General features: G+C 37.8%; 3 protein-coding genes and 1 long non-coding RNA gene across 4 annotated transcripts; all 4 read left to right on the top strand.

The window, feature by feature from the left end:
* Window positions 1-1,507: 1,507 nt before the first annotated feature.
* On the top strand, window positions 1,508-8,155 carry LOC139122224 (arrestin domain-containing protein 3-like). The gene is made up of 7 exons (XM_070687649.1): window positions 1,508-1,625; window positions 2,628-2,756; window positions 3,386-3,615; window positions 4,420-4,602; window positions 5,133-5,336; window positions 7,236-7,428; window positions 8,046-8,155. The coding sequence occupies exons 1-7, from the start codon at window positions 1,508-1,510 to the stop codon at window positions 8,153-8,155; spliced, it is 1,167 nt and encodes a 388-aa protein (XP_070543750.1).
* Window positions 8,156-19,546: 11,391 nt separating this feature from the next.
* LOC139122223 (arrestin domain-containing protein 3-like) lies at window positions 19,547-21,804 on the top strand. Its single transcript, XM_070687648.1, has 4 exons — window positions 19,547-19,735; window positions 20,282-20,464; window positions 20,843-21,080; window positions 21,800-21,804. The coding sequence occupies exons 1-4, from the start codon at window positions 19,682-19,684 to the stop codon at window positions 21,802-21,804; spliced, it is 480 nt and encodes a 159-aa protein (XP_070543749.1). The 5' UTR covers window positions 19,547-19,681.
* An 8,180-nt stretch (window positions 21,805-29,984) lies between these two features.
* LOC139122222 (xanthine dehydrogenase/oxidase-like) lies at window positions 29,985-64,329 on the top strand. The gene is made up of 26 exons (XM_070687647.1): window positions 29,985-30,121; window positions 35,960-36,017; window positions 36,929-37,025; window positions 37,246-37,354; window positions 39,943-40,131; window positions 40,977-40,988; window positions 41,864-41,999; window positions 42,847-43,034; window positions 50,862-51,052; window positions 51,285-51,498; window positions 52,388-52,490; window positions 52,769-52,820; window positions 53,093-53,219; window positions 54,509-54,628; window positions 54,855-55,079; window positions 55,726-55,859; window positions 56,883-57,057; window positions 57,195-57,386; window positions 58,238-58,383; window positions 59,173-59,254; window positions 59,531-59,755; window positions 60,036-60,110; window positions 60,592-60,644; window positions 61,297-61,477; window positions 62,878-63,066; window positions 63,426-64,329. Exons 1-26 carry the CDS (start codon window positions 30,056-30,058, stop codon window positions 63,600-63,602), a joined length of 3,516 nt encoding a protein of 1,171 aa, XP_070543748.1. The 5' UTR covers window positions 29,985-30,055; the 3' UTR covers window positions 63,603-64,329.
* On the top strand, window positions 44,982-49,911 carry LOC139121535 (uncharacterized). Its single transcript, XR_011549307.1, has 3 exons — window positions 44,982-45,493; window positions 46,190-46,286; window positions 49,817-49,911. It is a non-coding gene; the product is annotated as an uncharacterized lncRNA (long non-coding RNA).
* Window positions 64,330-72,089: the final 7,760 nt, after the last annotated feature.

The raw sequence follows: 72,089 nt of genomic DNA, 5'->3' as shown, positions 1-72,089 counted from the left end.
AAGAGAAACGTAAACGGCGAAATACTTCCTCATACGAATAATATAAATACCGTTTATGTTTATGACCTTTACGCCATAATGTAGCTGATATCTGGTACGTATGCCACTACTGATGCCTGGCCGCGTTCGCCCAGCTTGAGGAAGTTGACCGGTGCACGGCAAATATAGATACACTGCAGTTTCAGCCATGGATACAGAATTTATTTGATAAATTGATGTAATAAATTTTGGACACTTCCGTGGGAATGGAATGCCATGGTAGAATACGAAGTAAACAGTGACTGGTACACATGTAAACTTGAATTGGTGTTCTGATAATGCAACGGCCCTTCCCGCTTCTGCACCACTTTGATTACTTGTAACTTGACCATGCACAGGGTCAAGTTGTCGCTGTAAGTCTGTTGTCGCTGCCTTGTTTGTGTACTTCAATTCATCGAAGACTATGTAAGTAACAAATTAACAAGTGTTATGACACAAACCAGACATAACTTCGGAAATGACCGTCTCTACTTTATAGGACTGACAGAAATGACCATGCCATAATTGATCTAAACCGAGCAAGGGGGACGTGATGAGTGCTTGAAAAATGTAGCATTCTGAGGAAGGTGATTTTAAACAGAAGAGTCACGTGTCACCCACATGGGCGTAGGAGATTTTGACACAACTGTGGTTAAAAGGGCCAATAGCTGTAACTTTTAATGGTTTTTCACTGATTTTGATTTCACTGTCAACTGTTTCTTGTTCAACTCCCGAAAGCATGTTGAGATACACGATATTCAGCTTGTCAACTCAGCCTATACCTGGAGAGACTGCATCGTTATTATTGATAAGTGGATTCTGGTCCGGACTCTAATTCAAATGTAAACAATAACAGTGCATTTCACGTGTAGAGACGCTGTGTTTACAAGCCAAATACACAAAGTGGGTGTTTCAACATATTCCGAGGAGTAGGGCAAGAACTTGTGATTGACATTCAAAACACAAATAGTGAAAAAAATCATCAACAGTTACTGCTGCATGAAAATATTCATGGCTCGTGCACGGTGACCGGTATAGAGGCATACATCTACTGTAAAATTCAGTTGATATGAGTGCGAAAACATTATTAAAATGAAATGTGTTTGCTTTAATCGGACTTTAAACATTGAATGATTCCGCAAAAGAAATGGACGAAACGCGAAATAGATGATTAGGAGTTGCCATGCAAAGAAAAATATTTGATTTTCTTCGGGGAAGGAACATATATGATTGTTTACTTATGATTGTTTACATTTTTCTTTATTGTTATTTAATACAAACTACTGACTCTATGTTAGGCATTGTATCATTTTGTCAGTCGATAGTGAACTTTTTTGGTTGAATTTCAAGAGTTTAAAAATTTTCAATCGTTGGAAAGATGCAATCTCAATAACAAAGTTCCCCCTTTGAGGTCAAGACTGATTTCGTTCTATCAACTAGAATTTACCTGATTTCGATCGAGAAGTGACATCAATTTGTCGGAAGGAGAATGGGAAAGCTGAAAGCTTACAAGATATGCTTCGATGGTGACAGAGACGTGTACAATCCAGGAGAAGTCGTGTCTGGGTATGTCTTGATAGAGTTGTCAGAACCGATGAAATGTCGAGGTAAGGACAACAGTCGTGCAATAATGAACGCTGAAATGACGTTTGGTTGAAAGCGAAGCTGCCTTGTCGATATCCTCATCAAATCTGATTAACATCATCTATAGAGCCGGGCGTTTTCTTTGAAAGCCAGTTGCTGCAGCGAGAACAAACGTAAAACGAATACGAAGAACGGGAAGGGCAAGCCACCGAGCTAATCCGTACACCTCGTTTCAATCAAGTTGAAACTTTTGCTTGAAACTTTTGGCCTTTAGGCGAGTGCCTCGCATATCAACGAGAACCGACACTCGCATACTCAGAAAAGCGACAATGCGCAGCTACAGCACCACTGTAAGCATTTTTACCTGTTAACACCTGGAAGAGAAAGACGGAGAGACTCTCAAATTTCGTTCAGGGAACTATTTCTTCCAAAAAGCTATACACATCATCATTTGATTCCGTTGGAATTTACAGGCTCTAAGTGCCAAATCGGTCATACTTGCGACCCGGGGCTAGCGATCATAGTGTCTTGGTAACAACCTGGCAAGAATACGTTGTTAGGTTACGGAGTCGCCTGGTATCACACACTGCTTCTCAGTCACGCAAACCGAACAGAAGTCACCGACTGAACATATTATACACGTGCAACATTATGGGCCCTCGGAGTACTGTATATTTATAAAAAAATGTACCCAATTCTTGTTTTGCATTTTTTATTTGATTTCCCTTGTCATGAATCACACACACTTCTAATTTCTACACATCGAGTTAGACTGGCCGAGGTGTGGTGTTTACTTCGATGTATGTTCGAAATATGCTATGCACGAAATACCACAAATAACTGGTTTATGGGCACGAATTCTCTCGTCCCATAGTACATTGCGCGCACGCTCGCGATCGAAACCATAGCCGGCAGCGGGGCTTGCATCGAGTATGCATCTGTGTTGTTTATTGCCATCACCGGTTTGATTTAAAGATGTTTGAGTTATTCGGGATAAGAAACTGATATGTGCGATTTTCTTTCAGGTGTACGCATTAAATTTGAGGGTGAGGCGTACGTCAATTGGATCGAGTCAGAAGGCTCAGATGACGACAGAAAAAGTGTTTCCTCTTGGGCAAGAAAGATTTACCTCGATGAAGTGGTGACATTATGGGGTAAAAGTAATCACTTTAGTTCACATGCGCTCATGTAACTTCAATCCGGGGAAATTATGTTTTGCTTACGTCAGCGTTCGTGATCGAAGACCATATACAAACACTGTAAAAATGGAAACAACTGCTTTACTCCAAATTGCCACAAGGATTGGTGGCGCTCTATGGTAAAGCAATGCAATAACAAGACATGGAAACATTGTCATAGTCCGAGTGATGCCTATACTAAAACAGATCCAGTTTCTTTTATTTGTGGACGACTACTACGTACTTTTGTTAGTTTATGAATCTATCTAGTGTGTCTCTCATCTTTCCTGTAGCTCTATCGCATTTCCTTTTTTGTCAACCTTGAGAACTCGACCTGTACATCATATTTTTTTCAAACTTCTGGGAATGTACTATCCAGTAATGTTCAGTTGGATATCTTTGGAGGCTTTAATGTTAAAACAGTCAGGTTTTTGTGACACTGTAGCAAACCAAAAGTTAATACCAAGTGTTGTGGTATGTTGTCTTGTTTGAGCAGATGATTTTAAAGGTGTCATCAATTGAATAGATATTCAAAAGACTCCAATGTGCCTCATTGGCTGTATTCTAATACTAAGCTCTGTTATTTACCGTTTTCATTGATGCAGCCCACAGTGGCGGAGAAAATCAAAAACTGCCGGCGGGAACTCATCATATGCCCTACCAACTACAGCTTCCTTCGTCTGGACTGGCTAACTCCTTTGAAGGAGATCATGGTTATGTCCGTTACTCTATCAAATCCAACATCGAACGTCCGCGGAAAAGCGACCCTAAAACTAGAGCAATGTTCACCGTCACTGGAGTTCAAGTTAACCTCAACAACGTGCCAGAAGCTATCGTAAGAGCTTGCTTTAATACTGATGCTAAGGTCATTTATATATTTTTGAGTATTTTTGTTTTGTCTTTCACCCAAAATCATGTCAAAACACCGTGTGTTTAATTCGTTGATATAACCTGAATGTATAAGTCATGTCCAATGTCATCTTCATATACTAATTTTAATCACCGGGCTTTACATTTACTCATCAACAATACCAATGCACACTGAAGACAAAGCAATGTATTTGCATGGCTAACTCCTTCCATTGTAACATACTTTAGGAAGACGAATTACAAAATATTTGCTTTGTGGAGCAAAAATAATGAAAATATCATAAAAATTTACAAGAGCTATTGCCCCTTTTATTCCTATGTGCATGTTGAAAAGGCATCTTTAAAGGTGAAATCCCGATACAAACTCTAAGATTTAGCATAGTATCAGGCAGTTTTGGTGAGTTTTAGTTGTATGATTTGGCTATTTAGCATAGGATCAGCTATAGTTTTGGTGAGTTTTAGTTGTATGATTTGGCTCTTTTAAACTTTTATATTGACAACAAATATCAAGCAAACACGGTAAGATCGGAAGATTTGCACAAGGTGAAAACTACGTATTTCCCGCAACCTGGCCCGATAGGTACAATTGGAAGGGCGATCTGATTTTTGCTGGCCGTAATGTAAAGAAGAAGACAGTTTGAGCCCTTTTGAGTTTTCCTCCAAAGAAGTGCGACTCAGATGTTTGCCGTCAATGCTATCAGCAGAAGTGGCCCAAAATGGCAACACTTTGCCAAAATTGAGTTAACGTAGCTCCCAATTCTCTCTGCAGTACGGCCAACGTGATGGAGACGAGATGACTGTATGCTGCCTGTGTTGTGCCAGTGGTCCCATCACGATGACTGCATCAATAGACAGAAGTGGCTACACTCCGGGAGAAAAAATCAAAGTGAATATTGACGTTGATAATCACAGCTCTAGGAGCATTCCAAAAATAGAAGCCACTCTAATTCAGGTACATGTCTGTCTTGTCCTTTCTTGTACACGTTCTTCAAATGATATCCTAATAATAATAAGTTACACGGTTTGTTGTCTCTGCAATGGCGTAATTTGTAAACATCTTTCTGAATATCGGGATGGTTTGCTTAAAGTTTATAATGCAACTCGGGAAGACTGTATGGTGCTTGTGCATCACATTCTGGCGATCGGATTTAAAGAGGGCCATGCGGGTGATAATCTTTGAAATTGATCGTGTAGTTATTTTTAACCCTTTGAGTGCTGTATTTTTCCAACCAAAATTTTCTTGCAACATTTTACTAAGTTTTATGAACTTTTCTGTAATTTGTTTTATAATTTTAGACCACATTAACACGACATTTCATTGGCAACAGTTTTTTATCAAAATTTTGGCAAATATCTGCAAAAATTGACAGAGGTATATTTTATTAGGGCAACAAAAATGACTTTGGCGCTCAAAAAGGTTAAAACATAAATGTATCATAAGACACAGTTGACACATTCTACAATCACTCTTTGTTTCTCAAGAGGGTGAAATACACAGCATATCGAGGTGGTAACATGAGTTCACCTCGTAACAAGTACAGCAAAGAAAGGGTGTCAACAAAGAGCGGTCCTGGCTGTGAACCACATGACAAGAGCAGTTGGCGGGAACAGTTCCTACCGATTCCACCAATACCTGCCTCTGGCTTGGCAGACTGTCCGTTTATAGATATTTTGTATGCTTTGGTTGTAAGTAGTATACTCGGTTCTTATCTCCCAACATTGTGAGAGCATAATAATATCATGGTTCGTTTGTTTGGACTGGTCAAAACTACAGCAATATTGTTATTCACTGTGTAGAGAATGCGTAGTCGTGCCATGTGATGAACATTATAAGAGGCGCATTAAATTATGTTCTCCAAGTTTGTGAATAACTTATATCATACAGTCAGTAAAATTCTGATCAAAAATTGTGATGCAATTCGCATATAACCATGCTCCGGGAACTGACCAACAATTCAAGCAATTATTAGACTACATACCGTTTGTAAACAACAAATGACAAGGTTTTTATGACGTCGATTGTCGTGAAAAGAGTGAGCACAACCTTTTCCGCATGTCAAATATTTAACTTGTCAAAATTCCATGCGGAGGTGTCACATTCAGACAACAGTCCTTGTGCCCGATAACACCCTAAAGGTGATGAAACAAGTGGCATTCTAAAATACCGTTTGCTTCTAAATACCATATAGTAAAGGTAATGGAATAGGGCTTCGTGCGGGTATCATATGTTTATTCCCTGAGAAATCAAAGTTTGTATTGATATAAAGATCACATATTGATCTTTACTGGAGATTAATCTTGCATATTGTTTGTGTTTTGACACCTCAAAATCCTAAATTGTGTATATTTAGCTTTCGCTACCTTAAGGTAGAACGCACCTCGGGGACAGACATTCAGACTCTCAAACTTTTACAATTCTCTTCTGATATACCACATGTGGGGGTTCATTATAAAGCTCTTGGTGAAAGAAAACTTTTCCATGGCTTAGTTTTTCGAAATTCGAAAATTTTTATTTTTTCTCCATAGAGTTAACACAGGAATGGCGTCCATTTTGAATTTCAAATATCGAGAAATCGCAAGTTATTTGTCTCTCTAGTACCAAAGTTTGCATGGTGACCCCTGATTTTTATTCTTGCCTTAGTAAGAGAATGGTAGAAAGTTTCACTGAGGAAAGTTTGAGCAAAAGTTTAAGTCTTTCACTTTCGAGGTGCATACTACCTTAATTTCTGCACAATAGCTCGTACTTATTGTGAGAATAGGAGCAAATCTTCCCGTTCGTGCGTTCAATACTGTTGCAAAGATGAATGCATTAAGCTCCAAAAACAATAGGTTTCTCATTCTCGATCTCTTACAAAAATGATGGAATGATTTTCCTTTTTTTATCCGTTTATCGACATGGACATGACCAAAACACGAATGATTACACGCAGTGGCAATTATGACATACAGCAAAGATGACGAAAATATGTTTACTGTTCAGAACTAGTACTTTAAGGTAGTATGCAACTCGAAAGTAAAAGACTTAAACTTTTGCTTAAAATTTCATCAAGGAATCTTTCAACAGTTCTCTTTCAAAATCAGGGGCCACCGTGAAAATTTTGGTTCTAGAGAAACAAATAACCAACGATTTACTGATATTTCAAATTCAAAATGGCCGCCATCCCTGTGTTAACTCTATGGAGAAAAATACAATCTGAAAAACTAAGCCAGTGAAAAGTTTTCTTATACTAAGAGCTTTAGAATGAGTCCCCACAAGTGGTATATCAGAAAGGAATTGTTAAAGTTTGAGAGTCCGAATATCTGTCCCCGAGGTGCGTTCTACCTTAAAAGGAATATATGTGATTCCACGGATATGATGATCAACATTTCCTGCTTTACATTGCACACTATCTTTGTTTATATCTGCTTGTATTGTTTTAGCGAACTTAAAACATGGCTGACGCGGCTGGTCTTGATCGACGCGCACGAGGATGAGAAATTCTCTCTTTTTGCCTGAGCGCATAATATCATAACACAGTAAGGGTTTAAAAATTCAATCCTTTCTCAAAATGTTAGTAGCATATTTCGCATATTGTTCCATTTCAGTGTGAAGCTGATGTGACGGGCACTCCATTTGGCCTGGAGGTCACTTTGCCCATCATCATCGGTAATATACCATTACAACAGGTGTACGGCTATGACTCTAACAGTGTAGATTATCCACCAATCCCTGGGGGACCTGCGCCGTCGATTGAACCGCATCCTTTAGCTGATCACGCTCAAGCTACAGCTCCCTTGCGTGAGTGTTCACTTGTTTTCTCCTGTATTTCCTTTAAAGGTATACTGTCACCTGTTCCAATTTTGCCACAGTTACCATGGAAAGAGAAAATCTAACCAATCACTGTATAGCCTGGATCATAGTATAGCCTGGGATATTAAAAAAAAAACAATTAAAAAAATCACAGACTTTAAGCGGGTGGCCGCTTTTTAAAAAATAGCGCCCTCAAATGGGTATTTTGAATACCAAGGAACGCCCCTTTGACCATATATGGGCATATTTAGATTACAGGTGACTGTATACCTTTAAATGCCTATCACGTTGTCCGTCTGTCTCTCCGTCTATATACTGACATTACTTCAGAATGTTCAACAGAGTGATATGTCTCAAAAATCATCGATGCATTGAATATGCGGTATGGAGGGACTTATCTGACAGAGAGCTCCGCAAGTAAAAACGTGTAACAAGATGACCGGCCGCATGGTCTCCGTATTTGATCATGTCTTGAAATAAATCTGCGGGCACGATTTTCCACACAAGCTATCCCCTACATTTCGTCATAAATAAGACTTATCCTGTTGTAAGACATGTGATTGCGATAAGAAAGGGCTCTGAGTTTGCATTGTATTTCATTGCAGCTCCACCGCCATCGTATGAATCTTTATATTCCGGACAAACTTCGGTCATGGGAGCTAATGAACCTGATGATGAGAATTGGTTTGGGCAACAGAGTTTTGCACCGCGTTAACTTTATTACAACTGGGCACAGACTGAATCCGTCAAAAGCGTTAAGATAAAGCAAATGTTCACATTGACACTTTGTGTAAGAAATTGAGTACCCGTATAGGTTTTTGACATATATTGCGATTATATAAAGTTTCTCCAGAAACGAGTATATTTTTTAACTTCCTTTGATTTGATTTGATTTGAATTTATTAGGCAAATATTCAGAAAAACGATAAAATACAAAATGTTAAAGTAAATACACAGAAATACAAATAAAAATACACCAAACACAATTACAATGTTACAATTAAAGGAAACGCCACTGAATATTACTTGCCGAGGATTGCACAAAAAGTTAAAAACTTATTTCCATTGTGGTCCTCACAAGAAAACACAAAAATCACATGAAGACAATGTCACTCCGCATATCAAATAAATAACAAAATGGAACCACCAAACCAACAATCTGTACACGCCGAATGGAGCAGGGCGCAGGTACCCTAGCCATCCAATTTTGTGTACAGATAGTATTTGACCTTCTTTTTAAAAACTTGAGAACAATGGCTAGAGTTGTGAATACTCAAAGGAATGTTATTCCATAACTTAGCTCCTGTAATCTGAAACGAATGTTGACCATGAGAACCAAAGGCTGGTGAACGAACAGAATATGAGCTTGATCTGGTATTATACGTATGGCAGTTCATTGTCAAATTGAAATGTTCAGAGAGATAACGGGGTGCAGTATTATTGATCGCTTTATAAACGTGATTTAGTTTTAGCAGCTGTACTCTTTGTTCAACGGGCAGCCAGCCAATCATTTTAAAATGCTTGGTCGAAACATGTGTTCGCGGAGGTAAATCTAGAACGAATCTGACCAATTTGTTTTGCGAATATTGTAAACTCGATTTCGTACGCTTAGTTAAACTGGCAAACCAAAATGAACATGCATAGTCGTAATGGCATTGAATAAGAGAGGAAACTAATAATTTTCTGATGTCTGAGTCTAAATATTGAGATTTCCGATAGAGAAATTTGAGTCTGGCGTTTACCTTGCTCAAAACAACGCTTGCCATAGACTCGCCATCAAGCGATTGATCAATTTCCGCTCCAAGGTATTTCACTGATGTGTTTTCTGTGAAATTTCTGTACTATTACATACAACTGACAATTTTGAGTTAATTTTCAGTTTGCGTTTAGAAGCAAATAAGATTGACTCTGTCTTTCCAAGGTGCAGAGACAATTTGTTGTCGATAAGCCATTCATTAATACTCGAGAGTTCATGACTCAACTGCTGCTCTACCTCTGTAGTATTCTTACCAGAAACTAACAAAGCTGAATCATCTGCATATAAAAACAATTTACACGTCACAGCACATTCCATGTCATTTACATAAATCAAGAATAGCAAGGGCCCTAAAATGGATCCTTGGGAACACCGCTAGTTATAGTTTGAACATCAGAAAAAACACCAGATACATCGACAAGTTGCTTTCTGTTTGAGAGATACGACGAAAACCAGTTAACGGCAGAATCTGACAAACCGATGGCTTTTAGTTTACCAAGTAAGATCGTATGGTCGACTGTATCGAACGCTTTCTGTAAATCTAACATGACCATCCCAACATAATTGCCCTTATCCATTTCCATGCGAATGTAATCTGTTAAGACCAGCAGACATGTGTCTGTTGAATAAGATGTTCGGAAACCGGATTGAAACTTATACAAAAGATTTGAATCTTCAATGTACTTAGACAGTTGATCATGAACTACTTTTTCAATAACCTTTGAAATTACACTCAATATTGACACTGGTCGATAATTGCTGATATCTGTTTTACAATTCTTCTTGTGTAATGGGACTACTCTTGCTTTCTTCCAATCATTTGGAAATTTCCCAAATTTAAGAGACAGATTAATAATATGTGAGAGTGGACAAGCAATTACATCAGCCGCATCTTTCACAAACTTGGCTGGAATACCATCCAAACCAGTAGCCTTTGATGAATTGATGTTTTGAAGAACTTTGCAAAGGTAGTCCTCACCAACAACAGAGAACTGAAAAGAATCAGTCAGAACACCCTTGTTGGAATAAAATAAGTTAATGCTAGCTATGTTAAAACGACCCATGCCAATAGGGAGTTTCTCTACAAGACTTGAAGCAATTGTCGTGAAAAAATTGTTGAATTTACTAGCTACTCTTGATTTATCGAAAATGATGGAAATGCCATCACGAAGTCCAATGGAATTGGTAGCCGCTTTTGACTTAGTTGATGAGCCCAAGTCTTTTAGTGTTTTCCAAAGTTTTCTAGGGCAATTTTTTTCCTGGAGGAGCTTCGAGCTAAAATACGAATGTTTTGCCTTTTGTATCAAATGACGAGTTGAATTTCTAGCTTTTTTGAAATCGGTATAAACACTCAAATCGTTGGACTTTTTAAACTTGGCAAACAACTTATCTCTTTTCCTGATACTATTTAAAATATCGGCATTCATCCATGGCTGAGAATTTTGCTTCAGACGAACTTCTTTCAAAGGAGCTACCAAGTCCAATACCCCTATAAAAAGATCCTTAAAATTATTCCAGGCAGAATCAACATTGTCACAGTCGACAACTTTAGACCAATCAACGCCCCGCAATTTAGTTTGAAAATCATGCTTTGTATAACTCTTTATGGATCGTAATTTGACTGTATTGTGACAAAATGATTTAAAGCGTGTTATTTTTCTCGTACAGTAGATAAGGCAATGATCACTGATACCAATATTGATCACCCCAGACTGGCTGATTTTGTCAGGGTCTGATGATAAAATAAGATCAATTATTGATTTACTATTCACAGTAACCCTTGTATAGTCCTTAATTAACTGAAGAACGTTTAACATACCACAAAAATCTTTGAAAGCTCTGAGTAGACCAGTTGAGTTACCAGCATTAGCAACATTGGTGTTGAAATCCCCTATAATGATTAATTCTGGATTCACACTGACATTATGACAACATTGCTGTAGTAAATCATAAAAATCCAATTGCTTAGGTGGACGATAACAAGTTCCGATAATGATTGGCTTTGTTTTTGGCAAAAGAATGTCAACCCAGATTGCCTCTAGATCATCGTTGTTTAAATCTGATCTCTCATTGAATGCTAAGTCACTCCTAATAAACATACAGACACCTCCGCCTTCTCGATTTCTGTCTTTTCGAACAACCTTGTAATTAGAAATAGCAATTTCTTTATCTAGCACCGTCCCATCGAGCCACGTTTCTGTAATTCCAATCACTGCCGCTCTGGATTCCGACGCAATCACTCGCAATTCGTCAATCTTCCCTAGTAGACTACGGATGTTCAAATGCAAAATATGTAACCCCTTACTGTCGAACACGCGGTATTTGTTGTCAGTATAACTTTCTGGGTCCACATCGTTGGTACTGTTGTCAAGGAGACTATTGCAACTGGTGTCTTCGTCATCATCCACGCTGATATTTGGAAGATTTGACAAAAGGCATCGTCGACAAACATGGGATATTGATTGACCATTGTTAACAAGCTCATTATATTGACGTAAGGGGAAGTCCATGCATTTTATATGTGTCCATTGACTGCAGCTGTCACAATCTATTGCTTTGCTATTGGTCCGTACTGCCTTTTCACAGATGGTACATTTACGTATCGGAGAGCGCTCTGATGGACCTGGACAGGGATGAATATCACCGCACAAAAGCAAAGCTAGCGATATCATCCAGCGATTTTCATCCACATACTTGATGTAACTTGGGCGATTCAGTTCATTCTTTGTTCGAGTCTCACCAAGTGATAGTAGATGATACAGCACCCCATGAGCATCTGATATAACAAATTTATCGAAAGAACCATAAGGCTCTGAAATATCGTTCAGTGATTTCGTACTGTCGTGAACTTGATGCGCGTTCCTAGCCATAAATGACAGGAACGTACAGAAGCATACAGCTGCAAAAAGCAGGCCCCTCGCTCCGGTTGCCATCTTTGTACGCTGTCACAAAATGGCCTAAAATTATTTTGATGAAAAGTTCTTTGGTTGTTTACTACTTGGCGTGTAGATTTTAACACTGATGATTTTAAAGTTATGACCTTTGGCAACGTGTCCCTGTTTAGTTGTAGAAGAGTATGTGCCTCCAAATCCAATATAATCGGGACTTGTACAGGGAGTCGTTTTGGTGTAATAAAAACAGGCTTCACAGAAGAAAAATTCAAAACACTCTGTGCACTGGAAGATAGTTGAGTCGAATAAAATATCTCGGCAGCAGGATTCGCAGTAAATGTTGCCTTCTGACATGATAGAGTTAATAATGCTGAATGGGGAACAGCCTGGAGTCACAATATGCACAGACTAAGCTTTGCACGTAGACGTGGACAACCACGCGGGCTGACACGAGTGCAAGGAGTATATAAGGTAAAAGGTAAACTTCCCTTTGATTTTCCGTTTATGTCTTAATGTTATGTCAATTAGACAGTGTTTTTTACTCTACGGCAATTTTAATATTTAAATGTATGAATGGAATCTGTCTAAAATATTTATCCAGCTTTATTTACTCTCAATCGCAATGTTCAAGATCATAATATACGGTCTGCGTATCGCAAGGGCAAGACGTATTTCAAAAGCTGTTCAACGTTGGTTTCACTTCCGAGGGTCTAAAGTATGGGATGCCTTGCCTACAAATATCAAATAAATATACGTTCAAATGTAACTTGAAAGACTATATCAGAAGGAATGTTTCCCTGTAGTTTCTCTCTGTTCTTGTACGTATTTTGTGACCTTTAGTTATTCAGATTTTTTTCTGAATGAGCCCCGATGAAAATTACTGTATAGTAACTTGGCCGCTCAATAAAAGTGTAAATAAATAAAGTGTAAATAAAGTGTTAACAAATAAAATGTAAATAAAGTGTTAACTTCCGTCATCAGCAACACTAGTGGTGAATTATGATGGTCAGAGATTCATTTCCTATATGAACTGATGTGTTGGGGCTACATATGCATTTAAAGAATCGTTAGAGTATTGTAGCGGAGGGCAACTTAAATGCACACTTTTTGAGCAACGGAAGTCCTCAGTTTCTCTTCATATCTTATCTCCAGCGAGTGACAAAAGATTATGAATATTGACTTTTCTCATATACAATCAACCATTTTGATATTAAGACGGCTGTCGTGATTAATGAGGTCCAAATTTTACAGATTTCAATATGGCAACCGCTTCTTAAAACTCACAGATATTTAATCCACGCGTTATCTTTGTCTTGGCCCTCATTTTTCTCATGGCAATCCAATCGATGTAGGATGTGGTGCTTGACACACAGAAGGGGGCACCGGGGCAGAAGCTATTGAATCATGACAGACCCAAAGGCAAAGCGACTTTGACGAAATGGGAAGCAAATTTCATCAAGAATTTCTGATATGGTTTTATTTTCTAACGCACCCAGCCAAAATGTAAATATTAAGCCACTAACGTCGAAATACTTCCTCGTACGAATAGTACTATGTAAGTTTATGACTCATACGCTATTATAACTTGGATACCTGGTATGTATGCCTGACCAGGTCAGATCAGCTTGAGGAAGTAAATTGGTGCAGGGCAAACATAAGTACACTGCACTTTCAACTATGGAAACAAGATTTATGTTAAAATCAATAACCTTATAATGTAATAAATTTTGAATAATTCTCATAGGAATGGGGAGACTTAAGGATTCGGGCAGGTAAGGGTAGTCCGCCGTCTCCGACCTTTAACCACGTGCATGGGTGGAGTTGGAGTTGGCGGAGTGCCCATACACGTTGGGTCTTTCAGTCTAAGAAATGGGTAGAAGAAAGGGATATCTGTGTCTTGTACACACGGTGACAGGTACACCCATAAAACTGAACTGGTGCTCTGATATACGTATCGGCCTACTCTCTGTTGTGGATCACTCTGATCAGTTGCAACTTGACAATAGGTAGAGGATAACGTGGTGGCTGTGAATCTTGGTTTCGCTTCATGCCTTTTACGTATTCCAACACATCATAAACTACGTAAGTACGATTTCACTCGACAAGTGGAAGACGTATTTTCACATTGATTGTAAGACAGACTATCTTCCCTCATCGCCGTGAAAATTGCCGTAACTAACTATGAAGGTGCAGGACACGAACCGTGTCACTGCCTCAACGAACTGACAGAAGTTATCTTGCCAGAATATAAGACTCGCAATGAAGTTTCTCCAAACTTTAAAAATATAGCAAAGGAGCCTTAAAATCCAATGCTTGAAAAATGGAACATTTGAAACATTAAGAAAGGTGTTTTGTACATAGTCTTTACGTGTCCTGAAAAAATCAAAAGATTTTCATTTCTATAGCAACACCTGTTAATCTATTTCGGGTTTCGTCCATTATATTTTGCACAGTCATTCCTTGTTAAAGTTCGATTGAAAATACATTCACTAATCTCAAGTAAAGTTTTTACGTATATCTGCTTAAGTTTACAGCAAGTGTACCTGAAAAACATTATTCTTCGCTTTATTCAACTATGCACGGTTGTATCGAAATCTCCTATGTCCCAGGTGTCGCTATTGAAATAAAATCAATTGAATTTTTTGGGAGAAGGCATATGTGTGATTGTAGCTCAAAGCAAATTTTCTGTATCGTCATTCAATATTATATCATGAGTGACTCTCTGTTTGTTATCATTTTGTCAGTCGACATTTTAATTTTTTCGTTTCAATTTTCAACAATTTTAACTACGTACAATGAGAATAACAAATGTTTCCTTTGTGAAACCACGACTTGGTTCTGTTCTGTTGACTACAGTTTTCCTTTTTTCATGAAGGAAGCGATATCACTTTGTCGAAGGAGAATGGGAAAGCTGAAAGCTTATAAGATATGCTTCGATGGTGACAGAGACGTGTACAATCCAGGAGAAGTCGTGTCTGGGCATGTCTTGATAGAGTTGTCAGAACCGATGAAATGCCGAGGTAAGGACAACAGTCGTGCGATACTGAAAACTGAAAACTCTGAAATTATGTATACTTGAAAGCGACGTTCCCATGCCGATACCCCCTCCTTCAAATCTGATCGACATCATCTATAGAGACGAGCTAGATATTTCACTTTGCATGCCACTCGTTTCAGCAAGAACCAATCATAAAACGAATGCGACGAACGGGAAAGAGGAAGCGACCGAGCCAATCCCAACACCTAATTTCAATCAACTGGAACCTCCTATGAAATGTTGGGCCTCAGGGCTGCATTAACAAACACCTCTGGAGGGTAGGGAGAATTGAATGGGGATTTGAAGGTATCAAGGGTATGTTGGGGGGGGGCATTTGAAGGGATTCACAAAAACTGTCTCTGATTGAAATGAAATACTATATGCACTTGTAACCATCCTATTCTAAACAAATATATGTTTCGTTGTCATTTTATACCTGTAACTTTTGGCTCATTTTTGGTTGTGTTGTTTTTTGTACCAACTGCAGTTTCTTGTTCTACTCCCTGAACCGTGGTGAAAAGTCCACTTTTTAACTTTCAACACAGTCAGTCATATGTGTACAGTCAGCGTTGTTTTGTTTAAAATTGAATACAAGTCTGGACTAGAATTCATTTGTCATCAATGGTAACGGTCTTTACGACACATATACAGAGTATTTTGCCAAACAGAGTATTTGTTATTCTGTGGGGAGTAGAACAAGAAACTGCATTCGATACACTGAACAAAACATACTGAAAAATTGGCCAAAAGGTACAGCTAATGTCCCTTTTATACAAATACGTTAATTGAGTCCAGTTTTCCTGACAGATAAGGGAAGTCGTCCTGTTTCCAAACCTTTTTATCGTTATCGCAAAAGGGACTGAAGCAGTAATGTTTACCTCCATTTAAAGTTTGACTTTTAAATATATAGCGCACTATTGTCTATCAAGAAACTTATTACAGCCTAAAAGTCACTATTTAATAACATTTACATATAAATGCACAGATATAGCAAGTTTCGTCAGGGAAAATATTTAATATTTTAACCATAGACTACCATGAGAAGTTAATTGATAATTTTGGATGAAATTTCAATATCATGTTTGTTGTCCACATCTGTACTTTTAAACATCCTATTTGAATCAAGTAAGCTTACATTTGTATCAATTGCATGAAAACACTTATAAAGGCACAGATTTAGTTAGTTTAGTATTGTAAAAACATTATTCATAGTTTTCTCATAGACTGCCTGCCAGGTATAGTGTGTTAACATTTTTCGGTGAAATACCCAAACCAAATTTCTTGTACATATATACACTTGTAAGCATCCTAAGCTAATCAAGTACATTTATGTTAATTTTCAAACATCTGTAAATGCACAGATATTGCTAGTTTTACATTGGGAAAAATGTTTATAGTTTTCTCATACCATGCACAGCACTGAGTGGATCAACATTTTCGGTGAAATTCCAAAATCAAATTTCTTGTTAACATACAAGTTTTAACCACCCTATTCTAATCAAGTACATTTACGCCAATTGTCAAACGTCTATAAATGCACAGACATTGCCAGGTTTATATTGGAAAAAATATTCATTGTATTCTCATAGACTCCCTTGTATAGTGGATCCACATTTTCGGTGAATTTCAAGATCAAATAAACGTATGCACTTGTAACTACCCTATTCTAATCAAGTACAATATATCAATTAACAAACATATATAAGTGCACAGATATAGCTATTTTATGTTGGAAAATATTGTCCATAGTTTTCTCATAGTCTACCATGTATAGTAAATAAATATTCTCGATGAAATCAAAAATCAATATTTTGTACACACACATACACTTTTCAACTCCCACTTAAGTACATTTACATAAATTATCAAACATATATAAATGTACAGATATAGCTTGTTTTTAGGGGAAATTGTTAATAATTCGCTAAAAAAGAGTCCCATGTCATGATTTGATATTTTTTGGACAAGGCACTATATATCTGTCAGATTTTGCCTTCTAATAGTGGCGCAAATATAGTGACCCTCCCCTAAAGGCATGTATGAAATTTCATGACCCTTCAAAGATGCTTACGCGAGAAATTGCGACCCACCTCGACAAAACTCTGGCCTCTTCCCTATAATTTCTTTCCAGTCCCTTAGAGGGAGGGTGTGTCCCAAAATTATAGCAAGTCAGAAGGGTGCATTTGAACTCACTTTGAGCTTGTTACGGGTTCATTTGAAAAAAAATTAGAGAACTTTTTGGACCCCCCCAAGATGTTTGTGAATGCAGCCTAAGCGAGTAGTTCGCATATTATGTGTCCATAGTAGAAAACCGGCATCGGACAGATGACGACACTACTGTCACGACTTTAACCTATTTCTATAAAAAAACTACATTATTTGATTCCATTGGAATTTACAACCCACATAGTTTAATTGTCAAACACGCCCATAATAGCGGTTATATTGTCTTGGTACAACCTGTTAGCAAAACGTTAAGGAGGTTCGGGTGTCGCTTGACATCATACCGTTTCTCTGTCACGTAACCGAATAGAAGTCACGGACCGGGCGTACATGTACACGTTTACAACACCACGGCCCCTGGGAGTGTTGTATATTTAATCATAAATATTGTACTAAAACCCATGTTTTGCATTTTATTTGATTCCCCCTGCCCTTGTCACGAATTTCACACCCCTCTGATTTGTAGTAAGCTAGACTTGCCCAGCTGTGGTATTTAGTTCGAAATACCACAGACCGGTCTGATAGGCCCGAATTATGTATTACATGTGAATATTCGTGTTGAACAATGAAATCAGGACCAGGCCTTAAAAAACATTCGTTATGACGGTGTTTCATATTCTTTTTACCGCGAAGATTTTTTTCAGTTGAACTTTTGATACCTTTCTGGAATATAATATATTGAATTTATTCAATAAGAATAATGGAGTTACTGCAGCTGGATGCCGTTTCTTCAGTCGCACTACTGATGTGTTCTACTTCATGTATTTGCATAAAGTGCCAAACCACAAAAAAACTTATGCAGACTAGACTAGGGTGTGGATTTGTTTTATGATCACCTCTAAAATTGTCGCGATCAGTAGCGCGTCGACGTCTGAAAAACACAATCAGACTAATAGCGAACACATGTCTGTGTTGTTTATTATATAACTGTTGATTGCAATATGCATTGATGATTCTTGATTAGACTCTGCTGTGTAACGTGGGATTATTTTTTTCAGGTGTGCGCATTAGATTCGTTGGTAAGACGTACGTCCACTGGACAGAGTCAGAAGGCACGAAAGACAACAGAAGAGATATTCGCTATTGGGCAAAGTACATTTATTTCGATACAACTGTTACATTATGGGGAAAAGGTAACTTTTTAACATAGTAGTATTAAGTCATTTAACCGCTCGTGGATCCTAGAAACTAAGCCATGCAAACAGCAATTCCTTCGTTTTGGTACTCACTCCCAAACACTCGAAATGGTTTTATTATTTTTAATTCAGGGAAAACGAATCACGTGTTGAACCAGCCTCCCCATTCCCTCCTTAATTTTGTTTCGCAACCCTCCCTCTCTTGCTCCTTGAGCCAAACAATTATAAACACGATTGGAACTAAATTGGGATAATTGGATCTTTATATTTTTCAAATTTCTCAAAAGTGTTATTATATATATATATATATATATATATATATATATATATATATATATATATATATATATATATATATATATATATATATATATATATATATATATATATATATATTGCTAATGCAAGACAGTACGAGCGTCGGTGTTAATTACTAGAAACCAGGGAGGGTTGCGAAACAAAATTAAGGAAGGAGTGGGGAGGCTGGTTTAACACGTGATTCGTTTTCCCTGAATTAAAAATACAAAAACCAAAACACAATCAAAGTTAAGTGATTCAAAAGCAAAATTTCCTAATGCGAAAATATCAAAAAGCATATGGCCGTCCAGGAAAAACAGAGATAAGTGAAAGTGAATATCTGTCAATAACGTCGTTATTAAAATTACTCTTTAAAACTCCCCTGTGAAAGTGGAAGAGTGTACAGTGTACGTTTTTGCAAAACCATCTATTCACTCAGCTTCAATTTTCGGCAAGACTGGAGAAGGCTTGGCCCGCTGTTTGTACAATTCAACATTATCTTCAGGGGTTATGTTTGAATTTATTTATCATGAAAGGCGCAATCAGCGAGAAAAGCAAGATGATTCCTACCTTGAGAAGGGTTGCCCTGGCGTTCTACTACTAGTACTGGGAAAGACTATGTCACCGGTACTTTTTTCAATAGTCATACGTTTAAGTCATCATGCCTCGGCCTCATTGGCTATGATGTAAAGGTACGCATTCACTTGCAATTTTCATTGATGCAGCCCACAGTGGCGGAGAAAATCCAACCCTGGCGGCGGGAACCCATCAGCTGCCCTACGAATTACAGCTTCCTTCGTCTGGACTGGCTAGTTCTTTTGAAGGAAAGTATGGCTACGTCCGTTACGCAATCAAGTCAAACATCGACCGTCCGTGGAAAATCGACCCTAAAACTAAAGCAATGTTCACCGTCACTGGGGCTCAAGTGAATCTCAACAAAATTTCAGAAGCTATCGTAAGAATCTGCTTTAATTTATTGATGCTTAAAGCTCCTTAACCACACCTTTTGATGCCTCTTCCAGTAATTTTCTTGTGTCTGCAAAATACAATTTCTTGTAATACTTCCAATCATATCAAATGCCTTCAGTTTAATTGCATGTGAGTAATATCCAGAGTAACACAGTTAACAACTGAGTTTTCGTTCGGGCTTTGAATTCATACATCAAAATAACGTTGCGTGTTTTACAAAATGCACTGTATTAGCGAAGCTAGTTCTTTCTTGGATTACATACTTAATGGAGACGAATCAGAGAACAACAACAATGAGTTGTATCGACAGCCATTGTCCCTTTTAACGTATGAATGTTGCAAAAAGCACCTCAAAGGTAAAATGCTTGTGCAAGCACTACTATTCGGCATAGGAGAGGCAATTTTGTCAGTTTGATTATAGCATTGTGTTAAATTTCGGCCGCGACTGAGATCTTTGCCATTATTGCTATCACCAACATATGGCAAAACGTTGTTGAGACTGGGGTAACGCAGCTCCCATCCCTCTCTGCAGCAAGATCAGCGCGACGAAGACGAGAAGACAGTATGCTGTCTGTGTTGTGCCAGTGGTCCCATCACGATGACTGCATCAATAGACAGGAGTGGCTACACTCCGGGAGAAAAAATCAAAGTGAATATTGACGTTGATAATCACAGCTCTAGGAGCGTTGCCAAAACAAGAGCCACCCTGATCCAGGTACAGATCCAGTTTCTCAAAATGGATACGCTAATGTCATGTTAACGAGGATTTTTCTCTCAAAGTCGTAAACGTCAATTCTATAAACAAATATATTATTGTCGCCACAATGGTACTATCGGGTTGATATGCTTCATTGCTTCAACAATTGCGTAAGATTTGATTTAATAGGATTAGGTTGTGCAGTTTGACGATTTATTATTTAGATACTTTTTTCTTTAAATTCATGACTATGTTAAACTAGATTTTGCCATGCAATCGACTGTATGTATGTATGTATGTATGTATGTATGTATGTATGTATGTATGTATGTATGTATGTATGTATGTATGTATGTATGAAATGTTTTGATGTGTTTCCATTAATTGTCTCTCCAGTGGGTGACATACACAGCCTATCGAAAGGGTAACACAAATCGTCCCAGTGATCGGCAGGTCAGAGATAAGGTGTCAACCATAAGTGGTCCTGGCTGTGAAGCACGTGGTAAGATCAGTTGGCAAGACCAGTTCCTAACGATTCCACCAATACCTTCCTCTGACTTGGCAGGTTGTCCGTATATTGATATTGATTATGTTTTGCTTGTAAGTATACTGAGTTGTTGTCCCGCTACTTTGTGTCAGCTAAATAATATCAGCTGTCGCGACTACAGCAGTATTATGAATCTCAGTTGTATATACACATCTAAATTAGTACATTCTCATAAACTTATTTTAAATAAAATCATAAAAATAATGCTAAACAGCGAGTGGGGCTTTAAGAGACGGAGAGCTGGTCTATGAAAACTGGTCTAGAGAACTGAGGGTCTAGAGAACTGGTCTGTGAAATGTGCATTTTTCATAGAGCATTAAATTCTATAAAAGTTGTATAGTTTTAGACGGTTGGGTCATTTTATTATATTTCTAGCGATGAAATAATTGCTTCTTAGAATGGCAAATCACTTAAAACATTAGCAAGATTGTTTTAAATCGCACATTTATTCTCACTCGGTTTTAGTTCTTAAAAAACCAACTTACTGTTACAAAAATAACAAAACGACGAATGTTTACGCTAACGCAGCAAGGATGATGACGATAAGTTAACAGAAGTAGTAATGCACAGTACATACATGTGATCCTGCAGATATTGACATTGTCTGCCAATGGCATTTTAACATTAGTTCTACTTGAACGAACGTAAAAAAAACTGCTGACGTGGCTAGTCTGAGTCGAAGCTCACGAGGATGATAAACCAATTTTTTTTTAATGAACGGCATGAATACAGTGAAGGTCGAAATTTTAGGCATGTCTTGGAGAATTTTATTCCCTCTATAGTATAACTTATATGTTTTATTTCAGTGTGAAGCTGATGTGAGGGGCACTCCATTTGACATGGAGGTCTCTCTTCGCATCATCATCGGTAATATACCATTACAACAGGTGTATGGCTATGACTTTAGCGGTGTAGATTATCCGCAGATCCCTGGGGGACCTGCGCCGTCGGTCGAACCGTCTCCTTTATCTGATGACGCTCAAGCTACAGCTCCCATGCGTGAGTGTTCATTCACCATCTCCAGTTTTCCTTGAACATAAAAGGCCAATTATGTTTTTTCGTCAATCCCCTTGTCTATTCTGTCATCACTTCATAATCTGGACAGAGCGAGATGTCTCAAAAATCACGTTTTCAAATGTACAGTGTAAACAGCCTGTATGAAGAGGCATATCTGACAGAGAGCTCTGTACGTAAGAAGCGTAACAAGATGGCCGCCTGTTAGCCATATTGTATCGTATAGCGAAGTCAATCGACGTAAGCCAAATTTTGCTACAGCTTTGATTCAACGACACTTATCTTGTAAAACATATTGAGCACTTGGTATCTCACACAATTAGTCATAAATTAGTCTTATGATGTAAAATTATTGTGACTTCAATGAAAAAGTAATTTTAGTTTGATTTTTATCTCATTGCAGCTCCTGTGCCATTGTACGAGGCTCTGTATTCCGGACAAACTTCTATTAAAGACGCTGACGACGACGATGATGATGATGAGAATTCGTTTGGGCAAAAAAGTTTTGCACCGCGTTACTCATACTATAACTGGGGTGCCAGTAAGAAATGAATCCGCCAAAAGCTATATGACAAATCAAGGAGACGTCCGTATTGTATAATAACTTAAAACTGTTTTAGTTCTCTCATCAGCAACATGAAATGTGCACTATGCTTGTCAGCGATATAATTCGTACATTTAATGACGCTTTGCTCCCATATGTATATATATAAATCAAGAATTGTTGAAAAATTTTAGCTAACGGCAATTTGAGCTTAGATTTTTACAGTACAGGACTTCGACCAATTCTATTCATAGCTTATCTAAAACGTATGCCAAAATATCATGAAAGTTTACATTACTCATATATAAGCAGCCATTTAGATATTGAAACAGGTGCCGTGATAAATATAATTTTGTAAAGCGGAAAAATTGTCTTGTGATCCCTATAGTTAAGTTTTTTAGGTAACTTAGAATTGTTTTATAAATATTCATCTTTTCAATTCAGTACAAATGATTGCAGTACAAGGTTTTCTATCCCGTCTCCGTGTATGTAAAGGAATGTGTCATTTCATTGCAAATATCGCGTTAAGTCGAGGAAATTGATCTGTTTTCTACGTTTCAAACTTAGGCTTATAACGAGTCCTTATCCTTTATATGATAGATATATGACACACAGTTAAGCGTGGTATCGACCAATTTAATCTAAGATTCCCAAATTCATCTTGTGATTATTTTCAGACATTAATAATTACATTCATTTTTACACTTTATTTACCAATACTCAATAAAGTAACTTTAAACGGACAATAGCGGCTGCTGTGTAATTCTGATACTATCTTCCCTTTTAAGTTCTGAAATAAAAGTTCATTTTCTTTTTTTTGCTCCCTGCAGTATTTTATTGAACTATGTGGCCTCGGAATGGCAAACTTCAACTTACCCATTAAAACACTTATTACTAGTAAAGAAGGTAGACTTGGTTCAAGTCGGTGAATTTCTAAAAAAAAGGAATCATTTGTACTAGTTTCTGTTGTGTCTCTCATATTTCACGCAAACCTATTTGGAATTTGGCAGCCCAGGCCAGGGTTTTGTAGCGATTGAACGCGTTGCCTTTGAGTCTGCGCAGTAGTGAGTTAGTTTCTTCCGGATTCACCGGGAGAAACTCCCCTGTACAGCGTTCACTCCACTCATCGCGTGCACCCAACTCACGCGTTTCAAATGAAAACATAACACAAAACATCGCGTCCATCCCACTCAAACATTCACAGATCACAGACTTGATCCAAGTCTAGTAAAAAAGGATGCCCAGGATAAAAGTGTTTTGTGCTGATCATCTTGAGACATTTTCGCAAGAAAAGTTGAACATTCAAGATAAAACATTTTTATTTGAATTTTAGTAAAATACAAACGAAAGGAAAATTTGGATTTTGATTACATGAACCTGCAGCGACAAAACTGCATGTCTGTGTCTTTGTTTTGATTCTGTTCTGCTGCAATGAAAGGCGATTAATAAATCTTACTGAACAGAAAATGGTAAGTACTTAATTCACACCCGACACGTTGATGTAACACAAAACTTATATGATTATATAATTTTGATCATCTAGCTGAAAATCACGTGATTGAAACACTTGCGCGGTATGATCGTACGCAGAGCCCTCATATTTGCATAAATTGGCCAATTTACCATATTTTAATGTGTAGAATAAACAGAGATCATTTTAATGAAGATGAAAACATAGATCATTTACAAACATTTCCAAAGACAAACGAGCGGTCACAAGTCAATTGCTCATTATATATAATAGTTGCATAGTTGTCTAAAGCAAATTATCAGATTTTCCGATCACATCTAATGCAATGTTGTTCAAGAAAGTTCCCTCAAATCAGTGCATTATTGATTACTCACTGTAACCCATGTTTGTCTGAATGCCTCTTTTTTCGAATCTTTTTTCTCTTTTAACATTCACTGTGTTTTTCTACAACGGTACCGAACTCGACAGAAGGGAAGGAGAACGCCCCTAACGGCGAGTTTCTCAGTAACACTGTCTTTGCGTTTATGCCGCGGTGTCGTGTGTGACAACTTGCGCCCACTGTCATCGAAAATATATCGGCAGGGCTCCGTTTTCCCACGTTGAAAAGTGATCAGGGAATTATCATTTGGACTGTTTAGGTTTCATAGGGCTACTTTTTATGACCAACAGCCACAATTATCGAAATAGATCATCGACTTGGTCCGGTTTTGTGTGAAATTATGGCCATTGGTATGATATTAAAATTTCAATTTGATGTCCCAGTTCAAAGGGAACCATTCATATTTTCCATAGTTCGAGAACGGGAGGAAAACTTCATTAACTTCAGAGATGTCACGATGTCCATACAAGCATCAGAACACGCAATTATTGTTTAAACTTCACCGTTTCAGGAAAAAAACTCCTCCAAAGGCACATTCTTCCCCAATTTTAAAGGTGTTCAGTGTATTTTAAGGTGATTATAACACGACAAGACGCGTACTTTAGAGGTTGTAAAACTGTATACTTTGCAGTCTTTTATATTTCAGTTAAAAAAATTGAAATTTGCATTGGTCATGCCTCATCTTTGAGGCATGACTTTGATCAGATTTAAGATAGAATAATGCATCTCATCATAAACATCAGTACAGGATCTTAAATTTACATGTCACAATTAATATTTAAAAGTCACTAAGACACGTTGCAAACCCATCACGTGAATCTCTCATGTTCCTCCATTAAACTACCTTCATTATCCTTAATTCAAATATATCTTGCTTTCTGCCAGACCACGTAAACATCCTCGCATATGGTAATTGGCGTCTTTGTGTGCGTCTGGTTTGTATGCAAATGAATTTATTATTGATATCTTGCTTCAATTAACAGTTTTACTGATGCCGTGGCACAGCTGTACACTGTACAATTTCATTCAAAAAGCAAGGTATCTACATTTAATGTGGATGCCCTATTGGCCGTGGATGCGTTCAAATACTCCTAATAGAGCACTCCCTCAGGGGGCGCTGCACCCAACACAGCGTAGTTTGCTAAAAAATCGCTGTTTTGCAAATATTCATTAAATTTTAATTAAATTGTTAACCCAAGATTGAAATATTGGTTGCGTTCACCTTTTAGCTTGTCAAGAAAGTTGTAAGTTGTTTGATAAAGAAGTGTTAATTTATTCAAATGTGTGCAAATCACCCGATTTCCTGGTTTCTTTTTTCTTCCAATTTCAAGATTTCCAAAGAATTTAACTTCACTCTGCCTGGGGCAAATTTTCTGAAATTTTCACATTATGCTTTTGAATGCTACAAAACAAAACGACTATTTTTTTTGGCCATAAAGATCTTACGTTTTAAATAGGAGGCATTTTCATTTTACTAATTCTGATTTTAACCATTTTTTTGAGTTGCAGTCTTTAAAAAACCCATGCCATTTTAGAGTGAAGATAGATAATGCAAAATAAAATAGTCGTTTTTGTATAGGATAAAGCCCGAGTACGAGGGCTCTTCTGGTATATAAAGTCCAACCCAATGATAAAATGTCGAGGCCGCAGGCCGAGACATTTTATCGTAGGGTTGGACTTTATATACCAGAAGAGCCCGAGTACGAGGGTTTTATCCGACTTAAAAACTATCGCCCCTAACTGATATATTTTCGTTTTCAATGTGTTTACGTCAACCGTCCCCTTTGTCAATGTAACATGTTTAGGATATGAATTAAAACTTTTATTTGTGAAATAGCCTTCCAGTGTAATGGAACATCCTATAAATGCCCTAGGGCACATTATATAAATGCCCTATGGCACAGCAGGTTTTGTGTTGCAGCTGGTTTCCGCTGTGTTACTAAATTTGAATATTAAAACGTACCAGATGTCTACAGAGTATGACATGTTCACTTTTGATTGGACAGTACTTTACTACGGCGCTGTCATTCGTTTCTGGAATTTGGTGACCAAGGCTTTACGAGTAGATAAAACACCCTGAATTGAGCACTCTGATTGGTCAATCAACAGTAGATAGTTTTTAACTACATATACACTTCTTTCAAGTGAAATTACATTTCAGAATATAGCTTCAAGTTTTTGACTGAAATTAATTTTTATCATTGATACCAAAATTGAGGTTTTTTACCCCAAATATACACCTACTTCGTCCTTTAAGGAAACTACTGCTATCATACTATACTTAAAAGCCTCTGCTTTTTGAAAATATACAGTATGAAGGGGTTTCCCTGTCATCTGTGATGACAAATATTGCTTTGAAAAAAAACTGTGTTGGCAACATGTAGCTCCATTGATATGAGACGTAGTTCTCAAATGTTGTCCACCAGCGTGAATTTTTTTGCAACACTCGTACCCTGACTTCTTTTTTTAGGGGGGGGGGGAGGTTTAAATTTTCAGCTTCTAAATTATGAACTACTTTTGTTTGTCAGCGGTGTACGTGAAGTGCCATAGATTGAGAGCAGGTGCCGAGCATTCCCCACGCACAGATGAGTAATGTATGACGCGACGGGGCTTAGAATGGCAAACTATCGCTGTACAGGCCAAAATTACATCAACAATTACATCCAATCTCATCATATTATCTGTTTCAATAGTCTATGAATTAGACAAATATTCAGACTTCATTTATTTTCTAACACAGTTACAAAAATAATATCTAATTGTGAAGGATTGCCTACATACGTTCAGCACCCGATCAGTTCGACATACACAAGCTTTATTTAAGAGGCAAGATCCAAATGGGAGATATCGCACAATACACAGAAGGTATCTGAAAGTTGAAAACAATGAACTGAAATATCCGTGCACTAAGGTATCATTTACAACTTTTGAAAAGGGCTACTGAAGACAATGACTACCGTAGATAGGGTATGTAGCGAGGGCATGCGTGCACGTGCCTATATATTGCCGTGATATACACAATCAATGAAGAATATCATTCGGTTTAATTACTTCGTACAGCATGCGTAAAGACATTTCCTGTACAAATGCACGAGCCCTAAATACGATGATTGAAGAGCTGAATACAGCTCTTCTCATCACTGGCATCATAATGTGTAAGATATGGACCAATTTCCTTACATTTCAACCCGGCATTTCAAATGTAAACGCGATTGTAGTATGATTTCAATGAATGTTCATCCGATTCTATTAGGTATAAATCCATGAAGTTATTGAAATCTAGATTAGGCTTTGCGTGATACCGGACCCATCGTGCTATCGTGCCAAATCAAGAATTTACCATGGCATGCGAATATTGATTTTTAATTGGAAAGCATCTTTCCTGCATACCAAAAGAAATTTAAAAGCATCCTCCTTCCGTAGAATACCGCTGATAAACATATTCAATTCCTAAACGCAAAAACAAATGTTGCTCAAGTCGAATTCTTTCCGAACGACAGACATATCCAGCAGGGTTTTAAGGCCAAAAAAAGAAATGTTTCTGGTCAGGTCTTTCTTTAAAAAATGGTGCGGCGACGCGAATTTTTTTTTAATTTTTTTCCCCTCAAGGGAGGGAGGAGGGTCAGACTCAGTTTTATAGTATTATCAATATAGTCACATATATACTGTTCATGCAGTCACTGATCATGCACCCCGAATTTTCTCTTTCTCTTCAGCCGTTTTGGTTTGGTGTCAATGCAATCAGTACGTAGTTTGCAGCGGCCGCCGGCCACAAAACCGGAAAAAAAGGGTGACGCGCTGTTGTTCAGGTGACGCGCGCGCTGACCAGAAACATTGGTTTTTTTGGCCTAATTTGTGAGAGTGGTACATACAATGTTCCTCGATTCCTCAGAAAAATCATGAGACGAGTCCGATCTATAATTTGATCGAATGTATTTTTTCAAGGACATATCAGTGAAGAACCAGTGGGCATGCAGTTTTCGCGAGTGTTTTTCAGCTTCATATAGAGGACTGAATTTGCTACTGAACTGATACTGAACTACTTTCTGTACTAAAGTTCGTTATCAACTACGCCTGTGCGAGTTTCTTGTTTACAAACTATGTATTTCGTGTACGATATCTAGATGTACCTCATCATCATAGCCGCAACATTTAAATTATACCATGTAGATTATCACAGACATGTTTTTAACTTTCATCAATCACCATCGTACCTTGGATACAGTGTTTGCATTGAGCGCAGTTCCGACGACTGCATCCCTTTAATTTAGTTCTTAAGTTGAAACATTTTGTACAGTGATACCAATTTGTGAAATATCTTCTAGGCAGACTTACCTTTGAGGAAAATTGTATGTCAATATTCTATGGGTTTTAAGCACATATTTTATAATTTACTAAAATTTAAGTCATCTTTTGAACAATAAAGAGGTGATTTCTTTAGGTGACTCCAATTGTCAGGTTTTGGATCATTTCTATTTTGTTTAGAAATTTAAAACGTTCCTATAAAGTGATTTTGGGCCGGGTGAGGGATTTTTATTAAATTTTTTGTTAAGGTTCTCAATTTAAAGTTGAGAAACAACTGTTTTTGTGTGCTGTTCACAAAAGTAAAAAAAAACGAATATCTTCCAGTGTTATCTGCGCTACATATCCACAATTTAATTAACGTTTTACTGATGACTGGAAACCCAGCTTTGGTGATCTTATATTTCATTGAAGCATTAAATCTGAGGAAGGATGTTTTGTATGATGTTTAGTATGATCTCTTCATACATGCATTATTCGACAATAAATTGTAGTACTGTTGTATTTAAGCAATAAACAAGACCCAGCGACGGCATATTACGAGACTTTGACAAGTTCATGACTTGTCATGAACTTATCAAAATCGAGTGGTATACCCGTTGCTGGGGTGGTTTGTTGATATTGTACCGTAATAATAAATTGGAAATTCTGGCGTGAAAAGCCAACATGATGCTAAAGCTGGAATTTTCCATAATTTCGTAATTGATACAGTGTTTCAAGTTATGCTTTCACACTTAAACACTTTTACAACTCTCTGCTGTTTTTGTATTTCTCGTTACGGAACGATTGCATGTGTTTAGTGAAGTGCGTCTTGAAGATGTTATAAGTGAGGCCGATGTAAACCTTCTCAGTGTTGTCCTCCGTTGATACTTTATACTTTGGTGCATCATAAATTCGGTTACTTTAAGCAAGATACGTGTACATGATTACAATAATGCACCAAGTGCAGGGGTTACCGTCGGTCAGTTCATTGTCATATTCGTTACAGTTAAATTCTAAGCAATCGTCGGGCTATATCACACCTCCCAACCAAGATCGAAAGGCGTCCTCGCTCGATCTACAAATCAAAATCAATATACACTAACAATCTTGGGGTTATATTCGTGACCCATGCTTATCGTTTAAAATCACGCCAAACATTCTTTACTGTTATTTCGAGGTAGTTTTGGAATGATTGATATTCCATGGAGTAATAACGGCACGACTCAAAAGGATATTTGCATATATTCGCGCAGTGAATTTTGGGAAATGTTCGAGTAGTGTGTCCATGAGAGCCAACACATAGCACTTTGATACTCTGGACAACTACAAAACCTACTTAAATAAAGGGCAGAGGCGCATATATTGCGAGCATGGAGGATATTGGAAGGACAGCCAGATACACTGATGAGTTGGTCTTTTTCGTGAATGGACGAAAGGTGAGTTTCAGTCTAGATAAATTCGTGTGCATTGAGGAAGGTGGCGAGCAGTTAGTTAAAGGAGGCAAAGCACAGAAAAAAGACACTGTAGAACAAACACTTATCAGTGCCGAAATATCTAAACTATCTAAAATATCTAAAACACATAGAGTGGAATTGAAAACGATTGTTTTCAAAAGACACTTTCCAAAAATTGCAGAAGTAGTTCCAAAGAAAACCCTCTGGTGGATTTTAAAAAGTACCTGTCGGTGGATTGTGCCAGGTTTGACTTTTTATGGGTCACTTGTCAACGATAAAAATGAAGACTATTGCAGGTACAGACTGAGTTGACAAGCTGAATAATGTGCATCTCAACCTTGCCATGTTTTGGGAAGTAGAACGAGAGACTACACTAACACTGAAGACAAAAAGTTGAAAAACAGAGAAAAATACATTTAAAGTTACAGTTACTGGCCCTTTCACAGGTGCCGCTAATGGAGCTGTTCGTGCATAAAGGTGTTCGTGCACATATTTTCAGCGGGCAGGCAAATTTAAAAAAGTAATCAGCGGGTGGGGAGAAAAGGTCAATATTTACAGCGGAGGAGGGGTGGAGAAATTTCAGATTTTTCAGTAGGCAGGGGAAAGTTTCTGGCAGTGGATACCGGAAAATAGGTGGAGAGAGGGGAATGCCGTGGTTGATAGAACTTCAGGGGGCAATGTCAAAAAATTAAAATAATAGGATTTTTGCTTGCACAGTTTTGTATATTGCATCCATGCTCTGAACGAGCGCACACATAGTGATAGAGTAAATAGTTGCTTCATGTGAGAATATGTTCATTTAGTGGGCAATGGGGAACTGTCAGAGGCGGGGAGAGGGCAGTGAGGAGCGGGGAGTAGACAGGCCATAGATACAATGGGAGGGCGTAGTTTCAACTCATAATCGGTTATCACATAATGTGCGTGACCCCATTGGTTTGAGCCAACGCATGTGCATACTGTTGTCCTCGTTATACAATGCAAACTATATAGTGTTATCCTCGCCTGTGAATATAGGACTATCTTCAACAATACTCTGCACTGAAGTATGATCACCACTTAGTACATGGCAACATAATCTATTTACAAGGCAGTGTGGTACTAAAATTTGGTGTCTCCCATAATTCATTTAGTCTATCATAGTGATCACTGACTGCTCTACTACAGCAATATCCTATCTGTTCAACTTAGAGTAGAATGCGCAAATGAGACACTTTTTAACTGTCAAAATTTGACAATGCTTTTGCCTATCTCCTGTTTGTGAGGACTTATTTTGAATTATGTAGAGTCATTAGATTTTCAACGTCTTTTTTTTTTTTTAAAAATCGAAAATTCACTTTACGCATTGAGTTAACACAGGTATAGCGGCCACTTTCAATTCAAAAAATCGGTAAATTTTTCAATCATAATTTGTACGGTGAGCCCACTTATTGTGAAGAGAATCCTCGTTTTCAAATTAAATGTATGTCATCCAGGATAGAAGTTTGTGTCAACTCAATAAACTGACAGTCTGCAAAATGTTGGCGGATGTACTCATCTCCTTTTCATATCGAGTTATGTGATTTTTGTTCCTTTTGGATGTATGCGTAACAGGCTCTGTTTACTAGTATAGTACATTGGATAAATTGAATCGCATAACACGTCTGAATCGCGAGGGAAGGCGGATAAAGGAAAAAGCGCGCATGAGACCTATTGCGTGGGGAGGGATGTGCGCAAGTCGCACAAACTATACGCCACTGTTACACCGTGCATGTATGTATGTATGTATGTATGTATGTATGTATGTATGTATGTATGTATGTATGTATGTATGTATGTATGTATGTATGTATGTATGTATGTATGTATGTATGTACACACACACACACACACACGCACACACACACACAATATATATATATATATATATATATATATATATATATATATATATATATATATATATATATACTCAAAATTTGTCTGTTCATATATACTAAATTTGTCATATCCTCAAAATAAGCTTAAACATGTGAAATTAATTATTTTACATTCGGTCCCTGTACGTATACATCATAATTACAGCATACAATGGTTTTCCTTTATAGTCTGTCTTGTCTTGAAAAATAATTCTCTTCTTGGGATATTTTGTTTTGCTGATCAAGAACAATTTGCAATGTTGTGAGCTATTTTATCCAAATCCTACCATGTCCTTGCTTGTGAAGGGTTATGACACCATCGGAATATAACACATTACGACAAATATGTAAAATACTATTTCGTTAATGTATGACCCACACGACAACTATTTTATGAAGAGGTTTCCCGGCCAGAAACTGTGCTTACAAGCAGCAAAATAATAAGCTACCGTAATTACACTCACGGTCACGTTCAATTCACACCGGGCGTCCCATGAACCAAACCATCATATGCTCGTGGTATAACAATCCCCAAGCGGTATTGGTCATGACTGACAGCTTTTGTTGCACAACGTTGAAGCCAGAAAACTGACAATATACATCAGCTGTGTCACCCGGTCAAAATCCATGCCGTTATCATGGGAGCTCGAAAATAGCTAATTAGACAAGTGAACTAATTTCCGTTTAGCTGTTTGGACAGTAATTTATTTATTAAGTTCACTATTGATACGATTTTTATCATGCACTGTCTTGTCTCTTCTATGTTTATTTATCTTTAAGTCCAGTTTTTAATTTATCCCGTGTCTTACAAATGTTCCACACATTCTCGTATTTTATTTCACCGACCACAAGTCGCGTACAATCCCGTCTATAGGCGAGGATTAACAACTCAAAACTGCCGTAGAGTGAAGTTGACACGAAACGAAACGAAGGTATCATAGCTCTCGCTACAAGCTCCATGATGCTAATAAAGTAATGCACCGAAAAAAAATTGAAAATAATTTTAAAGTATGATAATTGTGAAAAGAACAAAGTTGAAAGAAGAGTCGTATCTGCATAAATAGAAATCTGTTTGTCACTGTGAAATATGTCCGCTGATATGGAGTCCTGACGACGACAGTTGTGTGCAATGAATTGAAGTTGTTTTCACCAGTGAAAGTTGTTTACTATGGCAAGCCAAGTGTTGCAAAATTCGTGAAAACTATTGTTATGTTCATAAAAATCATTTTTGTGTTCATGAATTTTATGTTTATGTTCATCAAAACCATTATTATGTTCATGAAAACTATTTTTGTGTTCATAAAATCATTTTTGTGTTCATGAATATTATGTTAATGTTCATAAAAATCATTTTTGTGTTCATAAATTCCATGTTTATGTTCATGAAAATCATTTTTTGTTCATAAATTCCATGTTTATGTTCATGAAAACTATTTTTGTGTTCATAAAAATCATTCTTGTGTTCATGAATTCCATGTTTATGTTCATGAATTTTATGTTTATGTTCATAAAAATCATTTTTGTGTTCATAAATTCCATGTTTATGTTCATAAAAACTATTTTTGTGTTCATAAAAATCATTTTTATGTTCATGTATTCCATGTTTATGTTCATGAAAACCATTTTTGTGTTCATGAATTTTATGTTTATGTTCATCAAAACCATTTTTGTGTTCATGAATTATATGTTTGTTCATCAAAACCATTTTTATGTTCATGAAAACTTTTTTTGTGTTCATAAAAATCATTTTTGTGTTCATGAATTCCATATTTATGTTCATGAAAACCATTTTTGTGTTCATGAATTTTATGTTTATGTTCATCAAAACCATTTTTGTGTTCATGAATTTAATGTTTATGTTCATCAAAACCATTTTTGTGTTCATGAATGTTATGTTTATGTTCATCAAAACCATTTTCGTGTTTATAAAAGCTATTTTGTGTTCATGAAATCCACGTTTATGTTCATAAAAAACTAAAATTTGCTCCACTGCCACCTAAAAATATGTCCCCTGCCCCAGTAAAATTAAAATTTCCCCGGCCCTCAAAAAATGCTTCCGGAATAGCTTTTTCGATGAATAGCTCCGTTGGCTGCACCTGTAATCTCCGCTGTCTCTTGGTGATACGAGACTACCACAGCAAAACAAGACGAACAAATCTGGCAGCCAGGCAATCAGCGACCTGTGCTCGCAGATATATAAAACTATACACCGTGCAAATCGTTAAAATGTTTTTTATGAACATAAACATAAAATTCATGAACACAAAAATGTGTTTCATGAACACAAAAATGTTGGTTTTTTTATGAACACAAAAATGGTTTTCATGAATATAAACATGGTTTTTATGAACACAAAAATGCTTTTTATGAACATCAACATAAAATTCACGAATTTTGCAACACTTGGCTTGCCATAGTTTACCCCAAAATGAGATGTGTGTTATCTGAATTAGATTTTTTCCTCGAAAATTAGAATATTTTTCACAAATACAGAACTTCAATATTCTGTTACTCATATGGACCTCTGCAGCAGAGTATAGCGTGTTCGTAAACTTGAAACAGTGTATTCTTCTTGTTGTGTTTCTGCGAAGGCTCACATTTACGACAACGAACTTTGCTGAAAGAAAATGTCATATACCATTTCAATTTAAGGAATGCTTCTCCACCAAACAATGTTGAACTTTTTCGTAACAAGATACACATAAGTTTCTTCATTCATAAGTTGTATGTACCGACAGGAGGTGCCACGTTACAACCATGAATTAGAAAACGTTGAACACGTTACAGTGATTTGCACTTGATACCTTCAGTAACAAATAGCCGTAAGAATGTGAATTGCAAATCTTTCCCATTCGCTCTGTGGGTAAATAATTCCATTCTGTGGTTCATCTTTATCAACCCTAATTTTGCCACGGTAGGTAAATGGGTTTTACAATTGTTTGCTCGTAATTTATTTACTCAGTGTCAGTATTCACATCTCTATGAACCCGAGGAAAAACAATTTCACCTAAAAATGGCCTGTTTTGCAACCTTCCTTGCGTGCAGTTTAGAATATAAGAGAGACTCTTGTGTACATCATATTTCAAAAGTTGTAAAGGTGAAGATAAATAATGAACACAATTCCAGATCTTCTTTGTACTTTCTCTCAAGTTGATAATGTTGATTTTGGGCGTTTAAACAGCAAACTGCCATTCCGAGAAATTTTACGTATTGAATCTCTGAGCACGAAAACGATGTTTTCAGTCTTACGGACATTCGCCTATATTTTTGACAAGCTCTCTATCATATCTTTGTTTATTCACTGTGGAATTGAGATTTTATCCCAATTCTTTTGACTAAAGCGCTTTCTTCCTTGGAAGTTTTACACTCTCAAAATTTCCAACATACTGTCATCACGTTTGTCTTTCAAGAAGGGAGCCCCTTTTTTCAAGCTACCCTGATGGTCAGATTGTGGTTTCCTTGACCTACATACTCATTGCCTTCTGCAAAAATGCCTCAGTAACGTCCCACTGTAAAAGAGAATATAAAGTTACATGGCGGCTGTCCAAATAGTTACGAGGTCATTGGAGTCTGGTGATAATACAAAGACTAATATTGCCAAATTAACTCATGCGATAACGAGCAAATATGCCATCTCTGAAGATCAAATCTACCATTTAAACGCAGAAAAATTATGTAGTTTTCATCATCACAGGCCTTTCAGAGTACAAGACTTAGTTGTGTAACTTGCAAGGTCATGTTTAATGAAGCTACGGCGCAAAGAGACGTACATTGCCTGATTTTTAACATGTAACGTTGATCCTCTGATGTGTCACTCTCCCCGCGTTCTGCATGGGACAAGAATGTTTCAATGAACAGTATGATACTTCTAAACTTACAAACTGCACTATGCTTTGATTGTTTTCAACCTTTTCTCTCCTTGCAGATAAAGGAACGAAGAGTTCAACCAACAATGGTGTTACTCACCTACCTCAGAGATGAATGTATCCTTTCTTATTGTTTTGGTGATAAACTATAGTCAAATAAGACCAATAGATATCCCAGTTTCGTCAAGACAAACTCTTTTCTCCTTTTATTAAAAGTGACGGTCAATATAAATACAGTTCATTGGCAGTGGGGCGTAAACATGGAATGTTAAAAGCAAATACAGAAGAAAACACGCACGAATGACTGTCAATATGTAACTTATTCATGTAGTTTTAATGGGTTTTCGGCTTTTTACACCAAAAAGACGGCAGTGAGGGTAAATCGATTACTTCATCATTTCCATGGCAATAGTACAGAAACTAAACTGCTCATGTACCAACTTTCAAAAGCTCTTTGCAAGATGTCTTACATAAATCAAATGTCGCTTGTAAGCATAATGGTGTAAATCGGGTACGGTGGAGCACGTCCTACCAGTCATAACACACGTGGTATGTACGTACCAGTCAGATAAAATACATGTCCCACGCTATCGTTTAAGATTGAACGCGCCTCGGGGACAGATAGTCGGACTCTCAAATTTCTACAATTCTTTACTGATCTACCACTTGTGGGGCTCATTTTAAAGCTCTTGGAGAAAGAAAAACTTTAACCGTCTTAGTTTTTCGAAAATCCAAAATTTAATTTTTCCCCCAGAAACTTAACACAGGAATGGCGGCCATTTTGAGTTTCAAATATCAAAAGAATTTGGGTAATTTGTTTCGTTAGTTCCAAAACTTTGCACGGTGACCCCCCGAATTATGTTGTTGATTTCTAGTGAGAGAATGGTTGAAAGTTTCATTCAGGAAAGTTTGAGCAGAAGCTAAAGTATTTCAATTTCAAGGCGCATTCTACCCTAATTGCGAGCACATTCATTAAATATAGGGTGCCATGACAGAAACACTGTTCTATATCCTCAGTTGTGTCACAGTAAATCTGAAGGGTGCCAAACTGTCCTGTGGTGAGGGAGGGTGTGGATCGTGTACAGTGATGTTGTCTAGACTTGATCCGGCCACCAAGAAGATAAGGTATGCATCATTACTTTTAATTCATGCGTGTCAAATATTATAATAGCCACATCGTCCAGTATGCTTGGAATCTTAAACTCCTCAATAGAATTGTTTGGAAAAGCATACGATGCAAAGTTGTGATCATCCTACTTGTAGAAATGTTTGCACGGATTCAAGTGTCAAGCGATAAGTCAATTATATAAAATTGCAATGTCTAATTTGGCATTTCTGTTTGCAGGCACGACTGCGTTTACGCCTGTCTGGTACCGATATGCTCTGTGCATGGCACGGCTGTAACCACCATCGAAGGTCTTGGCAGCGTTCGGGACAGACTTCATCCGATACAGGTAAAAATCAAGCAAAACTGAGTCATATTGTACACGCGGCAACGGTTATGCAGTGTGTCGAAAAAACTAAGGGATGGTCAGTTTCTTCGAGCTGGGGGGGCCGGTGGATTCATGGGGGTCACCCTGTTTTTGACTTTGGTGATAGGGGGGTCATCATGTGTTTGAAATGCCCAATAGGGGGCGGGGGGTCAGTGTGTTTTTGAATTTTGACACAGGCTCATCATATCCTAAAATGCATCGCGTCAGCCACAAATTTCATCATTCAGTTGCATTTTTCGTCGCGCCCTTCGGGCGCGTGACTTTAATCAGAGATATTTTTCAGCACGCCCGACTTTAAAATATCAGGCATACATATATCAGAGATATCTGTATGTTCAATAATTTTCAGTGTGCTCTTCAAGCGCATTAGTTTAATATATCAAACATTTTCCTGCACACCCTTCCGGTGCATGACTTTAATATGCAAGGCATATATATCAGAGATATCAGGATGTTTCATATTTTTCGGCGCTATACTTTAATAAATCAGAGATATATGTTAGAGATATCTTGATGTTTACTAAGTGAAAGTGTACCATTATGAAATCTACAGTTCATATGGAAAGCATGACAAATTCCTGAGACTTTTCTGTAGTCTCTATGAGAATTCAGTATGAGAAAGCGACATGCACAAATATTTCACAATATATATTTGATAATAATAATAATAATAATCTTTATTGCCAGTCGATAAAAGAATCGAGAGGAATGTGCCTTGGCGTTGCTAAAGTCACTTTAACACAAAAAACTATCAACATATAAAAGGCATAGCACACTACCACGTACAAATCTAAAATACAGACTTTTAAAAGTTTCTACAATCGCACAAAATTCATAAAAAGTCAGATTGACATCATTAAAACAATATCTCAAATACGACAGTTTTTAACTGCTTTTGGAAAGAAGCTATGTAAAAACCGGTTAGTTGTACATTTAAAAGACCTGAAACGTTTCCCCGAGGGAAGCAGTTTGAAAAAGTGATGTGCCGGATAAGTTATGTCATTGATGATTTTCTTTGATCTGCGGAGAAGGCGAACAGAATAAAGTGACTCGACTGACGGTAGTTCTCAACCAATAATTTTTGAAGCAGTCTTCACTATTCTTTCAAGACTATTTCTATCCTTCTGTGCTGCATTACCGTACCAGACAGTAATAGAAAATGTAAGAATACTCTTTGATACAGTGACTTATTTTAGAGATAAAAAAATTACAAGATATCTTTCGTTCTCATTGATGAACTATTTTCCTTTGTGTCTCAGGTTTTCTGCAGAATGATGCTTTTTATGACTAAAATAACAGTTAAAAAAGGCAGTTTTCGTCATTATTAGCTGTGCCTTTATGGTTTCAATGTTACAAGAAAAGGTCCTCTCAGACACTGCAAACATCAGATTTGGCTAAAATATCTCGCTATGACTTCTCAGGAGATTTAATAGGATGGCTGGATTCATGGGGTCACCCTGTTTTTGACTTTGGTGATACGGGGGTCACCCATCAAAGTTTTGGATTTACTGCTTTTTTCCTCTCTGATATCAATGATTGACATCCATTTCTGTACAATGGTTCAGGACATCTGGTTAGGCATAGAAAGTGTGAAATACATTCACAGCTCATTCGAAATGTACTGTATTCAAACTTTAAAATTGACGCTTTGAAATTCCTATCTTACTTAATCTTAATCTTAATCTTAATCTTTATTTCTTATATAGCGCATTACATTAAAAATAATCTCAATGCGCTTTACACTTAAAATCAACAAAGAGAAGGATGAAACAAAAATTGTTTTAAACTGACAGTAAAAAAGCAAAGTTAAAATTAGCAACATGTTATAAAAATTCATCATAAAAACTACAAAAATTATGAATAAAAAGACGTAAAAAGGTGAGTTTTCAGTTTACTTTTAAAAACATCGAATGACTGAACCGCTCGAATATGTAATGGCAGAGAATTCCATAAGCGAGGTGCACAAATTGAGAAAGCCCTATCACCGTAATACACTGTGTTTCCTATTGGCTGATATAAATTTACAACACTGGCCACAGCCACTGACATGTCAACAATTTCATTGAAACACAGAATGACTGTTGAAAATAAATAAAAAAAATATAAAATATAATATATAATATATAATATAATATAATATATATTATTATATATATATATATATATATATATATATATATATATATATAATATATATATATATATATATATATATATATATATATCCACCTTTTGTTTTACCGTTGTCGAGCGGAGGGGTCACCCTGTTTTCGAAGAAACTGACCAGTCCCTAAGGCGAAATACTTACATATGACAGGTATTACAGTAGGTGTGTTCCGACCGACAACCTTTACTCTGCAAGGTAGAGAATCGTCAAAAGTGTGTCTGACATGAGTATATCTGAAAAGGCAAAACGTGCATTTGAACACTTTATTGCTTCAAAGAGAAATATCTACTTTCGGAGATCTCATATCACTACGATTGTGAATACCAAATGCATTCCATGGTAATTAACTTAGTTTTTATACTAATTTCTTTGTAACGCACAGGAATGCCTCATCCGTAACCATGGCACCCAATGCGGGTTTTGCACGCCAGGTATGGTGATGACAATGTACACGTTGCTGAGGAACAATCCTACACCAACGAAAGAAGAGATTGAGAAATCTCTAGGGGGCGTTATTTGTCGCTGTACGGGATATGCACCAATTCTGAACGGATTTTACACCCTCTGTGAGGTACAGTGTACTTTGGTGAATCACCTGGGGGGGGGGGACTGGACTAAAGTCATGTGAAGATGGGCTGGCGTTTCCTAACATTCAGAGGCATGGAATAGTCTGATTGTGTGCACAAAATGAAGTACTGCTTTGTGACATTTGCATACATGTGTACTGGTGTTTCTGTGGTCTTCGCATGGTAGGCTGTCGTAATATGACATTAAACTGGTCCAATAATCATTTTCATTCAAGGTAATACATTACCAGGTCCATGGGACATTTGAGATTTACAAATTTAAGTAGGACCATCCTGAACCACTGACAGTTAGTGGTGGTTCCAGGTGTCCGGAATGGGTAAGCGTACCCTGCTAAGCATGCTACACCCGTCAGGATTGGTCCCAAATTGTCTAAATATCGTATGAAGTGATACAGTATATGAATCACTGTTATAAGTCAAAGCCGGGAATGCTGTCGCTAATCATTTGAGTGACCAGTGACCGAGGTGTCAGATTTGGCCACAATGTCATCATATCGACTGTAGAACTTTTTGAAAGTCCTCACGAGTCTTTTGGATGTATATCCCTGTCTCACTAGTTTTGATACCAATAAGCTGCGTCTCATTTGAAAATCCACGTAGGAATCACAAGCCCTACAGTGTCTGAGAAGTTGAGACACATACACACCATAAGCAGGTGCAGATGGAATATTACTTGATAAGTGGGGATAATTTATGATTTCAAAATCTAAATCATCCCTTTTGTCATACAGCTTAGTGTGTAGCCCATTAGTACCCACCTGTAGGAACAGATCAAGATATGAAGCTGAGTTCTTACTCCCAGTTGTTTCTTTGATTTCCAACTCATCAGGGTAGATATGATGTAAGTAATTTGATATGTCTGGATTGTTTAGACTAATCAGATCATCAATATATCTGTGCGTGTTGTTAAAACGCCTTGCAAGTTTTTTAGACCCTGCTTTGTAAAGAGATTGTAGGAACTCTGCTTCATATGAATAGAGAAATAAGTCAGCAAGAAGTGGTGCACAATTTGTACCCATTGGTATGCCGATAGACTGTTGAAAGGTCATACCACCAAACTTAACAAATATGTTGTCGATTAAGAAATTAAGCATGTTAATAATTTCTTCATCTGTGTATTTGTGCTGGGCATCCATGTTGTTACTAAAATAACCTGACCTATGTTTGATGGCAATGTATTGGTACCTTCTACTGCCATTTTTATGCAGGAAAGCTTGTTTAACAAGAGATGACAGCCTTGTTTTAACTTTATCGTGAGGAATCGTGGTGTATAGTGTGGAAAAGTCAAATGTTCGGATTGACCTGTACTTGTTTTTCTTGACTCTTAAATCAAGCAACAATTCCTTTGAATTTTTTAATATCCACATTTGATTCAACCCACTCGTTTCATACACTTTGTCACAATACCGAAAAAGACCATTTTTGATGGTTGTTAAAATTATTGTCAATAATTGTGACAGACGTTTAGTAGTGCATTTGCTTGATCCTGCAATAAAGCATTGTTTGTAAGGGTTCTTGTGCAGTTTAGGTATCCAATACAACATATAGGCAGTGTTTTGTCCTTCTCTTTCAAAGGAATGCCAAATTCATCGAGCACAGATGAATGGTTTGAAAATATCTTCATCAGAAAGGGAGGAAAGAGTATAGGTTGTATTACTCTTATCTGAATGAAGATTTAATTCATCTATTATACACTTGATATAATAATTCCTACAGACAAAGATAATGATGTTTGAAGCTTTGCGTGCAGGAACTACAACATATTCGTTGTGTAAAGCATCAAGGCATGCTTTGATAGACGGGTCATCTAATACTGAGGAAGAATTTACACCTATAGTGTGGGAACGGAGATGTAAAATACGTGATTTTAATTTGTCTCTGACTTTGCTCAGCCAGTCAGAGAGGCATTCTATGTCAACTTCCTCAACTGCAATGCACTGTCTCGCATATTTTTCGGCGGCATCCATGATAATTTTGAAATTAAATTACCAATTAATATTTTGTGGCTCCCGATATTTTGGGCCATATTGAAAGAGTTGCCGGAGTTTGCTGTTGGTAATGATGGACAGGTCACCAGTTATTATGTGACCAAGTGGTTTATAGCAAAAGGGGGATGACAAGCAATTGCAAGTTCTGCTGTTGTTTGAAGGAAAGTTGAAATTTTTCAAGACATTGTTATGGTTAAAAAGTTTTCCAACAATGTTTTTTGTGTATGAGTAGGAAACTATAGGTGGTTCTTGAAATTTAAAATATGGAGGTATTTTTTCCACAACTTTCTTATCATACATTATATTGCTGATGTTTATTTGGTCAATCCCTTTGTTTGCAAATTGTACATGAAAAAATAAACGCTTGTCACTGTTCAAGAGTTCTGTCCTTACTGGCTTAAAAAGCCGGTAATTGCTGATATCGATGATAATTTGAACTAAACGATAATACGAGCCCTATGTAGGCAACTTAATCTTAATTCGGAGAAGAGCATTTTCTCACCATCATGGGCACAATCTTATAAAGATACTGCATATGATGTAATAATTGGTTGTGGTTCAATTGATATAGTTGTTTACCTCTCCCGAAAAATAAATGTATTTTAAATTTTAAAGCTTTCATTAAGTAATAATAATAGTGCCGGTGTTTATATTACAGGTGGTATTTGTGTAATTGTGACAGTGATGATGGTGGTGATGGTTTTGGTTAAGATGATGATGATGTTGATGATGATGATGGTGATGATGATGATGATAATCATGATGATGATGATGATGGTGATGATGATTGTGATGATGATGATGATGATGATGATGATGATGATGATGATAATGATGATGATGATGGTGATAGTGTTGCCGCTGCTGCTGCTACTACTGATGATGATGGTACAGATAATGTTGATGGTATTAATGCATCACATCCGTTATACCAAGAACGAAATCACATGTAGCTCCACACCAAATCTACAAAGTAAAACGCATTAATGTTTATAACAATCGTGGCATTTTTTCGTACTCTGTAGGTTTCTCAAATTAAAGTTAATCTAATAAAAACGATTGAAAATGAACGAAGACGATACAGTTTCATGAATTTTTTTCATCAATGAAATTTTTTTGAGATTATTTTTGGACATTTCTTTACCGTCATTATAAAATCAGAGGAACGACTGCTGCGGCAAGTCTGGTTTTCAAAGCTGTCCACAAAATTGTCTACGGAGTAGTGGTGAGGATAACCCAACGATCGAAGCCAATGGAACTGCGCACTCTTCGTTAACAAACAACAATCCTGTATGGGATCCTAGCATGAGTAACAGCGAAGAGAAAACACCGACGAATGCAACCGACTCACAGGAACTCATATTTCCTCCTGAACTTTTAGTAAGTCTATAAGATTATTGATTATCAAACCTTTGGCTTATGTTAATGTAATATTTACAAATTGCAACGAAACGGAAATCACGAAAATAACCTTACACAAGATTGTGCAGTACCAATGATAGTGACAGGGCTTGCGTTAATTGTGACAGTGATATGATGACGATGAACGTTTATTATGAGCGTATTCAATATCAAACCTTCGGGCATTATAGCTGGAATATTTACAAAATTGCAAATAATTGGAAAACGCGAACATTAACACATGGATACTATGCCCTTTGACCATAAATCTCAGAGCTATGCTTGCCAAAGGAGTCGAATGGGCTAAATTTTAAGATACCTGGATTAAGAGTATATGAGAAAAAGATCAGAGTTACATGTGACTTTTAAAAGGCATTGTTATAAGAGTAACTTTATTCAATCGCTAACTAGATCTACAAATCAAACATGTGCAGCGATATGTAGAGTCCTTCAAAGATCGTTTATTATCACCTTTAGAACTAAAGCTTTGCGTTGCCTAAAATTCGACACACACCAAGTAATTGAAGTGGTGACACGTGGGTTGCTACCTGAAACGTCACGGTATTGGTCCTACAGGAAGCGTCTCATACAAAGCCTGAGAGTGTCAAACATTCAACTATTACATGTACCAGAGAAGCAAAGTGGGTGAAAGGTCATCCACTTTTTTGAAACAAACTTGACTTCCATTCACACTAAATATACTAAGTCATGATGCAATGTTTGCAATTTTAGCCATATTGTAAGTCAGAACATTTTCTGCCAATCGTCACATAGACTGAACCAGATTCTTTCGAATTGACAGACGAGATTTTTACGTCATTATATTAGGTCGACCAGTCACACAACGTGCAGTTTTTGAAGGTCTCGGGGAATGGCTTGACATGGTATCGACCGACAACTTTGGAAATGTTATTACATCTCCGACTGACGTGTCCAGATGCAGTCATCGTCGCTGGCTACAATGATATCGGTAACGAATTTAAAGGGAAGCGGTCGTAAGAACTGCGCATGTGCGACTTTCTTGTTTACAATTTATTTCATGCGCGATACTAGTATATAGATGCATCATGTAAACGTAGCTGCAACATTTAAAGTTTACGATGTACATTATGACAAACATGTTTTGACTTTCATCAATCGCCAACGTACCTTGGATACAGTGTTTACATTGGTCGTAGGGATCTCTAGCGCGGACCTTTGAGCGCATTTCCGACGACTGCCTCCCTTTAATTACATTCACGTTTTTTTGATGCGGCTATTTAATAATCATGATCCCTCATATTTCATTTTTCACGTGAATTTCAAATATCAAAAATCAGGAAACAGTAGTCGGAATTCAAAATGTGAAATTTGAAATTTTGTAACATTAGAGGCCATCGCAGGTGATATAGGTTTGGGGTGGTTTTTTTTGCTTAATCACAGACGTATCCTCCTTTCAGGTCTTGAAAATCTACTTGAGGACACCGTAAATAGCGACATGATAAGCATCACTCACGTTCCAGAGATGAATACCATATCAAAGACGAGTCAAGTTCTAACTGTTGGTGGCGCAGTGACGTTCAGTAGGCTGATGGAGAATGTGGAACAGACGACTGCAAACGTGTCGGGTAAAGTAATAAGAGGCCGGGGAACCATTTCATCGTCAAGGGAGTACTTGATAGCAGTATAACGATTCAAAGAGGGTACATGTCGACATTAACAGGTGTTAAACATCGTTAAGGTCCGAGTTGCTTGCCCGGTGCTTAGTATCGTGGCGATGATATTATCAGAGTTAAACAAAGCGTTGCACTATGGAGACAGGAATCAGATTCAACTAGATGTACTTTATTTCGCAGAGTTGCAGCGTTCAGACACCATGCTACCCGGCTCGATCGCTCCACAAGTGGAGGGAAGACTGTTAACAGCCCTTGTTGAAGTACTGCGGACTATTGGTGGCGTGCATACTTCAAACACTGCTGTGAGTATATAAAGGGCACATTCATTCTACACGAATTCTATCAGACACTGTCGAGTATAGAAATTACGATTGTCCGTGACATTAAGTTACCGTCGTTTTGTAACATTTTTATGAATGGCAATAGTCAATATTTGACCCTGATATTATAAGTGGATTGCATAAAATCGAGAAAAAAGTTTGGTACAGGGTGAAATGCTCAGAATCCAACATATCACAACCCTTTCTGACTTTGAACGGACGCGCTCCGAAGGTGTATCATACTTTCGACTGATATTTTTCTGGGGAGTTCTAAAGAAATAAGTCACGTACCATTACTACACCCTACTAGGTGGTACGCTCACTAGGTGTAGAAAGCGTCCATACTGCCAAGCTAAAATTAGTAGAGTGTCTGTGATGAATGTACGAACTTTGAAAATAACAATATATTATAGTATGCGCATGTCTTCGAAAATGCATACAAGTATTTTTATGAATTATGCAAGATCTGCACATAAAATTGACTGATGGTGCCACTTTAAAGCTAAAAAATGATAATCATTAGAACATTGTCTCTCATGACAAGTTTTTATCTTGTGAACATACATTTCGGTTACGAATAACTGTGCTTTCCTCATAAAACCTTTACGTCGTTATGCAGTTGTGTTTCACCACTCCAACCGAAGTTAGTTGTGAGATTAATGATCGTTTTCTGCGCAGACTCTGGGTGGCCATATTATGTCAGCATCAAAGCAGTCTGACGTCATTCCATTGCTTATTTCTGCCAGATGTCACGTGACTGTCGCTGGACAAAATGGTAAGTTTCCTAACGGGACATGGAAATTGCATAACTAAGTCTCCTAAAGAGTTCGAGACTACCATCAATTTATTGGTACAGAAAAGTGTCCTCCAATAATCAGCGCAGCCGTGAAGCAAAGCATTTGCAACCTTTTTATTGAGAAATGAAATCAAAGTAAGATTTAAGTAATCCCAGTATGGGATGCCCATGATATATATAGCAATTAACAAGACAATTGTATCAGTAATTCTCTCTACCTTAAATAGCTTTCCTCTGGTGCTAGAGGAGTAAACTACATGATATTGAAATGCTTCATGGATATTTTGACTTCTCACCACAGCAAGAATTTGAGATAATGGTCTCATAAATACTTCTTTTAAAGGTATACAGTTACCTGTAATCTAAATATGCCCATATATGGTCAAAGGGGCGTTCCTTGGTATTTAAAATGCCCATGTGAGGGCGCTGTTTTGAAAAAGCGGTCACCAGCTTAAAATCTGTGATTGGTTAGATTTTCTCTTTCCATGGTATCTGCGGCAAAATTGGAACAGGTGACAGTATACCTTTAATTTAATCGTTGTCATAGCACAAAGTTCTGCTTGTTCGTAAAACTAATGAAACTCATTCATCTTTTTAGGCATTTCTAGCATTATATTCCTGTATGCCCTAAACCTCTTGCTTCTGTAATTTTGTGTGTTTTACCTGTCGAATTCCGCCATATTGAAAATATGGTCGACTGCCTGAGACTTTTATGACCCCATTAGGTGATAAAATCGCATTTAAGGTACCGAGAATTTTGCACAGAAAGCTTTATGGAAACCAAGGTTGGTGAAGTTACAGTGAAAAAGTGAAGGTGATTTCGATGCCAGAAGACTTGTGTTTATGCGATTTTGTAAACTCTACAGCATAGAGCACATTGCCTAGTTTTTCTGGCAAGATTGTTTATTGCTTCAAGCACAGTGCGCAACAGACAATAAGTCATAGACTCTCATAGACTCTCGAGGAGCACTCCTCGCACAGAAAATATTCCGACGGTAAAAATAACTGCAAAAACGAGGGAAAATTCGGAGATACACGGACGATTGCGGAATGTAAACAACTCTGTGATGTCAATTGCTGTTAAGTCTGGAACTGCAGTGGTATGTGTTTCGGATTTCTATTCGAAACTTTGTCACTTTACAGCAACATACTGACTCCCTGCAGACTTCTAGTTGCATCGAATCTCGCTACCAACATGTAAAAAGTACTTTAAAACCATTTTGACGAATTCTTCTCAAAATAGTTGTAACACTTTTATTTCTAAAAATGGACTTGCGGGTAATCCGAAATAACTTGTAATCCGAAAACATTATTACCGTATACCCGCATGCACGTGTCTATGAACTGGACGTTGTGCGGTCGATCGGGTCTAGCTTCATTCCGTCCCGACCCATTAACACCTCTTAATTATTCCAAGATAGATCGCAGGCTGCTAATCCAATAGACCCTTTGTTCTCTGTCGCAGTTGCCTCTCCCGTTTTTCTCGAGAGTCTCAGACGTAAGAGCATCTGTATTGCAAATTGTGTTCTGTTATAATGCTGAGTATTTTCATAGATGGCATAAGGGACTGGTCAGTTTCTTCGGCCTGGGGGGAGCCGGTGGATTATTTTTTGCCGACGTCAAAAAGTGGCTGACCCCCCCTATTCCAAATTTTTAAAACAGGGTGACCCCCCCTATTCCAAATTTTGAAAAAAGGGTGACCCCCCCGCACGCGACAACTGTAATATGTAATAATATAATACTGTAATATATATATATATATATATATATATATGTGTGTGTGTGTGTGTGTGTGTGTGTGTGTTGTGTGTGTGTGTGTGTAATATAATAGATATATTATATTTTATATATTATATTTTACATACATTTATATTTTAACTGTCATTCTGTGTTTTAATGAAATTGTTGGCATGTCAGTTGTAAGGTAGGAATTTCAAAGTGTCAATCTTAAAGTTTGAATACAGTACATTTGAATGAGCTGTAAATGTATTTCACACTTTCTATGCTTAACCAGATGTCCTGAACTATTGTACAGAAATGGATGTCAATCATTAATATCAAACAGGAAAAAGCAGTAAAAACTTTGATGGGTGTTAAGACTTGCCAGCCATCCAATTAAATCTCCTGAGGAACCATAGAGAGGCATTTTAGCCAAATCTGATGTGTGCAGAGTCTGAGATGACCTTTTCTTGTAACATTGATATTTGTGCATGTTACTTTCTCATACTGAATTCTCAAAGAGAGAACAAAAGTATCAGGAATTTGTCATGCTTTTCATATGAAATGCAGATTCCATAATAGTACACTTTCACTTAGCAAACATCAAGATATCTCTGGCATATATCTCTGATTCATTAAAGTATGACGCCCGAAGGGCGCTGAGAAAAATATGAAACATCCTGATATCTCTGATATATATGTCTTGTATATTAAAGTAATGCACAGGAATTGAGCTGAAAAATGTCTGATATACTAAAGTAATGCGCTCGAAGAGCATGCTGAAAAATATTGAACATACATATATCTCTGATATATGTATGCCTGATATGTTAAAGTTGGGCATGCTGAAAAATATGTCTGATTATTAAAGCTACGCGCCCGAAGGGCGCGCCGAAAAATGCAACTGGATGAAATTTGTGGCTGACACGATGCATTTTAGGCAATGATGAGCCTGTGTTGAAATTCAAAAACACACTGACCCCCCCCTATTGGGCATTTCAAAAACATGGTGACCCCCTATCACCAAAGTCAAAAACAGGGTGACCCCCCGTGAATCCACCGCCCCCCCCAGGCCGAAGAAACTGACCCGTCCCTAAAGTCATTTCTATCTATACGGCTAATTGCATTTGATATATTGGCTAATTACGAAAATCTGATGCAAATGGTTACATGGATTGGCAGCTGTCGACTTAATTCAGCGAGACTTAATCTTAATATGACCAATTTGCTTCATATATAAGACAATTAAAAATGAGCGCTTGAATTTTTGATATGGAGCCTATTCAAAAATTTGATCATATATGCAAATGAGCTAATAATCAGTAGGTCACGCCCATTCAATCTTACCTATAATCTTACTTTAGTGTTAACAGTTCAATAGTCACACTTAATGTCATCCATTGGTTCTCTGGATGTTCCGTGTCAGTTGTAATCTATGATAATTAATGTATTCTAGTTTCAATTGTGCAAGCTGTAGCCTCCAAATCGAATCAGACCTTTTACGATCTTGCATGATAACCCAGTATACGACATTTGTATAACTTCAGCTATGTACTCTTTAGTTCTGTAAGGAACATAAATTTAGTCTCGGACAAACACAAAGGCATACACAGACACGAAAATGGGCCCATTATAGAGTTACGTCTACCCGAGGGCCAAATAGTTTCAATTCGTAAAATCTATAGTGACGATATTGCCGACATTCTATAAAAGAATAAGCAAATTTGCTCTGACAAAAATGTAAAGATTTAAATCGTTATAAGATCTTCTGAGCAATATTTTATTTTCAGGGGAGAGACAAGAGGAGCTGCTGGAATTCCTGAACTGCCGGGAGCCGCGTCTCAAATGCGACGAAATTCTTCTTTACATCCATCTCCCGCTGTCTACAAAGGTTTGAGTTTTCACTCAACATGCATTCATAATCAAACGCTGAGATTAGTTTCACAGATTTCAAATTAGTTAATCTCAGAAAGCTATTCAAATATTGGTGTTTGTCCTCTTTGTGCGCACTTGGGTGTCAATGACATACGATATACTGTAGGCCTATCTCCCCCATTAAATATTAAAGCTATCAATGTACGTTTGCATTTCTGGCCGTAGGCTGTAGACCTTGAGCGCAACGTCGGCGCATTTCCGTTGTAGATCCTTGCTTTATAGAGGGACTGCTAAATCTCTACCTCTTAGACAGATGTCTTAGATTTTCTACAAGCTCATGAAAAAATCATCGGTCGGTCCTCTGGTGCCCACCATCATCATGTGTAACGCTAGATGTATTTTCCAATATTGCTGTTCTTTGTTGGTAAAATAGTTTCTTGCGTACTCCAAAGATCACGTCGACATATTCGTTACATGTAACTTGTAACACACAACTTTTTTGTTACCATTCTAGTGTTTCCATCTGAATGTTAGTCTGGACGAAATTTATTGATATGCTAGAAACAACATTGAATATAGTATTCTGATGCGTTGTCTTGGCAAGTACAACTTCATATTACAAACTTACAAAGAATAAAAATTGTGAAATAATCGTGAAAGAAATGACAGCTGTCGTCCCTTTAATATATCAATCTGCTTGTGTACTCCATTACGGTGAGAATGCTTTAAAGGTATACAGTCACCTGCAATCTAAATATGCCCAAATATGGTCAAAGGAGCGTTCTTTGGTATTCAAAATGCCCATGCGAGGGCGCTGTTTTTAAAAAGCGGCCACCCGCTAAGAATCCGTGATTGGTTAGATTTTCTTTTTCCATGGTAACTGTGGCAAAATTGGAACAGGTGACAGTATACCTTTAATATTTCTCCAAGATCACAATTGTTCTGTAATATTCGATACAGAACCAATATTTCCGAGGTTACGGAACAGACATACCGCATCGTCGACCAATGAATGATGACGTCATGAATGCAGGGCTGACCGTAACATTGGATGGACCCGAGCACACCGTTGAAGATTTCACGGCATGCTTTGGTGGCGTGGCGGACAAGCCATTCATCTTGGACGAGATAAGGAGCATGGCCAAGGGAAGGTAAAACCTTTAACATTTCTGTAAAAGCCATCGACTGACAAAGCAGAGAAGAATACGTTGAATTCAGTTGAAACCGCAAGTTTGAAGATAGGCGAATTTTAATTGTTACAAGAGTTCTGAATCATTTTGCCATCATCTTTGCTCATCGTTGAGAAAGGCAGACTTGTTGATAGGACAAATAATAGAAACTGATCTTATATCGACTACTTATATTATGCACTGTTTTCTTCAGGACATGGAACGACGATCTTTTCCGGGACGTCCTCGCCGAAGTCGACAGAGTGGAACTGTCACCCTACAAACTCACCATGCTAAAGAGCTTTCTGGTGAGATTCTACATTGCCGTCGCTGAAGAAAGAAAGATTGATGACACTGGCATGAAGACTGAATCATCTAACCGTTCTGCGTACGTAGGAGGTATCATCAGCGGAACGCAAGAGCGACAGGTACGTGTTTACGCGGACAGTTGTAGGAAAAAGTTTCGCATCTGCTCATTCTGATTAAAATCAGATGTAGAGTACGGCCACGTCTCTGTACTTGCGCGATTTTCTCTTGCTGTCGCCTCTCACTAGTGAGAGAAAATCTAGCAAGAGAAAATCGCGCAAGTACAGAGACTTCGCCGTACTCTACATCTGATTTTAATCAGATTGGCATCTGCTGTGATATTTAGGATCTATAAGAGACTTCGTGAATCGTAATTTTTCCAATAATAGATTGATGTCAGTTAAAATACCCACCAAGTATCTTGAATGTTGATACCCAGAGCATGTAGGGAGGGACCGACTTAAACCTGCAATCATTGAAATAACACGCGGATTTAATTTCACTAATATCAATGGTTTTCAGGAAGCCTCGCATTGTTAATGAAACAAAACGAATATGAAGCACATTGTTAGGTTAAAAAAGTGTTTCTGGTCCTTGACATTCAGCAAAAGTGATGCGGCGACGCGGTTTTCTTCTTTTGTCTTTTTTGTCCCTTCCTTTTTTATTTCTAACTATGCTGGGTTTGGCATGACGTCATTTGTGATCAGCGCTATTCACATTCATGGCTACCGCTACAGAAAGGTATACAGTCACCTGCAATCTAAACATGCCCATATATGGTCAAAGGGACGTTCCTTAGTATTCAAAATGTCCATGTGAGGGCGCTGTTTTTAAAAAGCTGCCACCCGCTTAAAATCTGTGATTGGTGAGATTTTCTCTTTTCATGGTAACTGTGGCAAAATTGGAACAGGTGACAGTATACCTTTAAGGCTCCATGCGACTAGCATTCGTAATCGCAGTAACTTATATCATCTGTAAATAACTTACGGTAATTTAATTCAATGCTTATAGTGTCAACTATACGGGGGAGTTGGTGATTCCTTAGAACACGTTTCATCTATACAACAAGCTACAGGAGAAGCTGTTTACCTTGATGATATCCCTCCAAGATCAGGTAAACAACGTTGAGTATTATGGAAGTTTGAAGCTAACATTTATCTCACATTTACGATGTATGTATCTATGTATGTATCTATGTATGTATCTATACGAGTGTATGTATGTGAATATGTATTTATTCATGTTTCTATATATGTCGAATGTAATTTATTCATGTTTGTATTATGTATGTCGAATGTGTACATGTGTAGATAGATAGATAGATAGATAGATAGATAGATAGATAGATAGATATACACCGATTGTTGGCTATTGTTATCTTTTCTTCTACAGATGAGCTTGCAGTGTTCCTTGTTACCAGCGACAAGGCCCATGCCAAGATCAAGTAATTTTTCATTTCATCCTTTGTAAATGATGTACAATTGACAACATCTTAAATTTGATCAATATCAATTTTCATATCGACAATAATTAATTATAATTTTCACGCAACAACAGATGTGTATTCATCGGAGAGGTCCAATAAAAAATTCGATTTCTAAGATTTAAACACGTGCCATTGTAATAGTTAATGTGACGGTATTGCTATCGAATGATATTGTGATTCAGCGTTGGAAAGGCTGTTTCTGATCTGCAATCTCAATATTTACCTTGAAGGTACGTCGATGCAACAGACGCATTGGCATTAGAGGGCGTCGTGTGTTTAATAGATGCCAGGGACATTCGAGGAAGAAATGCAGTATGTCAGAAACAGCCAGACGAGGAAATATTTGCAACAAATGAGGTAATGGCCATGGAAGGAAAATAAGGTGCTAGATTTTATATTGAGGACCGATACTGTTATATTTCCCATTATGGCGTTGAATGCCTGCCAAATTCGCCATGCAATACTGCAGTTCGTCTATGCAATACTGTAGTGCCGGAATGATATGATTCAATTACAAAATGAAACACTCTATGCTTAACTGTCAATATGACATCCCGATATGATGTGATACTTCAATTATGTAATGCAATGATCCAGTTATAACATGCAGCACACCGATGATTATTAGATGATTACACACACTTACTTTATGAAAACTTTCATTACGAGCATGACATTGTAATGTACGCCCCATGCGAAAATTTTGTACTGACGAATGCAGGCGAATTTTCGCAGGCATTCTAAGCCATAATTGTCAGGTTGATGTCTACTAACTGTCACAAATATGCTTGGTTAATCAGTAAATTCTCGATCGAGTTGCATGATCAGCGGTTACTTAAATATGTTACCATTCGTGTAGGTCGTGAGCTCCTATTTTTCCTTGTTGACAACATGTTTGCTCGACTACTTTTCAGCACCAACACAATTATATTATTAATACTTAGAACTTTTACAATACATTAGCACCGATCCTTCCTGGGCGGCATTAGGGAGTACAACGCTAAAAGTGAGGAGTTATTAGAGTGATTCTCTTCCAGTTGGTTGAAAGATGTCATCCGAATTCACGCGTGACCTTACACTTAAAACTCAATCTCGAGAGACTTGGTAAGGAGTTAAGGAAAATGTTTATGGATTGTAATCTAAAGTGTACCGGTTGCACGATATTTTGTCCTGCTTACAAATGGTGTAAAGCTTTATCATCAGCATGCAAAGGACAAACTCCGGAATGCTTGCGATTTTCAGAATATCTTTTTCTTTTTTTTCAATTTTTACTTTTTCTGTGTACAACGCCCTCACACTAGGCCTATAGCGAATGGATTGTGGAGCCGTTTGGCTCATATACACTCGATATCTATTCATGTTTTGCTGCATGAGCGTTTGATTCCATGTACACATTTTAGAATGACTAACTGCGAGCGATTGGCTTAACAGTAAATACGGTGCGGAAATTCAAGATGGCGCAAAAAGTATAAGTATTCGACTGTTTACCCATAATGCATATCAAAGTTTCTGACTTGAACGTCTTGGCCGGAGCAAACCTCATTCGCTGTCTAGGTTTCAAGCATTGCTAAACAGTGGCTATACAACATCAGCAAATCCTTCGATCTTCTGATCGTCTGTATGATTCTTGCTGTCTATTTCCTCAGGTAAATTGTGTGGGCCAAGCAATCGCTGCAGTGGTTGCGAAGACCAAAGAAGTAGCGAGACAAGCTGCCAAGCTGGTTAAGATAGAATACCACGAACTCGCCGCCATCTTGACAATCGAGGTAAACCGACCAATTTCAAATGAAATACTATAGCATTCCTGTCACAATCAATTTCAGTATTTGCAAATTCACTTATAGAGACAGGTTTTCAGTTTATGACACTTTTAAAGAAAACGCGACGTGTAAATTAATCAACTTTCTATGAAAAGCAATCTTAACTGTTTAACGAACCACAACAGTAGGAAAAAGTCGTGTTTATCATTCCTCCCTCATAATTTGAAAATAGGAGGCAATCGAGAAAGACTCCTTCTTCAGGCCGTTAAAAGAAATACATCATGGTGCCAGTCTTGACCACGGGTTTGCGTCATCTGATGACGTCATGGAGGGAGAAGTGAGACTCGGCGGTCAGGAGCATTTTTACATGGAAACGCATCGGTGTATAGCCATCCCTGACTCGGGAGACCAAAGCCTTCACGTAATGTCTTCAACACAGCACCCTACAAACGACCAGGTATATGAGGAACTCTTTCATTCCAAAGGGGAAATAACGCCAACTATTTACGATACTTTTATTATTACTTTCGTCCAATAATACAAGTCCATTGCCCCGTAAAATATGTTCGAAAGCAATTCTGGAGCTCGATACACACGATACGTTGCGGAGAATCGGCAATGTTATCGTTAAAAAAACAATTCCAGTTCGGACTGAAACGTCAGTCGTCAACAATGACATAGGTCATAAAAAACATTTACATGCAGACTATATTAATCACTAGCCATTGATTCTACATATAAGCTTGTGAGAAGAATCCTTGTTTGAAAAGACAGAACAAAAACACTGGAGACTAAACAAAATACAGTTTATTGTGAGCTTAAAGTCCACTATCAAAACTATTCGAGTAATTTATTTTGATCACATGAACGACCTTTCCCCAAAGATTTCTCCGCCATATTTTTGCCTTTTGATAGAAAGGTACGCTCGATAAATCCCTCCATAAATACTGCAAATATTCCCATGATTCCCCGCGTACGTGTAATAGTGCAAATATTCCCATAATTCCCTGCGGACGTATAGATATTTTATGATCATCAAGCTTTCAAAAAATCGAAGAAAGCTTTGCTTAGATTCTCTCTCGTTTTCTCAAAAATGTCTACAGAAAACAATCTGTATGGCTCTCGGACTTCTAGACCACAAGGTCAAGGTTACAACGACTCGCATTGGTGGAGGTTATGGCGGTAAGGATACAAGACCTGCCCTATTCTCCGCAATTTGCGCTGTTGCAGCGTACAAGTAAGTACTTCTAAGCATTCTCGGAATTTCTCTTGCTTGTAAATTGCCAAAAATGTCGAGATTCAATAGACGAGAATCAAGTGGTAATTTTTTGTAGTAGTAGGGTTATTTGGCAACAACAGTAAGATAATTAGTAAGATAATATGGAAAAAAGCAACTATTTTACGATATGAAATTTACTACAAAAATTATGCGCAAATCCTCATATAGATGGGTATATCGTAAATAGTGTTAGTGGGTGTAGGCAATTTATCCTTGAGATTGGGAGGGGATATAGGTCTCAAGTCTACTGAAAACGACCAACGTGGACACGCTATGCCGGACCAGAGTTGGGCGACTTTGGTCGGGGTCGGAGAGGCGGTTTTGGTCCGAACACTTTATTTAATAATATTTCTCGCTTCTGCACACTCGTCTATGGGGCGAATAGTCCCAGCGCTGAATAGCTCTCCAAACGACTGTGGTCCGAAGTATAAAGTTTGAGTCGACTTAAAATTTCGTGTTTTGACGCGTCATTGTAACGGTTCCAAGCTCTGCCGTCCAAAACCAAAACAAAAGAAGGTAGAGACCGCAGTGCTGTATACCATGGTAGTCATAATCTTATTAACCTGGAGAAATGTTTCACTTCCGGGGAATTACACGGTTTTCTTTCTTCCCTGAGGTTTTGTAATTGTACGCCATCAAAATACACACTTCACTTTTCACGTTCAGGGTTCATCGTTCTGATCGACCTCACTACAACTTGAATTCACAGACAGGTCAACACAACAATATTCAAAATACCAAATATGGACTGTTTCCTATCTACAGCAAACGAATTTTGTCATTTAATTGAAAACATAATTGAAGAAGACTTACATTTGTCGGAGGAACTTTATGAGTCCATACACCGCCATGCAAAATGCATGGGGTTTTAAGCCCTACTCAGTATAACGTCAGTCTATTAAATAATTATTCATAAGAAAATTTTCATCAGCGTATTCAAAGTATGATAGATCATTTTTCACTGTTGACACTTTTCCACAGAACAAGAAAACCGGTGAGATGTGTACTGGACCGTGAAGTTGATATGAAAATATGCGGAGGAAGACAGCCTGTTCTCGCCAGGTACAAGGTCGGGTTCTCCAAAAGTGGTCGCCTGAGGGCTCTCGATGTCGACATGTTCATGAACGCTGGACATTCCGTGGACCGTTCACTTGATGTAAGACATCGCCTCAGATTTCAACAAGAGTTCGTGCTTGTTCGAACTTCTAAAGAAAAAAATACTTTTCCTGATGACATTTATAGAACACTACGCGATTCAGGTTTTGAAGATCCCTATTTTTTCAAACTTTCCAGATTCTTGCTGCTGGTATGCATCACGTGACAAACGTGTACAGCGTGCCTGACTTGAAGATAAAAGGTTATGCATGCAAGACCAATCTACCTTCAAATACGGCCATGAGAGGTTTTGGCAGGCCTCAAGGAATGATGATAGCGGAATTTATCATCAGCAAGGTTGCCGCCTGCTGTGGTTTGCCGGAGTGCAAGGTATACACTATTCAAATGATTAGGACCTTTAAGAGTCTTCTTTGTGGTGTTGTTGTTGTGGAATCACCACAGGGAGACTCAGACTCTTATTTGTTTGTTTATTTATTTTTTTATGCGTGTTTGTTTGTTTATTAATTACTTATGGTTATGTTCATATCCAGTTGAATATTTGTTCATGTTTGTCAATTAAGAATGGTGTTTATTTATGGTTTTGTTTGTTTGTTTGTTTGTTTACTAGCATCGATAAATGACACTTAAAAACTTTATAATACAATTATTTATTTCTTCTTAACTGTATATTTTCTGTATATGGAAATAATCATACATAAGTAATAAACAAACACGCATAAACGAATAAACAAACAAAACAAGGAGCCTGAGTTCCCTATGTAATCACCACGCAAGCTGCTTTTAGTGTATGAATTTGGTCGGAGACTATTCATTGCTTATGAGAGAGAGAGAGAGAGAGAGAGAGAGAGAGAGAGAGAGAGAGAGAGAGAGAGAGAGGTATGTTACGAAATCAAACATATCCGGTGCCAAAATTGCATAAGGATATGGTGTTAAACTCAAGCTAGCCTATAATGAAACATGGGACACTTTGAAGTCATGTGTACATTTTTGAATTCATACTAATAGCTGCATGTTTTGTAGTCAGGAACATGTTTGATGTTCCAACATATGTACAATATATGTATGTATTTCAACATATCCCTACCGCGGAATACGCGGTACTTATTGCCAGTAGAAGTCCTATTTTGGTTACTGTTGTTGTCTGTCTTATACCTTGTAATGGTTTTCTGTCTTCAAACGGAGCTGAAGGCCTTGTTATGCTTTGCTTTTGTCGCGGACAGGTACGAGAAATTAATTTCTTGTCTGAAAACGAGGTAGCACTCGGCGGACAGAGAATAGATAGGCGCATTATCAAGGCATGCTGGGAAGAATGCACCAAAAAGAGCAATTTTCAGAAAAGATGGCAGAATATAAAGGAATTCAACAGGTATAGTACTGTAATGCATAATTAAAAGTAAATTTATGCGTTAGCAAAAACATTCCACTTGTGAATAGGACAGTCCTCCCAAAGACCCGATCGGAAACTCTTCTTCTGTGCTGGGACGGGCCAGCGCATACCTACTCTCAGGTGATGGTGACCCATTCAGTATTTTGCGGTCTCCTATCAACATTAACGGACGTTCCGGTGGCCTTGCTGACTGGACTGCTCGTCCTGCGAACATTTTTTATCATATCATATCATATCATATCATATCATATCATATCATATCATATCATATTACATCACATCACATCACATCACGGCACAGCACAGCACAGCACAGCACAGCACAGAACAGCACAGCACAGCAGAACATTACCATTCACTGATCCATGTGACAAGTGGAACGGTGTAAATTCACTGTTGCGAGCTTAATAGTATAATACTAGACGTTCTGGACCTTGGATTAACGGATTTGCTCAACCCTTCGACATTGTTTACAATTGAAAGGTTTATCGCATGGTCTTACTATAGGGACATCCATGCAAATCATGCAAAATGCCACGAATGTTGCTGAAAAGAAGATCGTCAATTTATTTCTTCCGCAAACCACAGTTACTCTACAGGTACAATCACATGTATTTCTTACAAAAGAAATAGGAAACTATTTGGAAAAATCAGGACTGGAACAAAGTTTGCCACAGTTAATGTTGACGTGCAACCTTAATTCCCGATACAAATTATCCCCAAAGTGGTAAGCAAGCTTGTTTACTTTCCCACTTTTTTCAATCGCAGGACCAACAAATGGAGAAAAAGAGGAATTTCAGTAGTTCCAACTAGACTTGGCATAGGTTTGGACCGGCCAGCCATGCTACAGGTCAGTATATCGATAGTCACTTTTTACTGACAATTATGTGAACTTCTCAAAATAATGCCCAATTTATATGTTACCCTGAACACTTGGTCTATTCCACGGCAACACGTTTCGCATGCTTGATATCATATGCAGGAAGATTGACCGATAGCAAAACCCATTACACAAACCGTGGTAATATAGAACAATCGCTATACATTTCGTCATAACATTGACTTGCAGCGGTATGTATATCATAACTGTCGTAATCATTGCCTATAATATCACTGTCATGTACAGGCAGGTGCCTTGGTCAACGTGTACACCGATGGTTCAGTTCTTCTCACTCATGGTGGCATTGAAATGGGTCAAGGTTTAAACACCAAGATGATACAGATTGCCAGCACAGTACTTGACATTCCAGTGGATCGTATACGTATCTCGGACACCTGTACGGCGTCCGTGCCAAACACTACCTGCACGTCTGGCAGCGTCAGCACTGATCTGAACGGCATGGCCGTAAAGGTTAGTTACGCCGTTACGGTAAAAAAATCTGTCACCTCGCGGCCACTAGTAGATCACGTTGTAACTACAATTTATGTGCATATTAATATCATTGTGTTTCGTTATTGTACAAAGTTTGAAACGAATCAGCGCAGGTACGTCTACGTAATGACAGCAAATACGTAAAAAATTGAAGAAAACGATTGCCTTGCAGCCTTATTGTTTCGTATCACAAAACAAACCTTGTCGACCACAATCCAAATGGTCAGAAAATAACTTTAATTCCCATCTTTGTCTCCAGGATGCATGTGAGAAGATCAAGCAGAGACTGCAAAAATTTAAAGAAAACAATCCAGATCACACGTGGGAAGATTTGGTGAGTGGTTTTACTTATTGTTATGCAAAGGAGTTCAGTAAGGTATTTATACGTTAAGTTCATTCGATATCATCCTTGCTTTGGTATGACGTCGTCTGATCTAAAATAGTATTATTTTGTATAGTTTTTCAATACTAATCATAACTCACGCAATCCAGCCATCAACGTGAGTTTAAAGGTTACCTTCCATATGTCACCGTCAATTTCTGAATCTACATGATGAGCACTTTCGGTCAATGAATATTCTACCTTTCAAATATACTATCATCTGACCTGCAAAGTCACGCGATACCCGTTGATACACTTTTCACACACTTAGTACCATTGTATTTCTGTAGAAATCGAGCACAGGGTATTCAATTCTCTCATTCTTCACCTTGGCATCATGGGATTGTTACACTTACCAAATGTGAATCAAAGCAAGAAAGGCGACTTCCTTCAAATTGAAACCATAATTACTGACTATTGTTCTTTGTTTTAGGTGAAATCAGCTTATTTAAATCTGGTCAGTCTGTCTGCGACTGGTTATTACGGGTAACAAAACGCACTATTCTTAAGAGACTTTCCAGCATTTACAAAATCCTCAGAGAAACAAAATGTGATTTTACTACATTTTAGTTATTGGATAGGAGACCAGATCAATATGTACTGAGAGGCTGTAAAGCGTTCTGCGTGATAATGAATGGCCAACCGCAACTTGAAATAGGCCTACCAAAATGAATTTTAAGATGTAAATACGAATGGAACAATATTACTTCTGGTATTAAACACCACTGAAAATTAGGCCAACAGAAGTAAACTATCTGTTTTGCAACCACACTCGATGTAGTTTTCCGGGGTTTTCCAAATAAGAGGACACAACGCTTTTTTTAACTTTAAAATCCTTCTGAAGTTCTTTGGCGATGTTCTATCACAAGTCAAATAATGATATTTTGCAGACATGCTCGAATCATCACCGGGGAATCATCGAACCATTTGATGACGTGAAGCGATACATTTCTACGAGCATTGCGTCACCTCTATAGATGCCTGCTGATTCTGTCTTTTCCCGCCATTGTCTGTGTGTGCTTTTCAAACACTTACCTACCCGCCTTTCAAAATTTTGAGGGAATACAAAATAGAGAATTCACTTACTTTGGCCTTGGTTCACTGCATCCGTTTACTTCATGTATCAATTTCGTTTCAGTGACGAAGAATTTCGTGTTAACGCGGCAGCTAAGGATTGTGACCCGTTCATATATTCCTCATACGGCGCTGCTTGCTCTGAAGTAGAGATTGACTGTTTAACCGGCGAACATCACGTGATATGTACATATATTGTTATGGATGTAGGAAGATCTATCAATCCAGCGATTGATATTGGACAGGTAAACAGCACATCTTGACAAACGGATCTGTGTATAATAATATTACATTTTTGACGGGATTTTGCGGATGGAGGTTGTATAGTGGAAGTTCCTGATCTTTGAGAATGGACCTATTACATACGACCAAGGTGTTAGGGCTGTAAAATTTTGTCATATGCCTTATGACCGCTTAATTATTGGTTAGGTGACATTTTTGATATTTCGGAGAAAATTAAGTGTGAGATATCGTGAATTCATCCCCACCTGTTTCATCATCAGCGCAAGCAAAAGCAAACAAACAAGCAAACTCTTACCTACCCGCCTTTCAAACAAGCAAACTGCGCGAGTTCAAAGTTCAAAGTTCAAAGCTGGCGCACAACTTTTGAATCATGATTGTTTGTTTATCCATTCAAACAGCAACACGCGTAGCAACCAGAATGAGTGTAGTACAGAAATGCACGCGAATGGCCCATATGTAGACAAAGTGTGCCCAAATATGAGGGAGTTTCTGGCTTTGTACGGGAACATTTGTCGAGTTACATGAGCATTCCGTGAAAATGTGTGTAATGTAGTATGACACCTCAATATCTGCTCGTTTATACAATAACAACATATGAATATATTCGAACGTTAATACATTGGACGGTGAATATTTCAAAATTCCGAATAACATTATGTTTACAACGTCAGATCCAAGCTGTTCTGTACCACAGAGGGCAGATGAAAGTCCCCTGGGTGGGGAGGAGGTTTTCTTTGTGCAACGGTTTACCTTTAATATTTGATTTTATTAATTTTGACTGTGATATTTCAAATAAAGCTTTCGACTCCAAACTGTCTGACTGTGTTTCCAATTCCTTATCTCCTCTTCAACCAGTACACATACCACTCTAATTGCTGCACAAACATTGCCAACTTGTTAATGACTGAGCGTATCAGCGGATTAGCTTATTAAGTCAACACCACAGCCGTCCCACACGATCCGTGTGGGACGGCTGTGGTGTTGACTCAATCACTTAATCCGCTGATACCGACAGCGGATTAGCAAGTTGGCAATGTTTTCGGAGCAATTACAGTGGCGTATACACAAGTTGGAGAGGAGATAAGGACTTGTCGGTAATATATAAAGCAGTCAGACGGTGTGGAGTCGAAATCTGTATTTGAAATACCACTGTCAAAATTAATAAAATTACTTGTAGTAACAAAGAAAGCAGTCAGACGGTTTGGACTTGAACTTTATTTGAAATATCACAGTCAAAATTAATAAAATAAAATAAGGTAAACCGTTGCACAAAAAACCTCCCTCCCACCCCAGGGGACTGATTTCTTTCCCCTATGTTCTGTACTAGGAGAAAAGGGCATGCATATGTGCATAACTATGAGTCCTGGTGCTCTTTTTGTAATGTACTTTCCCTTTCCGCCAGATTCAAGGGGCTTTCTTACAAGGCTATGGTCTGTTCATGACGGAGGAATTGCTTTGGTCTGACAAAGGCGAGTTACTGACCTCTGGTCCTGGGATGTACAAGCTACCACGCGTGCAAAACATTCCGAGAGAGTTCAACATTCATCTGTTGGAAAATTCCAATAATCCGAAGGCCATTTTTTCCTCTAAGGTATTGACTTCCCTGTTGAATATTGACATTCAGTAAATCAAAAACCTTCATAGTGAAATATTGACAGCTTCTGTAATGATAAGATCAGAGAACTTTTTGCTCCTTGTCATCGCATGATTTTATAATGCAGTGATGCGGCGTGTCTGTGTGGTCTAAATTGGATTTCTGTTGCAGCTTTCAAAAATGGGGAAGCGAGTTTTCAGACACCTCTCGCAAGAACGAGAAGCAAACAGTATTAAGGGCTGTTATAATTCAATGTAGCATTACTGAACATCAACAGTCTTTATGTTCTTAAGATTGCAAAGCAGAAGATCAATGCATTATACCCACGTGCATACACAAAATACTCTATTTCTCAGGGCGTCGGGGAACCGCCTCTGTTCCTGGCAGCTTCGATATTCTTCGCTGTCAAAGAAGCCATCCGTTCAGCCCGGAAAGACTCAGGACTTGAAGAAGACGATTTCCAGCTAGACTGTCCTGCTACAGCCAAGAGAGTGAGAATGGCCTGTGGAAATCATTTCAACCTGACAACGTGATTGCAGCGACACATGTATGATGCTAGATTTTTAAAATGATGACTCGCATCGATTGTAATCAACTACATATCCTCTTATCATCTCATACTGGTTCATTCATCGTTTGTTTTTCTAAAGTATACATTATTAAGTGAAAGACTTGACTCTTGTCAAGTTAACGCTAGTCTAGAGCTATAAAAATGTTTTAACTTCATACTTGCTATTCGCTGCATAGTGTGTTCAAACTATGACCACAGCTAACCTTAGACTCTGCCGCGAAGTATATGAAATAGCAAACTGCTACGAACATAAAGCTGTACCTGCATGTAACGTCCGCTGTTTGGTTATGCCACAGACAAATAGTAGACAGACTGGAAACGCATGCATGCCTTTTGTTCCATGGTGGTCTCGGTAGACTATTGGCTTTTCATATTAAAATGAGCTTCAAAGGTGTTAAACGTTTTGGAGGCTTTGTTTGTGGTTGATGATTACACGAGATTATGCGAAAAATACGACGAGATGGCATCGTACTGCCAGTCGCGTAGCAACCATAGTTACTTTGTGAGCTCTCAGGCCAGAAACACTGCTTCACGCCAATCAAAACATAACACGCCAGCAGTTTCATAAATATGTCCTTCCTTAATGCACGTGTAAGACGGTATGACTGACCGTAAACCATTGAGTAAAACCAGACAGTATTGATAAAAGACTTTCAAATTTGGTTCAAACACACTCATTATATATCCATAAAAATATGAGAGGAATTTTTAAAACGGTAAAACTCACTTTCCTGAAGCTCAAAACACTCTCGTTTTCGCCAGCACGTCAATTCCGCTCAGCACCACACGACAACAACAACACAAACTTTGCCGAACATACTTTCGCTTAACAAATGGCGATAATCCGAAAATTACCGAAGGATGCATGGTCGGCACTCTTCGGAAAAGAGAGGCGAGAGCAACCTGAGGCGAGGCGAACATGGATGAGTTACGTAACCGCCTCACGCCTTAAACAATACCCGTTGCGACTCTGTTTCTCTGTGGTTATGCTTTGACGAATATAGGTATGAGCATTAGGGAGCGTTCCGTTTTTATGACCGGGGATGGGCCGGCAAATTCTTCCAGCGCATCAGTGAAAATAAGCGAACCCCCTCCCATCGCACCAAAAAATTGATGGCTCCCTTTTAGATGACAAAAATGTCATGACCCCCCTTCAAATGCTCGAGTAAAGCTGCACACACAGACAACTCTGGACAGGGGGCATAGAATCCAAAAAAGGATTTTCAGATTTTTTTATATCCCCCTTTCAAACTCACAAGGTGTTAATGTTCAAATTTCCCCTTCTGTCCAACCCCTCAAAGGGACTGGACAGAAATTACAGGTGGATTGCAATATTTGCGCACGCGTGTGTGTACAAATGTTTGATATTTGGATTTAATTGATAATCAGCTGTTGATAATGTTGATTGATTATATATGGTAGTCTATGAGAAAACTATGTAATACTTTTTCAATACAAAACTAGCAATATCTATGCATTTATAGACATTTGGTAATTGACATTAATTTCAGTAGGGTTGTTACAACTAGTATGTGGACAAAAAATCTGACTTTAGAATTTCACCAAAAATGTTCATCCACTATACATGGGAGTCTATGATTAAATTGTGAATATTTTTTTTCCAATGAAAAACTTGCTATACTTGTGCATATATAGACGTTGGATAATTAACATAATTGTACTTGTTTAGAATATGACGGTTAAAGGTGCATATTATGTGTACAAGAAATCTGATTTTTGAATTTCACTGAAAATGTTCATCCACTATACATGGGAGCCTATGATGAATATTTTTCCGCTAAACAAAACAAGCTAAATTTGCGCATTTATAGACGTTTGATAACTCATTTTGTTGTACTTGATTAGACTAGGGTGGTTAAAGTGGATGTGTGTACCAGAAATTGGATTTTGGAAATTAACCGAAATGTAGATTCACTGTACATGGAAGTCTATGGGCAACTATGAATACTTTTTCCAATACAAAATTCGTAAAATCTGTGTATTTATAGACATTTGATAATTCATTTTTTAGTACTTGATTAGACTAGGGTGGTTACAAATGGATGTGTGCGATAGGAAATTTGATTTTGGAATTTCACCGAAAAGTAGATTCACTATACATGGTAGTCTTTGATGAGACTATAAACATTTTTTTTCAATCAAAACTAGGTAAATCTTTGTATTTGTGTACTCTCGATTATTCATATAAATGTATTTGATTAGACTAGGATGGTTCCAAATGGATATGTGTGCGAGAAATTACATTTTAGGATTTTACCGAAATGTTGATTCACTTTACATGGTAGTCTATGAGGAAACTATGAATGTTTTTTTTCCAATACAAAACTAGCGAAATCTGTGTATTTATAGACGTTTGATAATTCATTTTAAAGTACTTAGACAGAATAGGGTGGTTAAACGTTGATATGTGTGCAAGAAATTGATTTTGGAATTTCACCGAAATGTTGATTCACTATAAATTATGAATAATTTTTTTACAATGCTAAACTAACTTTATCAATCTGTGCTTTTATAGATGTTTGATAATTTATACAAATGTAGTTGACTCAAATAAGGTATTTGAAAGTTCAGATGTGGACAACAATTGTGGTATTGGAATTTCATCTAAAAGTGTAGTTTCAATTTTCATGGTGCTAGTTGTCTACAGGTGACTTAAATATTTTCCCTGACAAAACTTGCCATATCTCTAATATTTCAGTAATAGGAATTGTTCATTGCCCTCACAGTGAGCTCGATTTAAAAAAGACAAGCCTCAGAGTTGCCAAGTCAAGATGTTCATGTGACAGATACCTTTTTGTAATTATGCTCTTGTTCAGATTTACAGTTAAATGACTTCAGAGAATGAAATCATGCAGCGAATCATTTTTTACCTCCCAGAATATTTCTTAACACTGAAACTGCTTTTTGACAGGAAGGATACTTATGAAAATTAAGTGACCCCTCTCTGAGCTGTATGAAAAATACATGACCCCCCTTTACAGTTCTCAAATTTAAGGTGAACCCCTGGATTTTGTCGGCCCGCCCCCGGCCGTAATAACTAAACGCTTCCACGTACGTACAAAGATTCCCTACAGGCAAATCAGCCTTATCTCAGCCAGATTAATATGACTAAAGAAGATTGTTTTTGAAGAACAGTCCCTCAACTTACGCCTTGTAAACTGTATAAACAGCATTGCAGCAGGCCTAATGAAAATCAAACGCTGCAAAGATGTTGATTTTAGTGTTTGCTAACAATAACTGCATTTACGTTAGGAATGTTGTTCAAAGGGATGACTTGTGATACAATCTTGTTAGTTAGAAAAAAAATGCTGGAAGAGACATGGTCACTAATCTCGGATACTGGTTGATCGTTTGTTATCGTTTCAATATGGTACGTTTTGTTTGTTTTATGATTTTGTGCTCGACCTCAATGGATACTAAAAGCTTTAATATTCTGTGGTGAGAAGTACTGGAGAATGTAATGTAAAAACAATATTCTTGCTATTCTTGTTCATTCGTGTTCTGCGGCGTTTTTTCCTTTGTTTCCACGAGTGAATTCCTTGTTCTGCCACACTGAATCATGTATTAAAACTTGAATCTTGTCGAGTCAAGATGTAATGGCTCTGACGTCGCGTGCTATTCGTAAACATTCACAATCATTCTTGATCTTCTGTCAATAACATATATCATTCCACTCTCTCCTTAGTGTACCAATTGCCAGCGTAAGCCAGTATTTCTTTTCATGGCGACATTCAAACGTACATGACGTCGTTTGAGAGGAGGCAATCTTATGCACGTTAAAATCTTTACCTTTGACATGCTGCCAGATGAAAATTATCATAGCCAGAAGACACTCAAATGTGAGTGATATAATACCTAGGTCAGTATCAAAGGAATTTGACAAATTGTACTAGAACCGCTGAAGAAAAGTAAGAATAGTAGATCGAGTGAAGCTGCTGGAACGAGACAAGAATCCAGCCAGAGACACCGAGTCCCCTCTCTATCTTAACTGTGTCCAATGCTGAACCCGTGTGCAAAATATCCATAATCAAAGCGCCAAATATACTAAAAATGAAGCAAATCAAATAAGAAAGGAAGAAAGTACAATTCAAAAATAATAACAGTACGTAAATGACAAGGTAAAGCTTCTGTGCTTGTCTTGAAATAACCTCCATGGTTAGAAACTGGCATTGCAATGTTTGTCAACAGACACGTGAAGAGAAGATGTCTGATAATTTCCATCAAAATTTGTGTTCCAGGCAATAATATCTGCCAATTATATGATATCATGCTACCATGCGCCATTCTTATTGGACGAGAGCTCATTCCACAGATGCTAAAATACTGTCTTAGCAGGGGTAAAACGGGTCCTTGAACCAGCATTTTCAAATTACCCAGTCGGTGCATTGAACGTACCGATCTAAACTTAATCCCAAATAGTCCAAATAGTCCGCTTTGTTTCAAGAACCGAAGTCCGAATTTCGATACACAGATGAAAGTATGGGTCTGTAACTCACCTCTTGGTGAAAATAAGTTTGGGTCGATGACGAAAGACACATCTGAAGCAGCACATTTGAGTTTGATGTACACAAATCATTGCATTAGGGCAATGGCGCACCGTGCACTTTTGCTTGATTCAGCGGGAGTCGAGACGCTTAATTTTATAGATTGTTCCGTAAAGCTTGAAGCGACAATTTACGATTATGCCTAAAGTTTTCACTAGTTGCCGTCCGGTTTTACCAACACATACTAAAAAGACATGGGGCATTTAGAATTTTACTAATTATTTTCTCTCCTCTTTGCAAATATTCGCATTACCCCAGGCGTTCGCGTCTTTCAGATGACTAAATTCAAGAGAGAGGTAAATGGGAAGAATAGGCTCAGGGATCCAAACGTGTGAGACAACATTTGGTTGGAATTCAGGACGACAGCTAGGATTACAAGAAATGCAAGAAAGACTTTGAAGTAATGAAGTAACGACGTTTTTGTAATAAAAGTATGTAATTTAGAAGGTCTCGATCGAAAGTATAGATTTACCCACATTAGATTATTGGGTCGTTATTTAATGCTTTTTTCTTCATTTGTATTGTAATTATACATCGCCAAGCTTTTTTTCCAACGATAAACGATTCCATGATCATAAGGAACAGATTGAAAAATTTTGGCGGAACAATGCCGAAATCTTTAGAGTTGATTGTCAAAACCCTAATCGAGCGAAGCTTGCCTAAAACTAGAGGGAACGAAGGCGTGTCCCCCGCATTGAAATCACGACGAGATCGCAAAACTTCTAAAACAGCAAAGCTAACTATGGACGGTAGAGGTAGCCTGTCCCTAGCTTTGGGGCTTCATTTTATGTTAGATAAAAATCTACTTGAAATCCAGCTTGGAAAGTCAAAAACTCAGAAGCAGTCGACTGTTGACGGATGCAAGTCCCCAATGATGAAGTGGCTCTGGCATTGTGAACAGAAAATTGCTCAGGACGTTAGAGATTGCGCTGATTTTCATGATAACAAAACTAATACATCCACCAGTAAAATTCAACTAATGAAGCGTTTGTCAGTAAAAAACAGTTGAAATGCAATGGGCATTTCCAGACGTCTACCAAAACACAATTTCCCGTATGGTAATATTATATACAAAAACCTTCAAAAATCTCACAAACCACTTTTGATTGGAAATAAAGTCTTAGTGAGTAGTGGCTAGCACTTCTATGTAACGATCTTTCAGCAGAAATCGTCGCCAGACTACTTTTTGGTGATGAGGGCATTTCAAAATTGCTGCTTTTAGGAGGTACATGTATGTCAAGACAAAAAGTAGGTTGTTGAAAGGGGCAAAAGGACCAAAAAGTATTTAATCAAGACAGCAGAAACGTTTAAAATCGATTATTAGCCTAATTTCTATCTTCTGTTCGAATGAATAAATTGAAATATTTGACTGTTCTTGCCTGTTTTAATTGCAAACTGATAAGGCGTGTTGATTCCTCTTAAAATCGTAGCACCTTGCATTGACGGGGTTCAAGTTTCATGGAAAGTCACTGAACGCCTATGCATTACTACCAGGCGCCAAATGTAAAATAATTATTTTACACATTAGAAGAACATATTCATACGAAAAGGGTGTATTTGTATGCATTTATCAATAAAAAATTACTATAGCATAAGTATAAATAAATCAATACAGACATAAGTAAATACATATATGAGTGAAAAAACATACATATATGTGAACCAATTCACACAAGACCTATGAAGACAGACATATACATACATACGTGCATACGTACGTGCATACATACATACGTACGTGCATACATACATACATACATTCATACATACATACATACATACATACATACATACATACATACATACATACATACATACATGCATACATACATACATTCATACATACATACATACATGCACTCACGCACGCACGCACATACATACATACATACATACATACATACATACATGCATACATACATACATACATACATACATACACAAGCCCATATGCACTCATGCACGCACGCACGCACATACATACATACATACATAGCCCATATGCACTCATGCACGCACGCACGCACATACACACAAACCCACACACTCATATACATACATACATACATACATACATACATACATACATACATACATACATACATGTACATACATACATACATATATATACATACATACATATACACACATACAGGATCGAAAAGTTTACATGAGGGGAACGAAATACGCATGCGTATATCTACTCGCACACACACACACACTGCTCTGAAAAGTTTACATGAGGGGGAACGAAATACGCATGCGTATATCTACTCGCACACACACACACACTGATCCACGCCGCCCTGGAAGATATCCTATAATGCATTGCTGTAAGCCCAACGCCTAAACCGGAAATAGGCTCATTTGGCGTCAAGACACCAAGGCGAGCGGACCGGCCTCGCTCATCCAATCTTGCCGCATATGGCAAGCAATTGCGATAATGACGAATGCTTTATTTCCAAAAATCAGTAAATGACATGCTTTATCCATCCGTATTCAGTGAGACACGTTCCCCAGTCAGTAAATGACAATGGGGCCGGGTACCCCAGGCCTCCCACAAGTATCAGAGTGTTCACAGCCCCGTGGATAGCTGTGATATCGCAGCGGTACTCGTGGCGAACGCGATCGAGTCATTGGGGTCATCGCCACAGGGACTGTGGCGATGACCCCAAACCAATGACCCGAGCGCGTTCGACGCGCCACAAGTACCGCTGCGATATCACAGCTACCCCGTGGATTGTTGTAGCGAAGCCAGCAGTTTTTCTCACAGAAACAAGTTGCATAATGTACTCAGTAAAACGTCAGGTACATGTAACATGAAAACTGACTGAGGTCGAAGTGACTAAGGCACCGGGATTGATTTGACCACAAACAACGACAAGAGGGTGTGAATTACTTGGGTCGAAACGGACAGGGGTCGAGGTGACCTGCTGCCCCGGTCCTCAACTGCAGGCCTGACGGCCTGGCTATGTTTACATAAGGCGTCCACATTTTAGAAAATCACTAAAAGTAGGCAAAAAGAAAGCCCCCATTACGTGAAAACGCTAGGGGTCGATAGGGGTCGGATGACAGTTTGACACATTTCGTACCATTAAGAGTCGAATGATACTACATTGACCGGGTTGACCATATGACTTTCATCAAAAAACGTCCGGGGAAAAGTGAATACATTTGATGTTTGACCAAACTTTACAAAGCATCAATTTTTCGATCAAAAATTCACGCGTAGAACTAATGAAAATTCGTGAAAAATACCACTGCCTTGTACATCAGGCACTAAAATGTCGTAGGCGTGAAAATGAGTTTATTAGAAAATACACAGTGGCTCTTAATATTAGTTTGAAAATTCCAGTTCTCCGTACTCCGTTGCTGTCTCCCTGCTGAGTGGAGCTACGTACGATCCTGAGTAAAGTAATTAAAGCAGAGAGTTTAGAGAGCAGAGAGTTTAGCAGTAAAGCTGTTGCTTTAGTTCCAGTAAGCTGTTGCTGTAGTTCCTGTTGAATGCTGTATTTAACCATTAAAGAATATAAGCCGAATGGCAGAGAGCTGTAATACACGACTCCCAGTGTTTTACAGCCAAAAACAGGATGGTTGAACAGTCTCATATACATTACGTTTACTTTTTTGTAAGTCCCCCACAAGTTCTGTAGTTAACACTGTAGATAAAAGAGCCGACTCATTTGAGTGAAATACCAATCATGTAACACTCCACTCCACTGTTTATCTTTGTGTGTCTATAAAAACAGATTGACATCAGTACGTTTACGTTGTATTATGGTTTGTTTGGCCAGAGTGCTGTCCTAATTAACTTCAGTCTCTACTATCAATTCAACAAGTAATTTAGCAATTCCCTTGTGTGTTCTATCCAGACACTCAAATGA

The sequence above is a fragment of the Ptychodera flava genome, chromosome 21 (assembly GCF_041260155.1).
Source record: "Ptychodera flava strain L36383 chromosome 21, AS_Pfla_20210202, whole genome shotgun sequence".
Lineage (NCBI taxonomy): Eukaryota > Metazoa > Hemichordata > Enteropneusta > Ptychoderidae > Ptychodera > Ptychodera flava.
This window is presented reverse-complemented; position numbering and strand designations above follow the sequence as displayed.

What these genes read in the sequence shown, in the direction of transcription:
- LOC139122224 (XM_070687649.1), top strand. Translation starts at nt 1,508, where the DNA reads ATGGGAAAGCTGAAAGCTTACAAGATATGCTTCGATGGTGACAGAGAC. An exon ending in AGAACCGATGAAATGTCGAG is followed by an intron (nt 1,626 to 2,627) that starts GTAAGGACAACA and finishes ATTTTCTTTCAG; the next exon opens with GTGTACGCATTAAATTTGAG. An exon ending in TCAAGCTACAGCTCCCTTGC is followed by an intron (nt 7,429 to 8,045) that starts GTGAGTGTTCAC and finishes ATTTCATTGCAG; the next exon opens with CTCCACCGCCATCGTATGAA.
- LOC139122223 (XM_070687648.1), top strand. Translation starts at nt 19,682, where the DNA reads ATGTTCACCGTCACTGGGGCTCAAGTGAATCTCAACAAAATTTCAGAA. An exon ending in ACAAAATTTCAGAAGCTATC is followed by an intron (nt 19,736 to 20,281) that starts GTAAGAATCTGC and finishes CCCTCTCTGCAG; the next exon opens with CAAGATCAGCGCGACGAAGA. An exon ending in CAAGAGCCACCCTGATCCAG is followed by an intron (nt 20,465 to 20,842) that starts GTACAGATCCAG and finishes TTGTCTCTCCAG; the next exon opens with TGGGTGACATACACAGCCTA.
- LOC139122222 (XM_070687647.1), top strand. Translation starts at nt 30,056, where the DNA reads ATGGAGGATATTGGAAGGACAGCCAGATACACTGATGAGTTGGTCTTT. An exon ending in CCGTGGACCGTTCACTTGAT is followed by an intron (nt 57,058 to 57,194) that starts GTAAGACATCGC and finishes CAAACTTTCCAG; the next exon opens with ATTCTTGCTGCTGGTATGCA. An exon ending in ATCACACGTGGGAAGATTTG is followed by an intron (nt 60,111 to 60,591) that starts GTGAGTGGTTTT and finishes TCTTTGTTTTAG; the next exon opens with GTGAAATCAGCTTATTTAAA.